This window comes from Papio anubis, chromosome 4 (genome assembly GCF_008728515.1).
Source record: "Papio anubis isolate 15944 chromosome 4, Panubis1.0, whole genome shotgun sequence".
In the NCBI taxonomy this organism is placed as follows: Eukaryota; Metazoa; Chordata; class Mammalia; order Primates; family Cercopithecidae; genus Papio; species Papio anubis.
The window spans coordinates 94,721,657-94,784,911 of record NC_044979.1 but is presented as its reverse complement, the minus strand read 5'-3'; the positions used below and the strand labels follow the sequence as shown (position 1 = coordinate 94,784,911).

At 45.7% G+C, this 63,255-nt stretch overlaps 1 protein-coding gene across 3 annotated transcripts; it reads left to right on the top strand.

Moving 5' to 3' along the window:
• The first annotated feature begins 3,112 nt into the window (after positions 1–3,112).
• On the top strand, positions 3,113–62,784 carry GSDME (gasdermin E). 3 transcript variants are annotated; one of them, XM_003896189.5, is made up of 10 exons: positions 3,113–3,361; positions 11,371–11,600; positions 16,808–17,000; positions 42,309–42,480; positions 44,155–44,275; positions 51,054–51,218; positions 53,234–53,361; positions 55,129–55,321; positions 58,398–58,471; positions 61,916–62,784. In XM_003896189.5, exons 2-10 carry the CDS (start codon positions 11,390–11,392, stop codon positions 62,144–62,146), a joined length of 1,488 nt encoding a protein of 495 aa, XP_003896238.1. In that variant the 5' UTR covers positions 3,113–3,361; positions 11,371–11,389; the 3' UTR covers positions 62,147–62,784. The 3 variants fall into 3 exon arrangements, with proteins under 3 accessions (XP_003896238.1, XP_003896237.1, XP_009201480.1); XM_003896188.3 differs by lacking the exon at positions 3,113–3,361 and adding an exon at positions 3,588–3,730; XM_009203216.4 differs by lacking the exon at positions 3,113–3,361 and adding an exon at positions 3,859–3,917.
• Positions 62,785–63,255: the final 471 nt, after the last annotated feature.

The window sequence follows — 63,255 nt, the reverse complement described above, 5'->3', positions numbered from 1 at the left end:
TGGGATTTAGGGAGGTAAATGAAATCAGTGTTAAAATATATATCAATGTATGCCAAATTTTATTTTAATTTATGTTAGTAGCTATGTTCCTCTGGGAAGCAAGCAATATGGTAAAAGGCAAAATTATGCATATGTGAAAAATGTAGGCTTAATTTAAAGGCAACTTTAGCTGAAAAGTAATTAATAAAGGAAAGGAAACTAATTTTTATTGAGTGCTACTATGGGCTGAGTACTTTATATAATCTCATGACAATGTTATAAGTAATTTTTTTTTTTTTTTTTTTTTTTTTTTTGAGACGGAGTCTCGCGCTGTCGCCCAGGCTGGAGTGCAGTGGCCGGATCTCAGCTCACTGCAAGCTCCGCCTCCCGGGTTCACGCCATTCTCCGGCCTCAGCCTCCCGAGTAGCTGGGACTACAGGCGCTGCCACCTCGCCCGGCTATTTTTTGTATTTCTTAGTAGAGACGGGGTTTCACCGTGTTAGCCAGGATGGTCTCGATCTCCTGACCTCGTGATCCGCCCATCTCGGCCTCCCAAAGTGCTGGGATTACAGGCTTGAGCCACCGCACCCGGCCATAAGTAATTTTTAAATGGGAAGTTATACAATTTGCCTACAGTCACTCAGCTGGTAAGTGGTAGGCTGGATTCCACTCAAATCTGATGGATCCAAAGTCTGTGTTTTTCTCCTTTGCAGAGGTTATTCATCTGAAAAAGTCCAGGTCTCCAAACGTGGTTCTCAAAGAACTAGGAAGCAATTATGGCAGCCATGCAGAGCTGGTTTATTAGCGAGTTCATTTATGAAATAAATCCCGGTAGTGAGTTTTACTGACTTTTGCTGCCCTTTCCATATTGTTTCCTCAGCAAGAATCTAGGCATGGGGTAGGAAATACACAACACCCAACAGATGTGTTTCAGAAGCTCTGTAAGTTGAAACATAGTTTATATAATGAATCTTTTTGAAAGCAGATGCTTACTATCATCATTATGACCACTCCAATTGATCTCCTGTGAGATTTTCTTTCCATATCCCTCCATTTCCTCAAAGGGAATGTATCTATATGGAATAAGAAGATTGGAGTTCCATGTTTTCTTTTTATTTACTTTTTTCCAATTGGGCTAAAAGTTTCCATGTTGCATATGTTCATCTGAAATCTTCAAATACTCTAACAATAATAATAAGCACAACTATTTTTTTTTTTTAAGTTATGGTTGTGCCAGAACCTTTCATCCCTCCACCATTGGACAGGGAGAGCAGCAGACTGGGGTCAGGTGAGATCTTGAACACAAGTCATCCTCCTCTCCTAACACAGACCATGCTCCTACACTGCTTGGGTGGGGGGACCCCTATTGCACTTCCTATTTTCTGTTCTGGAGAGTCTGTACCCCGTGGTGGGTTAAAACTCAGATGGTGCTGAACAACCTGCGTTAAAATCGTGGCTCTGTCTCTTCCCAGCTGTGTGAGCTTTCCAGTTTGTGCCTCAATTCCCTCATTTGTAACTTGAAACCCTCAAATAGTTGTAAGGATTAAATGAGTCAATCATTGTATGTCATGTACTCAGAAGCATGCTTGATGACAGTAGACAGAAAGTGCTACATAAATAATAGCAGCTGATATTATTACTGTCTTCCTCGGGCATTTAATTAAAAGACTGGGCAGGACAAAAAAAAAAAAAGGGACGGAATTTGAAGCCACTTCGTAACTGTTGCATCAAAAAGTTCACCCACTCTGAATTACAAGTGGTAACTATTTAGATAGAGGACTGGGGCTTTTTGGGGTGGGAACCTGATGAGTATACTGTTTATGAGGATATTCTTAAGGTCAGTACCCTAGGTGGGAACGCAATAATCTCTGACAACAAGCCAGAGTCATCACCATATAATTTTATGATGAAGAGAACCAATAGCATAGATGAAAAGTCTCTTAACAGGGCTGGGATTCTTTCTTTCGTCCAACATCTCATCACATTAGCAAATCAGGGGCCCACCACCATGGACCATTTCGAACCACTCCTTCATCCAACAACCACTGATTGTGTACCTATTTTGTGCTGGGTACTGCAAGGATGTGTACAGTCCCACAATCTAGGTGGAGAAACAAACAAAAGGATTCATTTCTTAATTCAACAATTATTTACTGGATAGCTACCATGTGTCAAATCCTAAACTAGGTGCTGGGCAGAGGGAACAAAACAGACCAGCTGCCCTCATGCTGCTGTCGTTTTACAGGAAAGGATAATACATGAAATAAGTAGGAGGCACACAGTCTATCAGATGGTGATGAGTGCAAAGCAGAAAAATAAAGCAGAGGAACTAGGAGGTGTTCCCATGGGTGGGTAGGCAGAACTTTTAATTTGGATAGTCAGGAAAGGCTTTACAGTGAGCCGGATAACTACAATCTAGAGATATGTTTAAAGCATAGGGGGGTCCAAGGGAAAGTGCTGCTGGGCTTCTCTACCTGCCCTCCCCGACCAGCCTTGAAGACAGCCACACAACTCCATACTCTGTGTGAGCTCTCGCAGGGCAGAGATTTCATTTTCTCTTACTCCTTGCTCTCAGCTTAGTAGACAGCATTGCAGTGAAGATGATATACTGACTAAAAATGTTACTGAGCAATGGGCTCGTTACTTGAGGCACACAGAAACCAATACTGTGGCACAGGCTTTTGAGAAAAGAAAAACCTCCATTGCCAGTCAACTGGCAAGGAGACAGGAGGCAAAGCTCACATCTGTCTTCTGGACCTGGGGGCGGGTCAGGCGTTTTTGGCATTTCTAACCAGTCCCAGATGATGCCAATGCAGCTTTATGCGGGGCACGTGGTGTTCACAATTAGAAAGCTTTCCCTCTTGCACATGCCCGGGAGATTTTGGCTCTGCCTCATCGTAACAACTTAAGTAATGGTTAATCGGTTTCACCTGGTCCTAATGTTGCAAACGATCTAATATTTAAGTCAATCCGTCAGAAAGCAATGTTTGAGCACCAGCTATGCTTAGATTCCCTCGTTCAGTATTCATTGAGCACCCAGTGTGTGAGAGCGCTTGGTTTTGCCCTCAAGGAGTTTAGAGTGGAGTTTACATGAATGAATCACTTTTTAGCGGCAGGCCTAAGTGTGGGTACAGTCGCACCACACACCCAGATACTACTCCAGGCACGGGCATTAGGGGCTCCCACAGGCTGGACAGGCCTTGGACTTTCCTGGTTGAACCGTGAAGCCACGGTGTCAGTCCACACTCCACTGTGAATGGCGGGTCTGGCCCCGCGAGCAGGCGCCGCTCTCAAACCCCACGGTCCCGCGCAGCGAAGAGGCGAGGCGGCCGCGGAAGGCAGGCGCAGCCCACTCTTCCGGAGAGGCCCTGACATCTCCCGGGTGAGTCCCGAAAAGTGCGCGGGGACTCTGGCCGAGCCCTGGGCCGTCAGCAACCCGACTCCCAGGGAGTCGAACGAAGGAGGGGAAGCGGCTCTCTCCTGGGCTTCTGGGAGGTCTGTCCCGGGCCCGCCGCCGCTGCAGCCCCCGCCCCACGTTCCTCTCCTCCTGCCTCCGCCGGGCGCGCCCCTCCCGCAGCCTCCGGCGGCCAGTCCCGCGGCTCTGGGGCGCCCGGACGGAGCAAAGGTCCCGGCCGGCGATCCCTCCCTCCGCCCTTCCCCAGCGCCCGCCCCTGGCCGGCCCAGCGCAGGCTCCTCCGACTCCGCCAGCGCAGGGGGCGCGGCTGCCGCAGACCCAGCAGCGGGCGCGCGGGTAAGTGCGCAGCGGACGCAGGCTGCGGGATCCGCTGCGAGCTCCACTCCGGCTCCTCTTTGGTCCGTTTGGGTGTCCCGGGCCGGGAGCAGCCGAGGCCGCGCGGCGCTTTCTCTCTGGGACACCCTCTCCTCGCTCCTTCCTAGGGGAGACCAATCGATTGGCTGCCCGGCCGCTGGAACTGCAGGTCCCGTCGCTCCCCTCGCCACCCGCATTCCCGGCCCAGTCTCCCTCCCATCACCGTGTCCCGCCCCCACTCACACTCAGCATCCCCTTCCCATCTTCTCCCCTTCCCCGCTGCCACTTCCTTCCTTGGATGTTGCAAGCGCAGCTGGTATTTTCGTTCTCCTTTCCCCCAGACCACCCGCTCCCCACTCGTTCATCCTTTGTCTTCCGGTCTCTCCTCTGGGTGGTGCGGAGGCTCTCCCGACTCTGGGGCGTGTGTACGGGGAGGCGGGCCGCGCAGCAGATAAGGAGTTCAGTCTCTCTTGACGGAAAAGAGACCCCAGCCACCTTGCTCCGGTATTTAGAGGGCCCCTCGCTTGGGGAGGAAGCCAAGTCCCACTCGGTGTGCCCGGCATGCGCTGGATGGCTCTCGACAGCTGCCCGCGTGGCTCCCTTGGGTCTCCATTTGAGGACCCCTGACCCTTTCCAGAGCTGCTTGCCGTCTGCACTAGGGGAAAGACTAGAGGGCACCTCTTAGAAGAGCGTTGGTTGTGGACTGTACACACCGACCGCCCATCCTCCAGAGTCTTCTCTGTCCAGAACAGTGAATGGGCATAGTGAAAGGGATGGATGGCTTGGGGTTGCTGTCCTGAGAGGCAGGCAGGCAGGCGGCCAGACAGATGGCCAAGTCCAAGTGGAATGAAAGGAGTACTGTGGGCTTGGAGAAGCAGCTGAAGAGTGAAATTAATTGTCTTCACAATCTACCACCACCAAGCTCTTTTTCTAAAGAAGTTGAGCCCAGACCATGAGGTAGATCTAAGAGAGAAAGGGCCCAGCCCTCCAGCCACAGTCCCTTGGCTAGGTTCTTTGTTATTGTTGAGAGAAGGTCTCGCTTTGTCACCGAGGCTGGAGTGCAGTGGCGCTATCCTAACTCACTGCAGCCTTGAATTCCTGGGCTCAAGGAATCCTCGCATCCACCTGTGGCTGAGACCGCAGGTGCCTGCCACCACACCGCATCTTCTCTATTCGTACCCAGGCTGTCTTCTGTTACCCACTCCACGTCCCCAAAGCCTTTGCCCCCTCACTCTTCCTCTCTTTCCAAGCTCATGCCTGTCTTATGACCATCATTGAGTTCACATACTGATTTTTATTTTAGAAAGAAATGATGAAATATTAAGTTGTCTTCTCATTAAAAATGAGTTCAGGTACTGGGCTGTAGGCATAGGAAGATAAGAAAAGATGCCACCTCTGTTCTAATTTAATAGACCCAATTGCACTTTGCTGTCTAGAAAACTAAAACTAATTCAAAGTGTGCTGAAATTGTTAACCATGAGACAAGTAGACAAGTACAGCCATGTTTCATCTCCCCAGATAGAAAGGAAATGACACATGTTCCATAGCAATGATTTTTGTTTCCACTGTAACTGCGGTTTACCCTTTCAAGGGCACTTTCTTATGTTATAGAATGAATCATATGAGGCCCACATTAGAACAGAAAAAAAGCTGAACAGGGAGCCAGCAGAGTAGAGTGGCCAAGGGCACAGGCTTTGGAGTCAGGTAGACCTCAGGTGGAATCTTGGCTCAGCACTGATTCTCTATGTGATGTTCAATGCCCTCCAAAGACCTCCAGGAACACAGTGACAGTTCAGTAAGTTGGTTTATTTCTCCTTGCAGTGAGGGACACCACGGGGAACCCTGAGGTGTCTCAGTAAGAGGTGTTAGAAAGGACAGAGGATTTGGGCCTGTAGCAGGTGATTTGGGGAAAGAGGGCTTTGCTCTGAATTGGATGTGGTCAGGAAGCAGGGGAAATTCTGTGACTGAGTGTCCTAGTAAATCTCGTCAAAAAGGTGAGAAGGCCAGAGAGAGGCTGTAGCTGTGATTGGTCAGGAAGCAGTAGTCACTCATCAGGACTGCTAATGATTGGAAGCAGGGGGGTATTTGATCAGTTTTGTGCTTTGAACGTGTTCATGCTTTGTCTGTGTTCAGGTATGATTACAGAGCAGCCTTGTTTCCATGTTGATTTATCATGACAAGAGTGGCCTTGCCTGATGTTGATGCTCTGTGACATTCCTAATGGTCAGCAACACCAGGGCCTGAGAGTACCAGGCCAGCTCCCAGATGTCAGGGCTGCTTCTCTCTTTGCTGTGATCTTGGGCAAGTTACTTAACATCTTTGAACCGCAGCTTCCTCATCTGTAAAATGTGGACAATGCCTGCTTCAAAGAGTTATTGTGAAGATTAAATAAGGAAATGTGTATAAAGCAGTAAGCCCCATGCCTGGAACATAGCAGGCACTCAACTCAAAAGGCTCCTCTCTTTGTCTAGAGTATTTTGATGTTGAAGTTTCTTCTCTTGAACTGTTCAAGCAGAGGCCCAGGATTCAACAAGAGCGGTTCTTAAGAAGAATCCTGAATGGAGTGTGAGAAAGAACGAGGTTTCTCTTCTAATTCAAAAACTAGACAATTCCATGACTCTGAACCAGTCTTAACAGACAGTAGTGAATATAGTTACCTTCTCCTGCAGTCATTACTCTGGCAACTATTTTTAAGATTGTTTGTTCCCACTGGCTCCAGTTGGCTGTGTGCTTTGCTAGCTTTGTGTCATTGTCTTGCTTTCTTGGTGTCTGCCCCTGAAGGTCTCTTGTCCAGGAGTCTGACTTGAGCTAAGATATCCTTACTGCATTTGGTTTGGCTTTTTTAGTTCTCACCTGCTTTGAGCTGGGAAGCCAGACAAGTGAATAAGGACTGTTTGCTAATACAACTATTTTTTTTTTTTTTGAGACAAAGTTTCACTCTTGTTGCCAAGGCTGGAGTGCAATGGCATGATCTCGGCTCACTGCAACCTCTGCCTCCCAGGTTCAAGTGATTCTCCTGCCTCAGCCTCCCGAGTAGCTGGGATTACTGCCTGCCACCATGCCATGCTAATTTTTGTATTTTTAGTAGAGACGGGGTTTCACCATGTTGGGCCAGGCTGGTTTCAAATTCCTGACCTTAGGTGATCCGCCCCACCTCAGCCTCCCAAGTATTGGGATTACAGGCCTGAGCCACCCCACCCGGCTGCTAATATAACTTTTAAGGCTCTGTGTGACAGCCCATGATCTATTGTAACAACTGTGAAGTGCGGTGAGTTTTTAGGCCATGAGCTACTTGAGCATGATGTCTCCTGAGGACATTTTCATCTTCTCCCAAATTGGAGCATTGTGAAACTTTTAATCCAGAGTCTGACTTTTGGCTGAGACATGACCATGCTTGTCTGTGTCAGGCAACTTGAGTTCTAGAGCCTTCATTTATTTGGACCTGGCCATATTCTTTAATCTTTCCTGGCTGACTAGTTATCTTACGTGTTTGAGAATGATGGTGGCAGTGTATTGTCCCCTAATGCTGCATTATAAACTCTATTGTTCCTAGCCTGTATTTTAGTAGATTTATTATATCAAACATTCCTGGAAATAAAGCCAAAAAAAGCAAGAATAGAAAATGAGCAAAGGACACAGTTAAATACAGAAAGCCTTTCCACAAAATAAAAGATGCTTGATCTTATTTGTATTAAAATAACACAACCTAAAACTAGGCTGAGATTCCATTTCTCACCTATCAGACTGGCAAAAATCCAAAAGTCTAATGATACGCTGTTGCTAAGATGGATACTTTTGAACATTATTGGTCAGACTGCAGAATAGCACAACTCCTACAATTACAGATGCATTTACCCATTGTTCTAGCAATCTCTTTTTTAGGGATCTACCCTTCAGATACATTTGTTTGTTTATGAAGAGGACATCTGTATGCGGTATTTACTGGGGACATCTTTAATATAACAGAAGTTTAGAAATAACCCAAGTGGTCAGCAACATGGGACAAGTAAAATGCACAATGATACCTCTGCATAAGGGAGTATGTGGCAGAAAAGCAAGATGCTGAGCAGTGCGTGTGTTCCTTTTAACTACACCTGTGTAAAGAAATATGAAGGAAATTTGGCTGAAGGGGAGAGGAGTGAAAGGGTTATTGGGGCCTGGGCAGGAATGGGATTTCTCAATGTGTATCCTTTACATAATTTAGATTTTTGAACCATGTCAGTATAATTCACACATAATAGTCATAAAGAAACCTCTAACTTTAACTTCACCAGGAGAATATTCTCAGAGTTCCATGATGAAAATGTTTGAGTCTAATAACAACCTACAAAGCAATAAATAGCCACCTCCAGTCACTCTCCTTAAAGTACCCTACCCTGTCAAGAAGCCAAATTAGCTGTTTGATGTTAGATGAAAAAAAAAAAAACCATTAAAAAATAATTTAGGAATTTCCTCTGTTTTACCGTCTAAGTCCTGTGGGGGAGGATTAGTGTCTTTACTAAGGTTTTCCCACTCACAGCAGATGGGTTTTCTTTTGCTTTTTCGTGGCAAGCCTGATTTGGTTTCTACAGAAACCTGTGTGATCTGAAGGCAAGTGCGTGAGTGAGTTCCCTTTCGGCTTGTCCCAGAAAAGAATAGAAGCCGTAACAGTGGAGATCCTGACAGCAGTGGTAAACTAAAACAGATCGTTCTGTGGCTCTTCAGGACTAGCAGGACGAGTTCTCACAGGCCCTCGGGGAGACCCAGTCCCATGTTTGGCAAAGTAAATCTGTTACTTTCGAATTCCCTCTCTTGGTAACTGGCTTTTCCTTCTCATCTCCCAGCCTGCACCTGGGATACCAGGATGATGCCCCAGGGGGCCTTCTTTCTTTCATCACCAACCTTCACCAAACCAGTATCTTTTCTATCTTCATGCCACTGACCTAGTCCAGAGCATTGTCATTTTTTGTCCATCTCTAATCTTGCTCCCCTGCAGTCCCTTTGCTATTTTGCTTCTAGAAGATTTTTCTAAGGGATCATTCTGATCACACACCCTCCAATGGCACCTGCTTCCCTGGCTGCCCTGCAGGAGAGGCAGGACATGGATTGGGGGCCTCCGCAGCTTTGTCTCTGGCCCTTCTCCACTCTGGAATGCTGCATTCCAGTGCAAGCGTCAAGCTCAGAGCTGGACCAGTCATTCCAGTCTGTCAAAGTGGTGGATGGCAGATCAATACAATGTCTCCTGGGCCATCTCAAGCTCAGTGGTAACCCATTTGCTTGGCACTGTCTTTCCCATCCCTCCACCACCTCCTGCAAATTTTGTGCTTTCATAATGGCTTCTCCTCAGCTACAGCATCCATACAGTGCTCCTTTGCCTGGCTTACTTCTACTTAGCCTACACAATGCAGCTTGGATGTCATCGACTTCAGGAGGACTTCTGTGACAGTATGCCTCTCTCCAGTGACATTTAGATGCCTTTTTCTTGGTTCTTTCCCTGGAACAATCTCTGCCAGTAGCTAACATAAAACTAAGCTGTTTATTTCTCCATCTGGCCACCAAACCAGTAGCTCATTGAGGAGAGAAATTATTTTTTGTCTTTGTATCCTAAGTGCTTAAACACAGTAGTATAGTAGGTACTCAAGAAAAATTAGTGAATGATTCAGTTGATGATTTGGTAAATAAATAAATGAGTATTCCATTGAATGCAAAATTCTTATGCATGACATAGTAACAGATTAATTACAGATGACAGCCTGAGCATCCTTAGTCGTGCTGCTTTGCAGTTCACCTTATCAGAAAGGAACTTCCTTGCATGTTTTAGAATTTTTCCTTAAATGTTCATTCCTAGTGTTAATATACAAGAACAGGGTCAGGTAGCTACTGCATCATAATAATCTAAGAAAAGATACTATAGAAAAGAACCAGTGATTGATAAGACAAATGATTTCCCATGCCCTAAAAGAGATTCATGCTAAAGTGGATTGAGCTAAAGTCTGAGCTTATTCTCATCTCTTAAATCCTAAGAACTGTGTGACTATGCAACTGTGCCAAGCGCCAGGGTGCAAGCAAAAATAAAACACTATTCTTGTCCATTAGAGCTTTTCATTTTGACCATGGATAGTTTGTAAAAATGTTATTTTCTTCTTTTTTATGTGGTAATTTATTATACGTGTGTGTATGTATATTTACATGCTCTGTGCAATTTGTGTATTGTGAATGGTTTAGAACCATTGCCTACATTTCTCTTGGAGTAAAGTATTTTAAAACTTGATTTATAAAAGTTTTAAAAATATATATTAAGCATTTTTGTTCCCTGTCATAAATATTACAATTATTTTCTCAGTTTGCCCTTTGTCTTTCTAAAGGCCCTTCTCATCCTGCAATTGTACAAATATTTCTCTATTTTTTCTAGTATTTTCACAGTTTCATTTTTTCCTCAAAGAAACCTCTTGATTTCATTGGGAATTTGCCTTATGTATGGTATGAGAGAGGAATTCAGTTTTTTTCTTTCCAGATGGTTAGCCCATTGTTCCAAAAGCATTTGTTAAACAGTCTATGCTGCTTCTCCTGAATATAGTATTTTCCTTTTTTATATCTTCCAATGTGTCTCTTCTTTTCCGCTCCTGCTAAAGTATGACTGTGCCTTTATTTTCTGGGTTAAAAAGGCATAGCTTGTTACTTTTCATATCTGAATATGAGAAATCACACAGTGTAGAGAAAAAGCACCTTTGACCCTTCAGATAGGTAGTCATAGGTAAGCTATCTATTGCGGTAGTCAGTATGTTGTTGTTCAACAAATATTCCCAGCTCTCTGCCTTTTTGAGACAAAATCTTGTACTGTCACCCAGGCTGGGGTGCAGTGGCATGATCGTGGCTCACTGCAGTTTTGAACTCCTGGGCTCAAGCAGTCTTCCCACCTCAGCCTCCCGAGTAACTGGGACTACAGCTGTGCACCACCACACTCAGCTAATTTTTTAATTTTTAATTAGTAGTTTGGCTATGGTGCCCAGGCTAGTTTCCAGTTCCTGGGCTCAAGCAGTCTTCCCACCTTGGCCTCCCAAAATGCTGGGATTACAGGTATCACCCACCATGCCCAGCCTGCCTTCCAGATTCTTGATAAAACTGTATTTTCTGGCCCTTATTTTTGGTTGAGGCCATGTGACTAGTTCTGACAAGCTGTAAGCAACCTTCCTTGTGTCACTTTGGGGCCAGATCATTTAATTGCTGGTGTGAGATCTTCCAGAATTCTTTCCTCTTGGATAATGGTTGACAGCGTTCAAGATGCTGGCTTTCCCTTCAGTCTGGATCCCTGTATAACCATAATAAACAAAACTCTCTTGTACCCCTGTATTGAGCAAGTAGTATGAGCAACAGATAAACCCTATTGTTATAAACCACTAAGATTTAGGGATTGTTTGTTTCTGAAGCATAACCTATTATATCCTGATTGGTATATATATGTTCTTTCAATATCTCTATTTGAGTTCTTTATTATCCGCTAAAGTCAAACTAGAGGGTCTTTTAGGAAGAAGATATTCTTTCATGTGAACTGTTGTGAATAGGGAGAAATACAATAATTTTAGGGAAAAAAGCCACAAAATAGTAACTTCTTATTTGATTTTAGGATAACTTTATTTTTTCAGGTAATCTGGAGCTTTCAAAATGTTTGCCAAGGCAACAAGGAATTTTCTTAGAGAAGTTGATGCTGATGGTGACCTGATTGCAGTATCAAATCTGAATGACTCTGATAAGTTACAGCTTCTAAGTCTGGTGACAAAAAAGAAGAGACACTGGTGCTGGCAGAGACCCAAGTACCAGTTTTTATCCCTCACCCTTGGTGATGTACTCATAGAAGACCAATTTCCGAGTCCAGGTATGTTTCCTTGTGTATAGTCTATAATTAGTCTCAGAAAAGATGATTTTTTTTTTTTTGATGAGGAGTTTCTGTTGCCCACGCTGGAGTGCAATGGTGTGATCTTGGCTCATTGCAATCTCTGCCTCTTGGGCTTAAGTGATTCTCCTGCCTCAGCTTCCTGAGTAGCTGGGATTATAGGCACCTGCTACCACGCCCAGCTAATTTTTGTATTTTCAGTAGAGACAGTGTTTCACCATATTGGCCAAGCTGGTCTGAAACTCCTAACCTCAAGTGTTCCACCCATCTCGGTCTCCCAAAGTGCTGAGATTACAGGCATCAGCCACCGTGCCTGGTCGATGATTCTTCTTTAATGAACGTATTGCCTTGAGTCTAGATACTTTATAATGAATTCTCCTGTTTCTTTGCCTGTCATCTTAAAAGCATATCCTTTCTTAAAATGAACAAAATTCTGCAGACCTGACATGACACATTATAGCTTAACCTTTTAAACATAATTTTGCAGTTTAGTATAAAAGTAAGGCATGCTTACTGTACATGTTGTGGCCACTCAGCATAAGTGGGGTGGATCACCTACCTCAAATGTGGTTTGGTGTTGAACTGATGATGCCACATAAGCATCAAGAAGGTGTGAAAATGTTTATTCATATAATGATGCTTTCTGGGGAAAGCAGGACAGTCTTTAAAACTGGTCCAAAAATGGCCACAGAGAAGGGGATAAGGAGATGGGCTCAGCTTTTATTGTGATTAGTGAGTGGAGATGGGCGTTGGTCCCTGCATGGGGGATGGGTTTATGTGATTTGAGTTTTCAGTGACACCATGGACAGAGCACCTGGGATCTCTTATCAGCTTGTCCAGATGTGCAAAAGAAAGAGAAGGAGGAGTGGGGGCTCAGAAGCTGAGAGCAGTCAGACATCAAAACTGGGGTCAGATGTATTGTTACAGTACAGTATAAAATATAGAAAGGGATGAAGAAGAAAATTTAAACATAAAAGATCCTACCATCATGTGTTAATTCCCATTAACACTTGGTTTGTAGCCTTTTATTTCTCTGGATCTGATTTTTAATAACAAAATTGAAAGTATATTATAGGCCAGGCGTGGTGGCTCACGCCTGTAATCCCAGCACTCTGGGAGGCTGAGGCAGGTGGATTATGAGGTCAGGAGTTCAAGACCAGCCTGGCCAACATGGTGAAACCCCATCTCTACTAAAATACAAAAATTAGCAGGGCATGGTGGCAGGCACCTGTAATCCCAGATACTCAGGAGGCTAAGGCAGGAGAATCACTCGAACCTGGGCAGCAGAGGTTGCAGTGAGCCAATATTGCGCCACTGCACTCCAGCCTGGGTGACAGAGTGAGATTCCATCTCAAAAAAAAAAAAAGAAAGAAAGAAAGAAAGAAAATATACTGTATATAATTTTTATATACTCCTTATTTTTTACTTAACATTAAGTTTTCTTCCATAGGTTATTTTTACCTATGGAAGAAACTGTATTTTTAAATACAGTTTTCAACAAACACGTAATATTCCTTTGAGTGTATGTACCTAATTTGCTTAACCACTACAATTTAGTGCTTAATAAATAACGTTGAGGCTGGGTGCAGTGGCTCATGCCTGTAATTCTAGCACTTTGGGAGGCCGAGGTGGGCGGATCACTTGAGCCTAGGAGTTTGAGACCAGCCTGGGCAAAGTGGCAAGCCCCATCTCTACAAAAAATAGAAAAATTAGCCGGGCATGGTAGCATGCACCTGTAGTCCCAGCTACTCGAGAGGTTAAGGTGGGAGGATCGCTTGAACCCAGGAGGTTGAGGCTGGAGTGAGCCATGATTGTGCCACTGCATTCCAGCCTGAGCAACAGAGTGAGACCCTGTCTCCAAAATAAAATAATAATAATGATTAATAAGTAAGGCTGCAATGAGCATTTTTATGTGCATTTTTGTTGTAGTTTTTTAGGCAACTGCTTCAGCATAAATTCTTAGAGAATTGCTGGACCAGAAGATGGGAACTTTTTGAAGACTTGGTACTTACTCATTGCTACATTACTTTTTGGAATGTGGTGATATATGAAAATCTCATCAGCTCTTAATTATTGGACAAAATGATGTCTGAATCCTCTTTCAGCTCTAGAACTCTCTAATTTTGTGATTGCATCTCTGTTAAAGGGGAAAAGAGGTAGAGGAGATAATTTGTGTTTACAGATAATCTTCAAACTTTCTTCCAGGAAAGGATTCCAGTCAGTGCTGTCTCCAGTCAGCTCATCAGAGCTGCCACACAATAGGCAAATGAATTGATATTAAGTTTATATCACCCTCCCCTTTAGGAATTTGTGTGCTTTCTGGCAGAACTTCTATTGAATGGTGAAATAACTAAGTATGAAAAGGAACAAGAGGGAAAAAAATGACAAAATAGACCAGGAGCTCCTGAGTAATTGGAGTTTTACTGTTCTGTGATGTGAAATGCCTCTTTTGTGGTGTCCTGAAAGATCACAAAGACTTGTGCTGGATTGGTGAGGCCAGCGGCGGTCACTGCCGGCGAAGAATCCATGAGCACGCTCATCTGAGGTCAGAGCTCACCCTGGATTCTGTGTCCCGTTGGTGTTAGGGCGGCGACGAGAAGTGTCTTCTATCTTGTCTACTGGGTAGAGTCAGGATGCTTCACCTTTGTTATTTTTTCCCACTCGCAGCCTCACTGGCGCGTGTGTTGCCCAGGGCTGTGAAGGGTGTAGGGTGGTGATTGGTGTTGGCAGTCCCAGTGATGGCCTGTTGGTCCCCTCATTTCTTGCCTTCCACCAACAGCAGTTGACACCTTGATGCAGAAGTATGCACAAATGACATCTTCTTTGGATGTGTGTCTACAGTGGCTTTTCAGAACTCACAGACAAATGGTGACTGTTCCTTCCTGCTGTGGATCCTGTCTTGGGGACAGGGTTTCCAGGAGCAGTAATAAGCCCAAGACCAGACCTGTGTCCTGAAGATGGAATTTCTGTCTTTGCTGTACTTTGTAGAACCTAGGACTGTCCTGTTTATCAGAAAATGATATTTCTCTGGCCTAAACACAGTGGAGAGATTGAGCCTTTGCTATGTGTGAGGCTCTATCTTACATGCTTTACATACATCAACTTGCAGCAGAACCCATCAGGTAGGTATCATTAATTATCTCCAGATTGCACATGAAAGTCTGAGGTTCAGGGAAATGAACATTACCCAAATTCTCCTAGTTAGTAATATTAGAGTAGGGATGTAATCCTAATCTCTTTATTTCTGCCCTGCCCTTCTTCACAAGGCATTGCCCAAAGTGTTTGTTTTCCATGAGATATTAACAAAAGAAGGCCCTGAATAGGATACATTTTTATACCATTCTTATTTTTGGGCTGGTGGTATGAGAGATGATTCTCTGTTTTATAAATTTCAAAGGTGATTGAGTGGTAATTGCTTCTGATTAACCCTGGTTGAGGAGTGGGTTTTCTTGATTGCAGTGGAAGAAGTGTAGGTGAAGTTTGGGTGTTGGGGCAGTGAGTGGATGGAAAGAAGCCTTTCAGAGTGCGGGTGGGTTTGAATACCTTGTGAAGTAGAGCTGGGAACCCAGGAGAGCCTTGGGTCAGGACAATGGAAAAGGCCAAGTGTGAAGTTCCTAGTGGACTCTTAATGTCTCCTTAACAAATGGTGATGATAGAGACTATTTTTAAAATTATTTTTTTCATTTTTTATAACTTTTATATTTTCTTAGAGATAAGGTGTTGCTCTGTCACCCAGATTGGCATGCAGTGGCATGATCATTGCTAACTTGTCACTTTGTACTCCTGGGTTCAGGTGATCCTCTCACCTCAGCCTCCAGGGTAGCTGGTGTTGCCCAGGTTGGTCTTGAACTTCTGACCTCAAGGGATCCTCCTGCCTCAGCCTCCTAAGTTGCTGGGATTACAAATGTGAGCCACCATACAGAGACTATTTTTAGGGTGGTTTTTGTTTGGATTAAAAATGAGAATAGTAGAAACCTGGCGATTTGAGAAGGCTGACAGGTCAGATATGAGATCAGACATCTATCATTTTTAAAAAGGCATGTCCACTGACCTTATCAGGAAGTCAGAGATAAGGAATTGCATGATAAGGAATTGAATGACTGGGTAGAGGTCAGAGATAGAATCATAAATATGGGAAGGGAATAATTTGATTGGAGATGGTAATAGGGCCAGGGGATTGTTTTCCAAGACTGTTGGGTGGGTAGACAAGATGCCCCTGGACAGGCCTAGGTGTCCAAGGAAGGCCGTCCTCTCGTGCTGCATCCAGAATAGGGGCTGCTGTTCTCGCTCTGTTCAGGTGTCTTCTTTGTCTGGTCCCTTTCCGTCTTCACCTTGGAAAAGTACACATTTAAAATGGCCTATTGATCCACCTGGATAGTGGTTAAACAGGCGCTCACTTTATTCATTAGTCCTTTCTGTGCACCTTTCTATACATATTGGGGTTGAAAACCAATGAAAGAGAAAAACCTCTAGTGGAGCCCTGGTCACTGGTGCACTGTGCGCCCGCAGTCCACACACACACACACACACGCACACACACAGACATATGCACACACACACGCACGCATGCGCACACATACACAAACACATACACATACGCACGCATACACACACATACATACACGGACACACATACATATACACAGGTACACACATACACAGACACACGCACACACACACATACATACACAAACATACAGACATACATATACACATACACACGCACACATGCACACATATACACACAGACACATACACACATGTACATACATATACACACATACATACACATATGCAGACACACACATACGCAGACACACATACGCAGACACATATGCAGACACACATACGCACACACACATACACACAGACACATGTGCACACACACGCACACATGCACACATACATACGCACACATGCACACACGCACACATTCACATACACATATGCACATAGACACATACACATGCACAAACATACACATACGCACACAGACACATACACATGCACACACATATACACACACACACGCACGTGCTGCCCCATTTTCTTGCCCATACACACAGCGTGGCTGCCAGCTTAGCCTCCTGCTTTCCAGGGCTCTGCACAGGCTTGGAAAGCTAAGTGACCCAAGACACCTTGGTGGCCTTATCATCATCAGCTTCCTCTGCTCGTCTCCTCCATTCCAGTGGTCGTGGAGTCAGACTTTGTGAGATACGAGGGCAAGTTTGCAAACCACGTGAGTGGAACCCTGGAGACCGCACTGGGGAAGGTCAAGCTGAACCTGGGGGGCAGCAGCCGTGTGGAGAGCCAGTCTTCGTTTGGAACCCTGAGGAAGCAGGAGGTGGATTTGCAGCAGCTCATCAGAGACTCTGCCGAGAGGTAAGGAGACTTCTGTTTGGCATTTTGGATTTTGACACATCTCACATTGAAAGGTCATTCAGTTGGACCTTTGTTAAAAGGGCGACAGATTTGATCTCTGCTGATCAATAAATGTGTATTGAATGCACTTATGCTGAAATTTCATGAGGAGCACATTCTTTAGTCTGGAATTGCTTGACTGTTCTTAGCCTGAGGCGGGGAGACTTGGGAAGCACTTTCAAAGGATGCTACTTCAGGCAAATATGTACTTCCTTCAATCACATGATTTGTAAAATGCCAACGGTGAAAATGCTCTGTCCTGCACTTTTGAATATTAATTTTAGAACCAGGAAGTCATGACCCCCTTCTGACTCTACAATTTTCTGATGAAAAAAAGAAGAAAGCAAGTGAGAGGTGCATAAAAAAGCTCGAAAAGAAGAGCTGTTTTTAGTTTTTGAAGTCTTAAAGAAAACCGCACATTTATTCATTGTTTGGCTTTCGGTAAATACATCTTACTACAGTATGAGTCATCATTATTCTTACCTTATGTTTATTCAACATTCAAAAAATAATTGTATCACGTGCATCCTATGTGCCATGTACTATTTTACACTGGGGAGGCCGCAGAGAGCAAAATGCCCAAATGTCTGCCTTGCATTCCAGTGAGGAGAGACACCAAATATACAACTAAAGTAAAATGTGCAGTAGATTGATGGGAATCGGCAACAGTGAGAGGGGCTAGGATGTGCTAGGAATGGGGGCTATGAACCTAGAAAGTGGCCAGAGAAGGTGTCATGGAGAAGCTGGCATTAGGACAAAGCCCTGCAGGAGGGGAGGGAAGGCACAGGAACATCTGGGCAGGAGGCTCTGGGCAGTGGCCAGGGTGGCCGGTGCCCAGTGAGCGAGAGGAGGGCAGGAGAGGAGAGTTGGAGGGGCTGAAAGGGATGGGGCGCCAAGACCCACAGGACCTTGAAGGCCACTGGCGAGGCTCACACTTACTGAGAGCCAGTGGAGGGTTCTGGGCAGGGAAGCGGCGTCATCTGATGTAGTTTTTAGAAGGATCATTCTGGCTGCTGAGTTGAGAAGAGACTGGATGGGCAGCAGCAGGGAGTCCAGTTGAGAAGTTATTGCAATAATTCAGCGGGGATGATATTTCAGTTTGTACAGTAATGTGTGCATTTTCCTGTGAAATTTTATTCCCCTTTATTCTTTTAAAGCAAAAATTCAAAGCCAAATAAATTAAGAGAAAATTCACTTGTATTTAAGTATGACTGGCTTATTTCATCTTTTGCAACACTTTAAAGATTATATGGAATATTAAATATGTGCTCATTCCACAAAATTATGTTTAAAATTAATAAAAAATATGATAAAACCCACATAGCATTAGGTGGGTGGATTTTATTGAGGGTGCCTGGGCAGCTGCCATCTTCAAGTCCCAAGCCCCTCTCCAGTAACCACCATGCTTACTGGAGCTGAAGGAGCATGGCTGTGTGTTTACTGCCTACTGGCACTTTCTAGGACTCCGCAATCACACAAAGCTCTGACTCCGCCAGGGGTTCCCTTTTGGTCAGAGAATTTGAAGTTCTGTCTGGTAGCACCAGGTAGAAGGGACAGCTGCCTCTGTCTCTGGCAGTCATGATTTATTTTCCTTTCTCTACAGCTTATCTTTGCTACAGTGCCATTTTTCTTCTCAACTGCAATTGTCGGGACACACTAGAAACATATTTGATATTTATCTGAAATGAAAATTTGAGTGTCTTACATTTTCATTTGCTAAATCTGGTGTCACTGGGGAAGGGGAAAAGGGAAGCGGGGGGTATCCAGAGCGTCTTCTCTGCTCCCTCAGTCTCACGCAGCCCTCTCTAGCTTAGCTGCGTTTTGTAGTCTCGTTATTTCTATTTCAAGAAGCACAGTTTGGCAATGCTCTATAATCACATTTCTCGATACAGGTTTTTAAACACTCTTCATGATTCAGGTGTAGAAGCTCTTGCCAAAAGGAAGCATATGAGGAGGGTCGGCGACAAGAGATGGGAGAAAACCATTCCCGAGAGAAAGAAGCCAGAGCCAACAGTTCTGACTGGAGGAAGAGGGAGTCGGGGCGTGGGAGGGTAAGGAAAGGAGCATCCGCAGAGCACCTACTGTGTGCCAGGCACTTTATATGCAGCCTCTCCTTGACTCTGCACAGCCGTCTCCTTTTACGCTTAATGGCACCAAGGCTCAGGAAGGAGAAATAACTTGTTCCCAGACACAGAGCTCAATCTGGATGCTGGTGCTGGGATTCAACCCAGGATTTTCTGGCTCCAAAGCTCCTGTTCTTTCCTCTAAATCATGTAAAAGTCATTAAAATGATAGCACAGAACGTAAAGGCCGAAGCATGAATCTGAGATCCTGGGGAGGATACCTGGTGGGTGAATCATGGAATAGAAACTGTCCTGAGCAGGTACATGTGCATGGTGAGGCCTGCTCACCTAGAGGTGCCTGGACACGGGGATGAGATCACTTGGATTCGGGAGTCCTGTTACTTTTAGCGGTAATGGGGGAAGGGATGTCCCGGGGAGTGGTGCCACCAGAAGCATGATAAAGAATAAATACAAGGACTAGAAACCAAAGAGGAATCTTATCACAGAATCACTTCGCTCTTGTTAGCCTGCTAGGAGGAAAAGGTGAACTATAGGGGAGGGGAGGACAGGCGCGGGAAGGGAAGACTTCTGCTCCTGGCATGGAGCTCAGTAAAGCTAACATTCTTGTTACTTCATGCCGGAGTAATAAATTCTCGTCCATGTCGTCTGCCTGTCTTTGGACTCCCATAACATCGTTGGGATTGATAAGGTGTTGTTGATATATGCCTGACTTGGGGAGTGGCAGTACATGATGCTTAAGAACTGTACATTCCTGAGGGCTTATTTACAGTCACTTTTATTTCAGGTCATTTAGATAACTTGTCATCTGCATACAAGTTATTTTAGGCCTCAAAAATCAGAATATTAGCTTTATTGTCTATGAAATGTGTGCACATGTCAAAAACAAACTTTGTCCTTGAAAAAACAAGCCTGTGCTGGGCAGGAAGGCATTCCACAGAAATTAACCTTCCGGATACCTGGAGCTGACCCCTTTAATGCAATCTCTGTGCAGATCTTAGCATTCTTGATGGAAACCATTCTAAGATATATCACGTACTTTTTTTTAATGGAGAATAACAAATTTATTGAGTCTTTTTCATAGTGACTCGGATTCGTGTGATAAGCTCTTTCATTTTTGTGTTTAATAAGCTCTTTCATTATTCTGTAATACGCTCTTTTCATTTGTTTACCTTGTCTTCCGTGGTCAGTTGCCATTTGTCACTACCATAAGTATAAAAGCCACAGCCCACCCCACTTCTGCCACCAGCTTGTTGCTTCTAATTTCCTAGGGTCTGGTAAGTTTATTCCTGGTCAATAACTTAGGTCGACTTGGTAAGCTATTTCTGCCCTTGGGCTCAGTTTCCCCAGCTGTGGGTGAGATAGTTGGACTAGATGATCTCTTAAGGCTTTCTGCTGGCTGAATGTCTGGAAGTGAGTGGACTCTGGAGTGCGCACACCTGTCCGCTCCTTCCCCTGAGTCCTGGGCCTCGGTCCTGGCTGTTTTCCAGAGACCGTGCTATGTTGTGCTTTCCTGGCTATTTGGGGATTCAGGAGGGTGTCACCATAAAGGCACATCCCACTTTTATTCTTCGTCATATTGTAAAGGGAATTTTGGTAAAGCAGATTACATTTTTCTATGCACATACAGGAATGAGAAGTTTGGTTCTTTATTAGGAATTCCAAATTAAATAAATTATATATGAAACCAGTATATTAATGCAATGTTATGACAATGATAAATCTTCATAATTATTTTAAATGTTTTAAAATTACACTGAATATATATATATATACACACACACACACATATATTTATGGGATGTATGACATATTTCTTAATGAGGAATTTTTTTAATGGGAAAATATATCTCATGAGAGGTTTTGATACAGGCATACAATGTATAATAATCACATCATGGAAAATGGGTATCCATCACCTCAGGCATTTATCCCTTGTGTTACAAGCAATCCAATTATACAGTTTTAGTTTTTTTAAAATGTCCAATTAGGCCGGGTGTGGTGGCTCACGCCTGTAATCCCAGCACTTTGGGAGGCCGAGGCAGGTGGATCATGAGGTCAGGAGATCGAGACCATCCTGGCTAACACGGTGAAACCCCGTCTCTACTAAAAAATACAAAAAAATTAGCCGGGCATGGTGGCGGGTGCCTGTAATCCCAGCTACTTGGAAGGCTGAGGCAGGAGAATGGTGTGAACCCGGGAGGCGGAGCTTGCAGTGAGCTGAGATCGCTCCACTGCACTCCAGCCTGGGCCTTAGAGCAAGACTCTGTCTCAAAAAAAAAAAAAAAAAAAAAAAAAAAAAAAAAAAGGTTCTATTAAGTTATTATTGACTTTAGGTATCCTAAAATTATGCTATCAAGTACTAGATTTTATTCATTCTTTAGGTATCCTAAAGTTATGCTATCAAATACTAGATCTTATTCATTCTTTCTATTTTTATTGTACCCATTAACTATCCTCGCATCCCCCTACCACTCTTCCACTACCCTTCCCAGCCTCTGGTAACCATCCCTCTACTTTCTATCTCCTTGAGGTTAATCATTTTAATTTTTAGTTCAACAAATAAGAATATGTGAAGTTTATCTTTCTGTGCCTGGTTTATTTCACTTAACATAATGACCTCCAGTTCCATCCCTGTTGTTGCGAAAGACAGAATCTTACCTTTTTTTTTTTTTTTTTTTTTTTTTTTTTTGAGACGGAGTCTTGCTGTGTCACCCAGGCTGGAGTGCAGTGGTATAATCTTGGCTCACTGCAACCTCCGCCTCCCGGGTTCAAGCAGTTCTCCTGCCTCTGCTTCCCGAGTAGCTGGGATTGCAGGCGCTCGCCACCAACCCTGGCTAATTTTTGTATTTTTAGTAGAGATGAGGTTTCACCATATTGGCCAGGCTGGTCTTGAACTCCTGACCTCATGATCCACCTGCCTCAGCCTCTCAAAGTGCTGGGATTACAGGCATGAACCACTGTGCCCAGCCCAGGATCTTATTCCTTTTTTAGCTAAATAGTAGCCTATCGTATATATTTACCACATTTTCTTTATTCATCTGTTGAGGATTAGATTGTTTCCAAAATCTGACTATTGTGACTAGTGCTGCAATAAATGTAGGAGTGCAGATAGCTCCTCAGTGTACTGATTTCCTTTCTTTTGGGTATATATCCAGCAGTTGGATTGCTGGATAGTATGGTAGCTCTTTTTTTAGTTTTTTGAGGAATCTCCAAATTGTTCTTCATAGTGTACTAATTTACATTACATTTCAACCAACAGTGTACAGGCATTCCCTTTTTTCCACATTCTTATCAGCAGTTTTTATTGCCTTTTGGATAAAAGCCATTTTAACCAGGGTGAGGTGATAACTCATTGTAGTATTGATTTGCATTTCCCTGATGATCAATGATGTTGAGCACCTTTTCATATGCCTGTGTGGCATTTGTATGTCATCTTTTGAGAAATGTGTATTTAGATCTTTTGCCCATTTTTAATAAGATTATTAGACTTCTTTTCCTACAGAGTTGTTTGAGCCCCTTTTATATTCTGGTTATTAATCTCTTGTCACATGGATAGTGTACAAATATTTTCTCCCATTCTGTGAGTTGTCTTCATTTTGTTGATTGTTTCATTGCTGTGCAGAAGTTTTTAACTTGATATGATTCCATTTGTCTATTTTTGCTTTAGTAGTTTGTGTTTGTGGCATGTTACTTAAGAAATCTTTGCCCAGTTCAATGTCCTAGAGAGTTTCCTTCATGTTTTCTTGTAGTAGTTTCATAGTTTGAAGTCTTAGATTTAAGTCTTTAATCCATTTTGATTTGATTTTTGTATATGGTGAGAGAGAGTCTAGTTTCATTCTTCTGCATAGGGATATCCAGTTTTCCCAGTACCATTTATTGAAGAGGCTGTTCTTTCTGCAATGTATGCTCTTGGCACCTTTATTGAAAATGAGTTCACCGTAGATGTATGGATTTATTTCTGGATTATCCATCCCATTCCATTGGTCTATATTTTTGTTTATATGGCATTACCATACTGTTTTAATGACTTTAGCTCTGCAGTATAATTTGAAAGTCAGGTAATGTGATTCATTCAGCTTTGTTCTTTTTGCTCAAGATAGCTTTGGCTATTCTGCATCTTTTGTGGTTCCACATACATTTTAGGGTAGTTTGTTTCTATTGCTGTGAAGAACATCATTGGTATTTTGTAGGGATTGCATTGAATCTCTACAAAGTATAGGTTACTTTGAGTAGTATGGACATTTTAACAATATTTATTCTTCTGATCCATGAACATGGAATATCTTTCCATGTTTTTTTTGTGTCCTCTTCAATTTCTTTCATCAGTGTTTTATAGTTTTCATTGTAGAGATTTTTCACTTCTTTGGTTAAGTTAATTTGTAGATATTTACTTTTATTTGTAGCTATTGTAAATGGAATTACTTCCTTGATTTCTTTTTCAGATTGTTCTCTGTCGTTGTATAGACATGCTACTGATTTTTGTATGTTGATTTTACATTCTGCAACTTTAGTTAATTTGTTTATTGGTTCTAATAGTTTTTTGGTGGAGTCTTTAAGTTTTTCCGAATATAAGATCATGTTTTCTGCAAACAAGGATCACTTGACTTCTTCCTTTCCAATTTTAATGCCTTAATTCTTTCTCTTGTCTGATTGCCCTAGCTAGGACTTCCAGTACTAGGGTGAAAAACAGTGGTGAAAGTGGGCATCTTTATTGTGTTCCAGATCCTAGAGGAAAGGCTTTCAGTTTTTCCCCATTCAGTATGATACTAGCTGGTGGGTCTATCATATATGGCTTTTATTGTGGAGCTATGTTCCTTCTATGTGCAGTTTTTTATCTTGAATGGATGTTGAATTTTATCAGGTGCTTTTTCAGCATCAGTTGAAATAATCAAATGGTTTTTATCCTTCATTTTGTTGATATAATGTGTCACACTGATTTGCATATGTTGAACCATCCTTGCATCCCTGGGATAAATCTCACTTGGTCACGATCTTTTTAATGTATTGTTGAATTCATTTTGTTAGTATTTTGTTGAGGATTTTTGCATCACTGTTCATCAGGGATACTGGCCTATAGTTTTCTTTTTTTTTGATGTGTCTTTGTCTGGTTTTGGTATCAGGGTAATACTGGCCTTGTAGAATGAGTTTGAAAGTATTCCCTCCTCCTCTGTTTTTTGGAATAGTTTGAGTAGGATTGGTATTCATTCTTTTTTAAATGTTTGCTAACATTCAGCACTGAAGCCATGAGGTTTTTTTTGGCTTTTCTTTTCTGGGAGACTTTATTTTGGCTTTGATCCCATTACTTGTTATTGGTTTGATCAGGTTTTGGATTTCTTCATGGTACAATCTTGGTAGGTTTTGTGTCTAGGAATTTATTCATTTCTTCTAGGGTTTTCCAATTTATTGGTGTATAGTTACTCATAGTAGCCTCTAATGATCCTTTGAATTTCTGTAGTATTAATGTAATGTCTCTTTTCTCATGTTTGATTTTATTTATTTGGGTCTTCTCTTTTTTTCTTAGTCTGGCTAAAGGTTTGTCAACTTCATTTATCTTTTTTTCAAAAACAAACTTTTGTTTCATTAATCTCTTGTATTGTTTTCCTCATTTTAATTTATTTTTATTCTAATCATTATTATTTCTTTTCTTCCACTAACTTTGGGTTTGGTTTGATCTTGATTTTCTAGTTCTTTAAGATGCATTGTTAGACTGTTTATTTGAAATTTTTCTACTTTTTTGATATATGAACAACTATAAACTTACTCTTACTACTGCTTTTGATGTACTCCATAGGTTTTGCTGTTGTGTTTCTGTTATCATTTGTTTCAATAAATTTTTCAATTTCTTTCTTAGCGTCTTCATTGACTCACTGGTCATTCAGGAGCATGTTGTTTAATTTCCATGTATTTGCATAGTTCCAAAAATTTCCCTTGTTATTGCTATGTAGTTTTTTTATTCCACTGTGGTCAGAGAAGGTACTTGATATTATTTCAATGTTTTGGATGTTTGGAAACTTGTTCTGTGGCCTAACATATGGTCTATCCTTGCGAATGGTCCATGTACTGAGGAAAAGAATGTGTATTCTTCAGTTGTTGGATGAAATGTTCTGTATATATCTATTAGACCCGTTTGGTCTGTAGTGCAGATTAAGTCTGGTGTTGATTTTCTGTCTGGATGACCTGTCAAATGCTGAAAGTTAGGTGTTGATGTCTCCAGGTATTACTGCATTGGGGGCCTATCTCTCTCTTTAGCATTAATGATATTTACTTTATATATCTGGGTGCTCCAGTGTTGGGTACATAAATATTTACAATTGTTATATCCTCTTGCTGAATTGACCCCTTTATCATTATATAGTAACCTTCTTTGTCTCTTCTTATAGTTTTTGTCTTGAAATCTATTTTGTCTGATATAAATATAGTTAGTCCTGCATTTTTTTGGCTGCGATTTGCATGGGCTATCTTTTTCCATCCCTTTATTTTCAGTCTATATGTGTCTTTATAGGTGAAGGGTGTTTCTTGTAAGCAACAGATCATTGGGTCTTGTTTTTATTTTGTTTTTAATCCATTTAGCCAGTGTATGTCTTTTGATTGGAGAGTTTAGTTATATTCAATTACTATGGATAAATAAGGATTTACTCTTGCCATTTTATTATTTGTTTTGTGGTCTTCTTTCTTTGCTTCCTGTCTTCCTTTTAGTGAAGGTGATTTTCTCTGGTGGTATGATTTAATTTCTTGCTTTCTATTTTTTGTGTATCTGTTGTAAGTTTTGTGTTTGAGGTTGCCATGAGGCTTGCAAATAGTATCCCATTATTGTAACCCATTATTTTAAGCTGATAACAACTTAACACTGCTAGCATAAAAAAATAAGTAAAAAGAAAATAAATACAAACTCCACACCTTAACTTTGTCCCCCTGCTTAACTTTTTCCTTTTTTTCCCTATTTATATCTTATAGTACAGTCTATATCTTGAAAAGTTTTTGTAGTTTTGATTTATTTATTTATTTTTAAGATAGAGTTTTGCTCTTGTCACCCAGGCTGGAGTGCAGTGGTGCGATCTCAGCTCACTGCAACCTCCACCTCCTGGGTTCAAGTGATTCTCCTTGCCTCAGCCTCCTGAGTAATTGGGATTACAGGTGTCTGCCACCATGCCTGGCTAATTTTTTGTATTTTTAGTAGAGACCGGGCGGGGAGGGGAGGTTTCGCCATGTTGAGCAGGCTGGTCTCGAATTTCTGACCTCAGGTGATTCACCTGCCTCGGCCTCCCAAAGTGTTGGGATTATGGGCATGAGCCACTGCGCCCAGCCCTGTAGTTATTATTTTTAATTGGTTCATCTTTTTGTCTTTCTGCTTAAGATATGAGTAGTTTACATACCACAGTGACAGTGTTATAATAGTCTGTGTTTTTTCTGTATTCTTACTATTACAAGTACATTTTGGAGTTTCAGATGATTTCTTATTGCTCATTAATGTCCTTTCTGATTGAAGTACTCTCTTTAGCATTTCTTGTAGGACAGATCTGGTGTTGATAAAGTCCTTCAGCTTTTTTTTTTGTCTGAGAAAGTCTGTATTTCTCCTTCATGTTTGAAGGATATTTTTGCTGAATATCCTATTCTATTGTAAATGATTTTTTCCTTCAGCACTTTAAATATGTCATGCCACTCTCCTGGCCTTTAAGACTTCTGCTGAAAAGTCTGCTGCCAAACATATTGGAGCTCCATTGTATGCAGTTAGTTTCTTGCTGCTTTTAGGATCCTTTCTTTATCCTTGATTTTTGGGAATTTGCTTATTAAATGCCTTGAGATAGTATTCTCTGAGTTAAATCTGCTGGATGTTCTATAACCTTCTGGTACTTAGGTATTGCTATCTTGCTCTAGCTTTGGGAAGTTATCTGCTGTTACCCTTTGAATAAACTTTCTACCCCTATTTTTCCTCTCCTTCCTCTTTAAGGCCAATAACTCTTAGATTTGCTCTTTTGAGACTATTTTCTAGATCTTGTAGGTGTATTTCATTCTTTTTCATTCTTTTTTTCTTTTGTCTCCTCTGATATATTTTCAAAAATCCTGTCTTCAAGCTCACTAATTATTTCTGCTGCTTAATTCTGCTATTAAGAGACTCTGATGTGTTCTTCAGTATGTCAATTGTGTTTTTCAACTCTGGAATTTCTTTTTGAATCTTTTAAATTATTGCAATCTCTGTTAAATTTATCTGATAGAATGCCAAATTCCTGTCGGTGCTATCTTGAATTTCTTTGAGTTTCCTCAAAACAGTTATTTTGAATTTTCTATTTGAAAGGTCACATATTTCTGTCTCTCCAGGATTGGTCTCTGTTGCCCAATTTAGTTTGTTTGGTGAAGTCATGTTTTCCTGGATTGTCTTGATGCTTGTGTATGTTTGTCAGTATCTGGGCTTTGAAGATTTAAGTATTTATTGCAGTTTTTGAAATCTGGGCTTGTTTGTACCCATCCTTCTTAGGAAGACTTTCCAGGTATTCAAAGGTATTTGGGTGTTGTCATCCAAGTTTTTTGTCACTGCAGCTGTATCTGCATTAGAGGACACCCAAAGCCCAGTAACTTTGTGGTTCTTATAGACTTGTAGAGGTACCATCTTGGTGGTCTTGTATAAGATACGGAAGAATTCTGTGCATCACAGGCAGAGACTCTTGTTCTCTTTCCTTACTTTCTCCAAAACAAACTGAGTTGCTGTCTATGCTGAGCTGTCTGGAGCTGGGGGAGAGGTGACACAAGCAACTGTGTGGCCACCACCACTGGGACTTCTCTGGTCAGAACTGAAGCCACCACAGCTCTGGGTCTTGCCCAAGGCCTGTTGTAACCGCTACCTGGCTACTGCCTATGTTTGCTCAAGGCCCTAGGGCTGTATAATCAGCAGGTGGGGAAGCCAGCCAGGCTTGTGTCCTTCCCCTCAGACACAAGGTGAGTTCCCTGGGGCCCCAGGTGGGTCCAGAGATGCTGTCCAGGAATCAGGGCCTGGAGTTGGAAACCTTAGAAATCTATGTGGTGCTCTATTCTACTGTGGCTGAACTGGCATTCAAACCATGGGACAAAGTCCCTTCACTCTTCCCTCTCCTTTTCCCAGGCAGAGGATTCCCACCTGTGTCCACCAGCACCACAGGCCCACAAGAAGCACTGGCAGGCTACCGCCCATATTCACTTAAGGCCAGGGGCTCTTCAGTCAGCTTGTGGTGAACGCTGGCAGGTTTGAGACTCACCCTTCAGGGCAGTGGGGTCCCTTGTGGGCCTGGGTAGGTCCAGAAATGCCATCCAGTTCTCCTGGAATTGGAGACTTGAAGGGCCTGCTTGGTGCTCTGCCCCACTGTGCTTAGCTAGTGCCTAAGCTGCAAGACAAAGTCCTCTTTACTCTTCTCTCTGCTTTTCTCAAGCAGAAGGAATCTCTCCTCGTAGCCAGCACAGCTGTGAAAGTGCCGAGTCACACCTGACCACAGCTGGGTGAGCATGTCTCAGTCTCACCCAAGGCTCATGGCATGGATTGCTTGGTTACCGCTGCTGATGATGCAGGGCCCAGGGCTCTTTAGTCAGAAGAACAAGAATCCTGTCACAACTGCATCCTTCCCTTAAGGCAGCAGGTTACTTTCTGGCCCAGGGTGTGTCTAGAAATGTCTGGCAGCTAGGGCCTGCAGTGGGGGCCTCCCAACTCTGCCTGTTGCCCTATCCTGCTGTGGCCGAGCTGGCATTCTGGTTACAGTACAAAGTCCTTTTTCTTCTTCCTTCTCCTCTCAAGCAGAAGGAAGGGATCTCTTTTGGAGCTGCATGCTGTGCTGGTTGGAGGTGGGGGAGGGTTGGAGCCAGCACTCCCTTTGCCACCCTGGCTGGTGTCTCAGTAGGTCATGTACCCACCCCCCAAATCCACTGGCTTTGAGCCCAGCAAAGCTCTAGGACTTGCCTAGGAGCTGCAGTCCTCGTGGCCTAGACTGCCTTTCTAGTTTATTTAGAACACCAAAGCACTTTAGCCTATGGTGACGAGGCTTGCCAAAACTCAGTTCTGACCACTAGGATGGGTGATTCTCCTCTGGCTAGGGCTGGTCTAGCCACTAGCTGGTCTCAGCCACTGGGCGCTGGCTGAGTTCTGCCCAGTGTTGGCAGCACTGAGTTCCAATGCAAAATCCCACAGTTGCTGTGCCCTCCCTCCCACAGCACACAGCTTTTCCCTCTGTGCCACATGGCTGCTGCCCAGAGATAGGGGAGGGGTGGTGTTGGCAATTCAACACTGCCTTTCCTACCCTCTTCACTGCCTCTTTCAGCAAAATGAGGTGAAAACCAGGTACTGTGGTTGCTCACCTGATTTTTGGTTCTAATGAAGGTGCTTTTTTGTATAGATAGTTGTTTACTTTGGTGTTCCTGCAGGGAGGACAATCACGGGAGGCTTCCATTCAGCCATCTTGCTCTGCTCCTGGTCCTTTAACTTTTATTTAGGAGTTTCTCAAGGAGAAAGATTTGAGGAGCCATGTCTTTCTTGGAAAAAAAGGAAGTTTGAACTGGGCTTCCTTCCTGCCTGATCAATTTCCCGACGGCTAGCAGAGGGTTTGAAGATCATCCCATTTGTCTTTGTGCTTTACTCAGCACTGGAATCATTATTTTTAGTAAACCGTTTGTGCCTAACAATGAAGACTTCTGTCCACATGTACTTGGAGAACATGAGTTTCCTGATTCTGGTCCTGTTGCTGATTCTCTTTTTGCTGTGTTTCTCCTTCCAGGGCAGGTGTAAGTGGTCCCAATAAACCAGGGCATCCCAAGGTCTGGGGTGGGAGGGGCTGGCAGTGCCTCTTTATGCTGGTCTCCTGGTATTGGCAAGTGGAGGCATTTTTAGGCCAAGTTCAGGGTGGTAAACTTCAGGCTCATTTTAAAAATCAAAACAATTTGTGGTAGAAACAGAGGGAGGGTGTAAAGAATAACATAATAAATGCTACTATGCCACCTCCTAACCAGCTTACCCAAAGATCTTTTTCTTTAAACCAAGATACAGGGGCACCTTTTCCTACCTTCACAACCCAGTATTTCTTTGATTAGCAAAATGGGATCGTTGTTACTGTGAGAACTCAGTGAGAGAATATAAACAGGGCATGTATAGTGGTGCCTGGCATGTGGCAAGTTCTCACTCATTGTGGCTATTAGTGTTGCCACTCTACACCAAGAAGTATAGAGCCTGGCTAGCAAACCTGGCAAGCGCCAGAGCTCCCAGGGAGGGAAGGTGTGATGCAGCTTGCTGAGAGCCAGACAGGGAGCTGCGGAGCTGCAGGAGGGAGACGAAGTCCTTGGAGTTTCTGACGTGCAGCATGATGTTCTGCCTGAGCTCTTGTTTTCCTCTCCCATGGAGGAGGTAGGCACCTGTGCAGTCACCATTCTGACTCCACCGTGGAGCGACTGACGCCTTCAGTGAAAGTCGGCAGGGCTCTGGTTCTTGCATATAGCAGCAACCTGTGTTCCCCAAAATAAGAGCTGATCCAGACGTGTAGCTGGGCTATGGAGAAGTCTGCAAAGCACTCAGGCTGTTCTTTGTACATGTTTTGTTTGTGGCAGGATATGTTGATTTGATTCTTAAGTAAAGATGTATGGAGCCCTTAAGCAATGTCAGTAAGACCTTCATGGGCCTTGTCCTGGTCCCCATATTCTCTATGGGAAGCAAAGCTGTCAAACTCAAGGCCCCACCAAATCCACTCTTTTTAAAAGATGTCTTTCCTGAAACCCTCAGGCCACACTCATCTCTGTGCTATCTGAAATTCTGCCAATTTATTATTTTTTTTCTAAATTATTTGGTCTCCTGGTCTTGGTTTTAGTGAGTCCCTGGAAGCTTGTCTAACTTCTGTTGCTTCCTTTCACAGTGTAAAGGTGGCTTCCTGTAGAGAAGGGTGTGCTGGGGATCCTTCAATACTTGTCCTTGGGAGTGGTTTTAGTCTTTTTACAGAAATCGCCTTGTCCGATGAGCTTTATTTTTTATTGTTTTATTTTTTAATTCTTTTGAGACAGAGTCTCGCTCTGCTGTTGCCCAGGCTGGAGTGCAGTGATGTGATCTCAGCTCGCTACCACCTCTGCTTCCTGGGTTCAAGCAATTCTCCTGCCTCAGCCTCCCAAGTAGCTGGGACTACAGGTATGCGCCACCATGCCCGGCTAATTTTTGCATTTTTAGTAGAGATGAGGTTTCACCATATTGGCCAGGCTGGTCTTGAACTCCTGACCTTGTGATCTGCCCATCTCAGCCTCCCAAAGTGCTGGGATTACAGGTGTGAGCCACTGTGCCTGGCCAAGCTTTATTTTTTATTTTATTTTATTATTATTATTATTTTTTGAGACAGAGTCTCACTCTGCCACCCAGGCTGGAGTGCAGTGGCGCGATCTTGGCTTACTGCAAGCTCTGCCTCTTGGGTTCATGCCATTCTCCTGCCTCAGCCTCCCGAGTAGCTGGGACTACAGGCACCAGCCACCATGCCCGGCTAATTTTTTGTATTTTTTTTAGTAGAGGTGGGGTTTCACCATGTTAGCCAGGATGGTCTCGATCTCCTGACCTCGTGATCCGCCTGCCTCAGCCTCCCCAAGTGCTGGGATTACAGGCACCGAGCTTTATTTTTAAAGGCAACTTCAGATCTTTTTGGAACTAGATAGGATTTAAGTCCTAAGAGTCATTCAAGTACTATTTTCTTCTAAGACTGATAGGCATTATTGTATTTCTTCAAATCCAAGATGTCATCCATTGAAAGAGGCACCATTATTCTATGTACCATTGAGAAAGAACACTGCCAATTAAACCGTGCCACCTATCAATTTTAAAACATCCTGATTTCAGAGATGTGAAAACGTAAAGAAAAAAACATGTGTCTCAGAACTGATGAGCTGCAGTGTGTACAGTCAGGATGGCTGGGATGAGTCAGGAGTTAGAATTCAGGTGAGCAGATATTTGTTCCCCTTGGGCTGTTCATGCAGTGTCTGACACAGAGACTCAACTCATCACGGCGCTTCTCATCTCCCTAAACCCTCCAACGAGCTGGTGGGTGAGGCATGAGTCCGGTTGGTTTAGCCAGGAATCTGAATATCAGACATGGCTCCTTCTTCACCTTCTCTCCCACACCTTGTCTCTTACCAGTTGATTCTACCTCTTCATTATCAGCCTTACCTGTTCCCATTCCCCCAGTCTTATTATGACAGTTTCTCTGGGAAATGGTGCAGGCCTCCACCCACCATCTCTTACCTGCTTTCATCTCTCCCCTTGCAGTTGATTCTCCACAGGGCAGCCAGTTGGATCCCCTTACTGCCCAGCCATGCCTTCTGTGTTCTCCCCTGTCCTAGGAGGATGCCCACAGGCTCCTCTGTGCAACAAAGCCATGCTTTCAATCTGTAGCCTCATCTCTCACTAGCTGCCCTCACATCCCCCGGGTCAGTCACTGAGCTTATTTCAGTTCCTGGGATTAATACTCCAGGCTCCTTCTACCTCCAATCCTTGTCTGACGTTCACTCCTCCTGTCTGCACAGACGCACGAAGGGCACGCACAGACTCACTCCTTCTGCGTCACCCAGTTAATTCCTCAGGTTAGACCCAACTTCCTTCAGGAGCCACATCACCCCTGGTGGGATACGAACCACGCTGTAGGGTCGTGTGTCGGAAGTGCCTGCGTCTGTGTCTGTTTCCCTCCTGGAATGCGCCTGCCTCCTTTGTCGTGGGGTCTGGCGCAGTGCCTTCGGCACACTGAGCCCAGTTTGCCTGAAAGGATAATTGGTTTATCTTTATTCTACAACTGAGGAGCCTGAATGTGGAAATTAATTAGTTTGCCTGGATTCAGGATTTCAAACCAGGTTCACAAAACACATGATTTTTCCGATCCAACTTCTATGCACAGAGCTTGGAAACAGACACATGTTCCAAGGGCTTTGGCGTGAAGTCACTTCTCGGCATCAGCTGCGTTTCTTTATCATCTTCCAGGCTTGTTGCATCTCATCCACTGGTTGCAGTTAATCACTCGTCTGAAGGGCTGAACATCTACAGGTGCTCATTTTTCCCTTTTTCTTTCCACGGGTCGTCGTATGTGAGTAAGCTAAAGTATTAGAGACTATAATGTGGATAGAGGCGGAGCAGCCACAGTCTGCGGGTGACCTGGCCACTTTGGCAACAATGGGCAGTGAGCATTCTGCCCCAGTTTTGATTTTCCCAGCATTTTACAAGCCTGAAGTCATCTTCATTACAGCCAAGTGAGAGAGAGAGAGAGAGAGGGAAAGAGCAGGGCTTATCTCACTGTGTTGGAAGTGGAGGCCCAGGGCACCGGAGTTGAGATTTCAAGAGATTTCCTCCCCCCGGCTGTGGGCTGAGCATCTCTGATGTGTGGGAAGTTTCTGTTATGAAACGTGGTTGAAATGGGGACTGCTGGTAGGTGCTGGGGAGCCAGTGGGCGGCTGCGTTGGTTTGCAAGAGGATCCACTTCCTGACTCTGGGAAGCTCACATGGGATCGAGCAGAAAGACTGCCAGTTCTTTAACAATCAAGCATGCATTAAGCGCCTTCTGTATGCAGGGCCCAGGAAGGTTCAGGAGGGAGAGGCAGATGGGCGCAGAGCTTCGGGGGTGGACAGTACTGAGCTGCATTCTCACCCAGCCCCTTGGCTTCTGAGTTCTTCATGCTTCTTGTTGCTTTGTGAAATAAGGATGACGGTCACTTCATATACCAGTTAGGGTGTCTGGTTGCAAAGAACATTTGTTATTATCACACATAAGAAAACACCTCAAAGAGGGTGCATCCTGGTTGACTGAATGGTTAACGGCAGAGGGTCAGTTCAGTGGCTCCGTGGACCCCTGTGGCAGCCGCCATCTGTTGCTTGTCGTGGCAGCCCAAGTTCTCTTGGTCCCTAAATGGCAGCCACATTGCAGACAAAAGATCCAGAGGCAGAAAAGTGGCCTCTTCTTTGTGTCCCTTTTTAAGAGGGAGAAAAGCTTGAGAACCTCTAACAGATTTTCCCCAGGTCTTATTGGCCAGAATTACCCCCTATTCCTGATGAGAAAAATGGAGTGACCAAGAATGGCCGAGAGACAAATCAAGACTCATTGGCGGGGCTGGGTGCATCCCGTCTCTTCCTCCCCTGTTACAGGCCCCTTAGCTCTGGAACAGTGCTGGGGACGGCAGCTAGTGGCACCCCCACTCGTAGTGAGGGAGAGTTTTGCAGCCTTCCCGGCACAGGATGCCGGGGACAGTGCCTGCAGAAGCAGCACAGATGTGGTTTGAGCGCTGCTCTCCTGCCTTGTTGTCAAAAAGCTTACAGACTTTAAGAGGGCGAATGGAGCTACCCTTGGAGGGGAAATCGGCCGATGAAGGCAATGGCGTGTGTGGTCCGGGATTTTAGGAGGCAGTTACTGAAATGAAACTCTTTGCCACCTCTGTAGAGTGGAGGTTATCAAGAGAGAAGCAGGCTTTCCCACTTAATGAAATGTCACACAGGCAAAGCCAAGGAGTTTACAGGCAATGTCTGTGGACCTTATTTTCCTACTCTACAGCTGGTCTGTGAACACACGTGTGATCCTTTGTAAACTGTAGTTTTAGCCAATAAATCAAAACCCTTGGGAGAAAATCCGGACTTTCTAAAGCCTTTATCATCAATACATATATCCGTTTCTGTGGGTTGCTTAATATTCCTGCGGCAGCAGGCTGGCCGCCATCTTTTGACTCTCTGTCATGTCCCCATCTCTGTTTCTGGGGAGATGTTGAAACCAGCTCTGGCAGTACGGCACCATTTCCTCAGTCTGCATTTGTACCTTTCGCTTTTTGTTGTTCTTTAGAAGAGTGCAGTGGAAAAAGCACACTGGTCTCAGAGTGAGAAGATGCAGTTCCTGATTTTGGCACTGCCACTAACAGGCCATGTGGTTCAGGTGGGCCTGTCGCCTCTCTGGGGCACATTCTTCACTAAGGAGCAGAGAACTGGGTTAGATCCAGGTGATCAGGGTCACCCCCCTTCCCACGTCCAAGAAGACGCTGCCACTTAATCACAGCTTTCTTCTTCCTTACTGTCTTCCAGCCCACACTCAGCCTTCGAATCCTTTTCCTACAGCCGGGCAGTAATAGCTGATGGATTAATCGAGGTGAAAATAAAGATGAAACTGATTTTCTGCCCAGAACGAGATAGTCCCCTTGGGTCCCTTCTAGTTTTATAATTTCTCCACAGCAGACTCAACAAAAGCTCCTGGTCCGTCATGATGTCCCCTAGGGTTTGGAGAGCCTTGCCAGGCTCCCCAGGGTTTCCATTGGAAACTCTTCCTGGAGGCCATTGTTATTATCAAGAGCCTTTGTGTAAGAGGACCCTGCTAGTGGTGGCTGCCTTGGCCTGTTCCCTGAGAAGCTTGCATCTGGCCTGGTGCCTGGAGCATGGCAGGACTCAGGTATTTGTGGAGGTGAATGAAGGAGAGTTGAAGTGTGGGGTCTGCATGACAAAGCTTGCCCTCCTGTGTCTCTGCAGGAGGCATCCCGGGGACCTCCTTTATGCTTTGGTAAAGAAACCTGCTTCCCTCCTTTTGGATAGTGTCAGACTTTTAAAAGTTATCTCTGGGTTTCTCCTCTGTGAGTTTGCATTTTGGCTCTTGAAAGCCTTAGAAGCAGAGAAAATAGAAATTAAAGCTTCAGGCTGGGAGAGGAGGCAGCTTCATTAGGGCTGGGCCTGGGGAGCTGATGGATGCTGGAAGAGCTGGAGCCTCCCTTCCTGCTGGGCTGCTCTGGTCCCCAGCAACCACGCTGGGCTCTGGGCCACGCTTCCCTCCCTCCATCACTGCCTGCTGCCTCCCAGCAGCTCCTGCCTGGTCTCCTTTTCCAGCCATCTCCCTTCCTGTATCATGTAGTTGCTGTCTTGAATGTTCCCACATCTTGTATCCAACTCCTGTCCTGTGTCCATGCAGCCATGCTTGTAATTGCTTTGAGGGTCCACTTCCTGGCTGAGGGCTCCCTTATAAAGCATCCTGAAAATTCTGGCCATTTCTTTGACCACCCTGGAAAGGGATCTTGACTTGCCTTCCCTGCCAGTAGTGGGAGGAAAAAAAACATTTACGGAGCACCTGCCATCTGCTGGGTAGAGCGTGGGTCATTTAATGCAGGAACTCCCTGAACGTCACCCTCAGAACAAATTCTCAAGTTTACAGATGTGGAAACTAAGCTTCAGGACTGGAGCAGCAGCTCAGCTAGGAAGAGACTGTGTTAGTCTGTTTGCATTATTGTAAGGAAATACCTGAGACTGGGTGATTTATACAGAAGAGAGGTTTAATTGGCTCATGGCTCTGCAGGCTGTACAGGAAGCATAGTGCCAGCATCTGCTCTTGGTGAGGCCTCTAGAAGCTTCCAGTCATGGAAAAAGGTGAAAGAGGAGCAAACATGTCACATGGCAGGAGCAGGAGCAAGAAAGAGTGAGGGGGAAGGTACCACACTCTTAACCAGTGTGAACTCACAGTGAAAACTCACTCATTATTGTACGGCGGGCACCAAGCCTTTCATGAGGGATCCAACCCCGTGACTCAGACACCTCCCACCAGGGCCCACCTCTAGCGCCAGGGATCACATTTCAACATGAAACGTAGAGGGGACAAACATTAAATTGGAGATAGAGCAGGGAACCGACTCCGGGCCAACTCCAGGTGTTTGTGTTATACCGACCTGCCAGGTATGGGCAGAAGGGCGGCCTCACAGTAAAAATGGGTGGGGGGTTCAGCAAGCCCCTGAGTGAGGAGCGGGCGTTCTTCTCGACTGAGTGTGCAGCCCCTTCCCCTGCCTCCAGACTTGTTCCTTCGGGGCTGGCCCTTTCTGTTGAGGATATACGCCTCTGCCTCGGTGGCGTCCTGTTCTTGCTTTCATATTCCCGCCCCGCCCCCCGCCTGGAAGAGCGAGGAGGCTACCCTTAGACAGATGTGTGAAGCAGACGAAGAACATCTGCTTGTTCATTTTCTCCTTGAAGAGCTTCTGCTCCATTTTCCCTGTCTTTGGGCATTGCCTCCTGGCCGGACTCGGGGAGAGGGTCTCATTCCAATCCTGCCCAGATTTATGTGATAAATCATTCGTTTATCCCCCAACTGGGTGGATAGCACAGGGCTAGGCACCAATAAAAAGAGCAAGGTACTTTGTCCTTCAGGAGCTTACAGTCTGTCCAGAAGGCCTTTTTTTTTAAATACAATTTTTTTTTGAACTGGGCAATCCATTCATGTGGTTTAAATGTCAAAAGGCCAAAAGAGAAAAGTTGAAAAGTCCCTCCTAACCATCTCGTTCCCCACCCAAGAGGCGACCACTGCTAATAGCTTTCTGTGTCTCTAAAGCCATTCTGTCTGTGTTGCTCAGTGGCTCTCACAGGGCCCGAGAGGAAAGAAATCAGGACAAGTCGGGGAAGAACTGTCAAAGGGCACAGGGCGGCAGCCACGAGGAGAGTGAGATGGGCTTGGGGAGGACAAGCAGGCATGGATATTCTGATAAAGATTCCCAGAGGACTTGGGTATAACTTGCTTTTCCAGCCTCCATCTATTGGTCTGGTTAGATAGGCAAGATATTTACATATCTAACCAGTATAGCAATACAAGAGTTAATGGAGATGAAGATTCAGTTCCTAGTACAGCCCAAAGGTACCCTCACCCAGAGGAGGGAGACAGCAGCTATGGATGCTGTGGTCATGTGGGCCACTGTAAAAAGACCTGGGCTTCCCAGCTGTGACTTTGGTTACTGCCATCAACCTCTCTGAGGCTTTTTTTTTTAACTCTTCTGAAACCCTCAATTGAGAATTTTAAATGTTTTTGTTTCATGAACTCCATTAGCAGTTGAAGAAACCCATGGGACCTCTTTAAATGCATATAATAAAATATATCAGGTTATACAGTAAACAAATTGCATTGGAGTTTGGCTGGTTTCTGCACTAGGTGGGCACAGGAGAGCCCTGTTGCATGGTGATTTCTGTTCTGAGGAGGGCCAGGTGACCTTGAACTGTTCTGGGTCTGCACCTGAGAACTCTGTCCCCAGGGGACACCGGCTCTCCCCCTGGGGCTGCTTGGGGCCTGGTGGAGTTGACTCAGGGAGGAGATGGGGAAGAATTCCCTCCGGAGATTGCTTTTTCAGAGAGTCAAACGAACAATGCATTTTCCCTGACGTGTAGCTTCTCCTCTGTCCCCATGGGGCCTCTCCTAACTAAAGATGATTAAATTTGTCCAGCATTTGGTTTCCAAAAGGTGGCAGCACTGTCCTGGGAAACAGAATCCCAGTGAGTTGGGTGGAAGTGTTTGCTGCTAGGTGGATGATGCCTGCGGTTCTCGCAGCCCTGCCTTGGTAGCCCAGGGAAGGATTCCCAGCGGCCTGCATGAGCTGTGGCTGTGTGACACTTACGTTTCTGGTCACCCGAATCCTGGCCTTGGAGACAGTCTCCGTCCCTGGGCAAGCTTCTGTTCCCACCCAGGGCTCTCCTGCGCCCACCTAGTTCAGAAACCAGCCAAACACAGCGCTGCAGTGGGTCCACCCCACAGAGGCCTTTTGAAGGCAGCGACTCAGCAAGCGTCTCAGGACTGCCCTGTCATCGGATATGGCAGGCAGTTGCCCGCCCGCCTGCGTAGACGGCTGCCCCTCTCTTTTGGTGTTTGAGGTGGGGGTTCTGGAGGGAGGTGGGCATTTTAAGCAGTGGAGTCTTGAGTGGTCTAGGCTGAGCTTTTTCTTTTCGAACAATTTCACATTGGCTAGGAGCAGTGTCAGGTGTTCAGTGGATTCTGTGTAGGGCAGGTAGGAGGGCTGCGATTTCCAATCCAGCAGGGTCACATCCGACTCCGAAAGGCGGCAGTTGTGGGGTCGTCACCAGGTGGTGATGCGTCTGACGTGTGTCTAGCTGGGAGGAGCCCATAGCTGTAAGTGAGGGCATAGACAGACGTTCAAGGATCTGCTAGAAGATAGAATTTTGAGCAATAGAAGGAAGAGACCACTGGAAAGGGAACAGTATGTTCTGACTGGTGGTTACAATGGCTTTTATCTTACAAAGTCTTTGCCTGTGGGACCAAGGCATGCAATCCTTTAGGAAGATCGCATCTGCTATGCACCCTTTTTTGATCCAAGCTGCGGATCCTCCATTTCCCCCATCTTCCGTGTCTTCTGTCTTTCACACGTGGATGCACAAATACATATGTACACATTCATTCAAGCAAATAGACGGGAAAACCCCACAAGTTTTATTTACTCATTTATTCCAAAAATATTTCCTGAGCTCTTCCTATGCACTAGGCACTGATCCTGGCCCTGAGATATGCAGTCAATAGGATGGCACACTCGCCACCTCCACAGGGTTTATATTCTCCATGGGGGAGGCAGGCCATGAGCAGATGAAGGAATGAGCTAGAAAAATATCCGATGGAAATGTGGTCTCCGGAGAAGTGATCTCAGGGTGTGATAGCATGATGGGGGTGCAGGGAACGCTTCCCCGAGGAGGTGACCAGTGAGTCAGTGAAATGTGGCTGTCAGGGAATGCGTGCCGAGGCCTCGGGGTGGGCACACAACTGGCGTTTTTAAGGCATAGTGAGAAGGCTGGAAGGTAAAGTCAACAGGGGGCAGGGCAGATCACACGGGGCCTGGGAGAGCAGTGGACATGGGATATAGCCATCCAAGGCTTTGAAGAAGGGAGTGATGTGGAAAAGTACCTCTGACTCAATTCAGTGCCCCATAATTCCCACGCAGGGCACACACTGTGGCTTTGTTTTGTGAGCCTCACAGAGGGACACGGGAAGGTGGGTGGAGCCAGCCAGTGTTTGTGTGGCATTTAACTCTGTGCTTGGCACACCCCAATGGCTCACTGCATGCGTCTCATCTAAACCCTGACGCAACCCCATGAGGAGGGGGGCCCTGTTACTAACAGTTCATCCACGAGGAAACCTAGGTGCAGAGGTGGTTCTTCACTGGGCTTGCCCAGTGGGAGGGCAGAGCCGAGATCTGAACCCCAGCCCTGCAGGCTCCAAGGTCCCCGTTTCCCATTCCTTCCTGGAAATGGAGTCTCTGGGCAGCTTTGTGGTTGTTATCAGTCTATTTTTATCATGTGTGAGACACTGTTATAATTTGAATTTCCTTAACCAGTACTAAGATTGAACCCGTTTTTCCTACGTCTTATCTATTTTTTATTGTGGTAAAATAGATGAGACAAACATTTACTGTTGTAACCATTTTTAAGTGTAAAATTCAGTGGCATTAAATATATTCACCCTGTTGTGCCGTCATCTCTACTCTCCACTTCTAGAACTTCTTCATCACCTCAAATAGGAACTCTGCAGCCATCAGGCAGTGACTCTCCTTCTCCCGCCCTGCAGCCCCGGTAAACTCCAATCTGCTTTCTGTCATTATGAATTTGCCTATTCCAGATATTTCATATGAGGAACCATACAATCAATATTGTTCATTTGTCCCTGGAGTATGTCACTTGGCATAATGTCTTCAAGGTTCACCCATGTTGCAGCAGATGTCAGAACTTCACTTCTGTGTTTTTTGAGACGGAGTTTCGCTCTTGTTGCCCAGGCTGGAGTGCAGTGGCATGATCTTGGCTCACCACAACCTCCACCTCCCAGGTTCAAGTGATTCTCCTGCCTCAGCCTCCTGGGTAGCTGGGACGACAGGCATGCACCACTACGCCTGGCTAATTTTGTATTTTTAGTAGAGACAGGGTTTCTCCATGTGGGTCAGGCTGGTCTCGAACTCCTGACCTCAGGTGATCTGCCTGCCTTTGCCTCCCAAAGTGCTGGGATTACAGGCATAAGCCACTGTGCCCGGCCCAACTTCATACTTTTTATGGCTATATGATACCTCATTATATGACTATAGCACATTTCGTTTCTCCATTCATCTGTTGATGGACGCGCGAGTTGTTTCTACTCTGGGCAGGTGATTACACTGAGATGGGACTTTCCTAGCTACTCACGCCAGTTCCAGGGCTACTTTCTGAAGCCCAGAGAATCGGAGTCTGTCTAGGATGGGTGACCCAGCACGTGTGTGGTCAGGGATGGGTGCTGAGCTTTTCAAGGTAATTAACCTCTTAAAAAAATACCAGCATGGATACCATAATTTTTCTTGTGCTGTCACCAACTCTAATTTGGTTCTTTTCCTGTCCATTTCATAGAATCATAGCATTGAATGAGATCTCCAGAGAAGTTATTTCATCATTTGCTTCTAAGCATGAAATCACCTCCTGTAAATAAACATTTAGTCTGTTCTTGAAAGTTTGTAGAATTTTAAGTGGCTGGGTGGGAGCCCCAAATCTCTGCTGAGTGACTCTGGACAGGCCATGCATAACCAGCCTCAGTTTCCCCATGTGTAAAAAGACATCGAGCCCCTTCTAAGAGATGAAACATCTTTCCTAGACAGGTTAAGAAGTTTCCTCTTAGTTCAGATCTAATTTCCTTCTGGCTACTCGTACTTTAGGCCTATTCCTTTCTCCATGAGAAGCAATTGGTCACCATTCCTCCCATCATAATCCTGTGTTCCCTGGGCCACGGCTGTGATGTCTGACATCCCTCAGCTCTGATTAAAGAACAAAGTGGAGTTCCCAGGGCCTAAGGCACATGGATTCAGTTTCCTTCCTGGTTAGTTTTCTTTTCTTTTCCTTTGTTTTTTTTGTTTTTTTTGTTTTTGAGATGGAGTCTTGCTCTGTTGCCCTGGCTGCAGTGCAATGACACGATCTCAGTTCATTGTAACCTCCGCCTCCCAGGTTCAAGTGATTCTTGTGCCTCAGCCTCCTGAGTAGCTAGGATTACAGGCGTGCACCACCACGCCTGGCTAACTTTTGTATTTTTGGTAGAGACAGGGTTTCACCATGTTGGCCAGGCTGGTCTCGAACTCCTGATCTCAAGTAATCTGCCTGCCTCAGCCTCCCAAAGTGCTGGGATTACAGATGTGAGCCACCGCACCTGGCCCTGGTTGATTTTCTTTTCTTCTCTTTGACAACAGGTGCTGCTGTTTGACTGAAAGCCCCCTTCCCTCTAGCATCTAGCCTGGGCCCCCAGAGGCCCGGCAGCTCTGAGGTGGTCTCAAGAGAGTTTGGTTTATGCCTTTCCAGGTGACCTGTCCCCTCTTTCATCACCAGGAAATCAGCAAAGCCTTGCTGTCACCTGCTCACTCCTCAGCTGCCTGCTGTGCAAGAGGAAATTCACACGACCCCAGTGTCCCCTGAGGCACTAGGCCACTCACAGCCATTTTTCTTTTTCAGAACAATAAATCTGAGAAACCCTGTGCTCCAGCAGGTGCTGGAGGGAAGGAATGAGGTCCTGTGTGTTTTGACACAGAAGATCACGACGGTGCAGAAGTGTGTGATCTCCGAGCACACGCAGGTCGAGGAGAAGTGTGGTGGCATCGTGGGCATCCAGACCAAGACGGTGCAGGTGCGTGCGGCTGGGCTGCCCTGTGGTCACGGCTGGGTAGTCATGGAGACCTTGGTCGGGGGCCTCTTTGGGTAGTGTCTTCATTAGTCAGGACTCTTTCTGTAGCAAGTTAACAGAAACCCAACTCACACTGGCTTAAATGAGCAAGAGTGTATTGGCTCGTGTAGCTGAAACACTTGGGGAAATTGGCTCCAGTCACTGCTGGATCCAGGCCTTGAGGATATAGGGAGCCACCTTCCCTGGGTCGATCCCCTCTCGGATGGGCTGTCCCTACGGTGCTGGCAGCTCCAGGCTTGCTCCTGATTTGCTGCAACTCCAGGTGTGAGGGGGCCTAGGACCCAGTCTCACCAGACCACCCCGGGATGTGTTCATTCCTGAATCAGGGCAGGGCCGCAGGCATTCGAATGGGCCGGGCGGGCCCATGTCAGATGCTTTCCCTGTAGGTGGCAGATGTTTCCACCAAGAAAAATGGACACACAGGCACTGACCAGGCCAAATGCAAGAGAATCCCTAGAGCCTCTCAGAGCCGGGGCTCTCACAGTGATTACTTGGAATTAGCTGCTGCAAATCCTTTGTGGGTTGAGTTAGGGCAGGTAAGATCTAGCTATCTCTACATAGATTCTTCTGGATTAAGTTACTGACAGTCTTACCAAGCTGATCCATGAGCCAGTACTAAACTTCAATGGACTAGGTGGCTGTCAACCCCAAACTCTTTCTCCTCCAGCTTGCCATGGTGGCTGATATTTTCTTAGAGATTGACTTCTTGGGATGACTTTTGGCTTTTTCTAAGGAACCTTGAAAGTTGTATTTGGAAGGAGCTGGAGGTAGAGATCTGGGGCCAGCACTCTTGCTGGGGTGGGGCTGGATAGCAGCAGCGAGGGAGGTGCTGATGGGAGATGGCTCAGGCTGGCCCTGCCGGTGCTCCTGCCACAGTCACTTCCTGCCAGAGTTTTGGAGCCTTTGAGAGTCAGGAGGCTGGCTGCCATGTCCCCACCCAAAGCAACACACTCTGACCAGGATCAAGTTGCTAAGAAAAGTTCTCTGATTGCCAGTGTTTGGCCAACAAATAGATTCTCATCTTCCTCTCACCAGGACATCGTGGGAAGGGGTCCTGTTTGTGAGAGCGTTTAAAGGCGAGAGCTTTGGTGCCTGACTTCTTGGCATTTCCTGCCTCTCCTCCCTCCAGCCTCTCCCCACTTCCGTCTCTGTTCCTGGTTTTATCAGCACTGTGCACCATCTACAGGGGTCCGGAGTGATATGCATGGGGCAGGGGGCCCTCTCAGCTAGGTTCTCCCAGTCCAACTTTGCTACTGTTTAAGGTTTTCATTAGGATTTCAGTTGTTTCCATAATCTGTGATGGAGGGAACTGGGAGGTGATCTTATGTATCGTATGATCTTTGCACAGCACTGTAGACCTAACTTCACTGTATCCCACACTCTGGAATCTCGCTTTGATGCCACCAGGTTGGCCATTTACTTGGGAATATGTGTAGTGATGCCAACAAAGATTGAATCCCCCATCCCCCATGCTGGCTGGCGCCTCTGTTCCACTCAGTTCTGTGGACATTGCTCAGCATCTGTTATGTGCAAGACATGAGGCTGGCTGCAGTGGGGAACAGAGCAGCAGGGAGAGCCCAAGTGCACAGGTGGGAGTGTGTGCGCTTTTGCCCACAGGTGTCAGCGACGGAGGATGGGAATGTCACCAAGGACTCCAGCGTGGTGCTGGAGATCCCAGCTGCCACCACCATTGCCTACGGTGTCATTGAGTTATACGTGAAACTGGACGGCCAGTTCGGTGAGTGCCTCCTCCTGTGGTGCTGAGGGATCCCCAGCGGAGGGACTTGACTGCTTTGCAGAGGACTCGACTGCTTTGGAGACTGTGGGAAGAGAGGGAAAGAGGTCTGAAGAGGACAGACTGTCCCATGACATGGTCCCTGGACATGTGGGCTGTACTGGGGGAGGGGCGTGGTGAGGGATGCCTGGAGCAATGCCACCCTCTCCCCCAGCATTGGTGTGGGGTGAGTTCCACCAGCATGGTAGAGGGCTGGGCTGTGCCCTCTGGGCATCAACCTGGGCTCTGCGTCAGACACACTGGGCATCAACCCTGGTGCCATGATGTCCTGCGAGGTCTCAGGCAAGTTGCTGAATCTTGCTGAGTCTTGGCTTCCCCGTCCCTGGAAGGTGAAGGGCATTTCTTCACAGGGCTGTGTGAAGATTTAATGAGATGAGGCCTATGAAGCGCCTGGCACAGTGGCCATTTATTAACTCCTCCACCTTTGCTATTAATAGCATTATCACCGTTATTGTCATCCCACCTCCTTTCCCCAAGTACGAAGCCAGACATGCTGAACTTGACTTTCCTCTGCTGATCACGAGTGTGTTCAAAGCGCAGAGACCCTGCCGTTGTCAGGGAAGAAATTCCAAGCTTTGGTTCAGTGAGTGTCTGCTCATTTTAGGTGCTCACAGCCCCTTCCCTCCTCATGTTCCCAATGAGAAGAGGTTGTGTTCACTCATGAAAGCAGTGTGACCGCTCCTTAGGGACATAAGTGGGTAAATGTAACATAATAAATTGTGAAGTTTTTTAGGTATGACAATGGTATTATAGTTATATTTATAAAAATGAGTCATCCTGTCTTTGAGAGATGTACACTGAAACATTCACGAATGAAATGGTAAGATGTCTGTGGTTTGCTTCAAAAATAATGTGAGTGGAGCATAAAGGGTGTGAGCGTGGGCAGCTGCTGAGGGAAGGAGGCGTGGCTGAGAGGGGACAGTGGCTGAAGCTGGCCGATGGGCACATGCTGGTTCACGCTCCTCCTCTCTATTCCTGTGCAGTTTGACATTTTCTGTAACAGCAGTTTTTAAAAGTGCTGTGATAGACCATGCACATGCCTGCTGCTGCCTCCCGCTCCTCTCCCATTTGTGGAAGGGGGGGCAGTCTCCCGTGAGACAGCTCCTGCCCTCGCTAAGCCCACACGAGTCACGATGCCATTCAGCGACCACTAGAGGGACTCGAACAGAGCGCTCAGTGTCCTCGTGTGCTGCTGTCCACAAGCTGAAGGGTGTTTGAGGATCCCTAGGAGAAACAGGCGAGGCACAGAAGGAGTGCACGGAGCCTCCCTCTCTCATTCTGCAAATGAAGCAGCCTGCATTTTAGGGTGGTGAAATGATTTATCTGAGGTGACAGAAAGAGAAAGTGTCAGTTTGAAGCAATTGGTCAAAGAGGTCGGTCAGGGACCAAGAAATGCTGAGAATACCTTCCTTGAGGCCCATAGTTCCAAATTTGTGTCCTCTGGGGCATTTTCCTTATTATTGTCATCTTAGTCTTTCTCTTTGAAAAGACTTGTCTTCCAAAAAAATTGCATCATGAAGATGATCAAATTGTTCTTCTAGTCTCTGTTATCTGTATGTGGTAAGTAGGGTCACCACCTGCACTTTTGGGGTTCTAGCCCCCCTACGTCTGCCTTGGTGGTCCTGCTCAGTCTTACTGATGGCCAGCGGTGAATGTGTCACTTCCCCGTAGCTTACTGAGGTATGATTGACACACAAAAACTATGTATGTTTAAGATGTCCAAGCGATGATTCAATAGACATGGACATTGTGACGGGATTACTACTGAGTCAAGCTAATGAACACATCCATCACCCAGCATAGTTACCCTTTGCATGTGTGTGGTGAGGACACTTACTGTCCACCCTCGCAGCAAGTCTCAAGTAAACACTGCAGTACTATTGGCTACAATCACCATGCTAGATCCCCAGAACTTAGCAGCTTACAACTGGAGGTTTGCATGCTTTGACATCTCCCCATTTCTCCCAGAGCCTAGTGCCTGGCAACCACCATTCTATCCCCTGCTTCTGTGAGTTCAGCTTTTTTCAGTTCCATGTACAAGAAAGACTATGTAGTATGCGTCTTTCTGTGCCTGGGTGATTTCACTTAGCATACTGTCCTCCGGGTTCATCCAGGTTGGCACAAATGACAGGCTTTCCTTCTTTTTCGTGGCCAAAGAGTATTCCATTGTGTCAATACATCCTTTTCTTTATCTATTCGTCCATCAACAGGCAGTTATGTAATTTCTGTATCGTGGCTGTAGTGAAGGATGTGTCACTTCTGTAAGGCCTTCTGAAATCTTGGCACACACCTGAGGATGCCCATGAATGCTCTGCGGACCCTTCGGTGGCGGGGACCCAGACCTGGGCTGCCACTCTAGGCAGTGGTCCCCATGCCAGCTTCCTCCTGTTTGTCCCAGGAGGTGGCCTTTCTTTCTCAGATGGGGTTTGAAAGACACAGCCTTGTCTGGCAGGGCTCTCCTGTTTGCATTTCAATTTCAGGCTTTTATCTTTTCCAGCTTCCGTTGTCTTTGAAAATAAACTCCTCTTTGTGCTGCTGAGAAGAGGTACCCTGGGGTTATCTCGGCCTTCCCTTGGCTCGTTCCCTGCTCTGGCCTAGGAGGCAGCTCCGTGGCTCCTTCCTACGACAGCTTGGTGGTCAGGCCATCGTTCTGGGTGACTCACTGCCTGATTTTAAACCAGTTCTGCTATTTCTTTTCTTTTTTTGCCCATCTATTTCCTGTTGCTTTTGCTACAGAATGTTCTGATACAGCTTCACAGACATAAACCTGCAGTGCTTGGAAGGGCCCTTGAGAAGACATGCCTGCCCTCTCTCCCTACCTTCCTGGTGGGATTGCATTTGACAGGGATCCTGGTCGTCTTTTGAAAACTCGAAGGGAGGCAGACTCCATCTGCATCCTGGCCAGGTGCTTCAGCCATGCCAGCTGCAACGAGACCCCTTCCTTCACCCACATCTCCCCTCTCGGGAGACACTTACGCCCAATCAGAAACACCCTTTCATCCTCTTGACCTTCCGCCTTGCATTTTTATACATCTTGGCATTTGCTGGTGTCCTTCAGCACCAACTTCCAATTGAATGCCTTGTGGGCATGAACCTGTGTTTCCCACGCTGCACCTGAATCTGTGCACATCTCCCCACTGGCCCTAACACCATCTCCTTGCTTCCCCACCTCGCTTTCCTTAAAGACAGGGCCTTGCTCTTTGACTGAGGCTAGAGTGCAGTGGCGGGATAATAGCTCACTGCAACCTTGAACTCTGGGCTCAAGCAGTCCTCCCACCTTGGCCTCCCAAGCAGCCGGGACTACAGGGGCTTTGCCACAGACTCGCAACTGGCTACTCTGATTATTTCCTGTTTCATCCTAGCAGTGTAGCTAATGGGATTGTTTTAAAATTGATCACTTCACTCACCTGCTCAGAGACCCTTCTGTGGCTCTCTGTCCTAAGAATGCAGTCTGCACCATGTCACACCTTATGGGCCAGCCCAGCATGGGTCTCATGCCTTCCCTCTGGTCACAGAGCCACTTGCCCCGTGATCTCACTGAGGTCTGGGGCATGCCACGCCCTCTCCCACCCCCAGGCCTGCTGCGCCTCTCTCTGGGCATGCTCTCTGCCTCTTTTGCTCCTGCCCAACCATCAGATGGCTTTTCTGGTTCTCCTTCCCTGTGATGGGGTTCAGGACATGCAACCCTAAGATATTTTAAAGTGAAGGAATTTGAAAAGATGACAGAAGCAGGAAGGTCACTGTGACCTTCCCCTCACCCTTCTCCCTGTGGCAGGTCATGAAACTTCGGAAGGGTTTTCCAACCTTCCCCTGACACAGGTTACAGACCCTCAGCGGAGAGGTGCCCTCCCTCTGCCTGGAGGAAAGAAGCAGCCGTGTCTCCAGACACAGGACACAGAGAGGTGAAGAGACAGGCCTTGCTGAGTTCCCAGATGAATGGCCTTTCCATCATATGCTCTGCCCTGCCACATTTCTCCACCACTGTCCCTCAAACCTAGCGTAAAAGTACTCAGCTTTAACTATTTCTTCACATGTTCATTTCTTATGAAGGCTTCCATGTCATGTAAAACTGCTATTCAGTAAACTTGCATGCTTTTCTCGATTTTTTTTTTTTTTTGAGACAGAGTTGCACTCTTGTTGCCCAGGCTGGAGTACAATGGCACGATCTTGGCTCACTGCAACCTCTGCCTTCTGGGTTCAAGCGCTTCTCCTGCCTCAGCCTCCCGAGTAGCTGGGATTACAGGCGCCCACCACGCCAGTTAATTTTGTATTTTTAGTAAAGATGGGTTTTCTCCATGTTAGTCAGGCTGGTCTCGAACTCCCAACCTCAGGTGATCCGCCTGCCTCGGGCTCCCAGTGTTGGGATTATAGGTGTGAGCCACCGTGCCTGGCCTCTCTTGTTAATCTGTCTTTTGTGATAGCGACCTCAGTCTTGAACCTAGGGTGAGCAGAAGGGAAGACGTTTTTCCTCCCCTCCACCCGCTGGCCACTCTGGCCTCAGCCCTGGTCAACCCATCCCCACTCTTAACCACACTCATCGTCAAGGGCTGGTTTGTAGTCCTTTGTATCTGTGGCTGTGAGCACAGGGCCTGGTATAGGGGATTTTAAAGATTTACATTGTTGCATATTTGCTGGCTGGCTGGGGATGGATAGATGAAAAGAATGAATGAATTGGTAGCGTCCTCAGGAGCTGTGCATGGATGAAGGTGAGAGTGTGGTTGGCGCTGTGGATTCTTAAAATGCCAGTTGGTTCCACATTATTTTGGGGACCTGGCAGGGCTTCTGGCAGAATTTGAGGCTGTGTGAATGGTCAAGGCTCCTGCCCTCAGGGAACAAAGTTATGACTTAGGTGCTGGTTCACACTCTGCACCCCAGTGGCTAAGTGCAAAGTGTGGAGGAGCAGGGGCACCCTGAATGCTGGTGAGTGTGGGCCAGTTGGGTAAAGCCAGGGATTGTTTTCTTTGTCTTTAGATGGCCATTCTTCTTTTCTTTTCCATTCTATCTTTATGAGCATCATTAATGCCCACAAGCAAATGAAAATATGTGCTAATACTCATGCCTTCTACATTTCAGCAAATACGGTGCCCTGCCACATTTTTATTCCATAGCCTTTGCTTACGTACACAAGTTAGTAAATAGAATCATATAGAAAACCCTAATTCTTGAGCTCACTTACTGTTTCTGCTTAGTAAGGACATACTAAATTACATTTTTATCTACACCTTAGATACCTTAGCTGGGTTCTCAAATTTGGAAGTGTTTGAGAAAACATTTCTTTGCTTTTTTTTTTTTTTTTTTTTTTGAGACAGGGTCTCGCTCTGTTGCCCAGGCTGGAGTGTGGTGGTGCGATCTTGGCTCACTGCAACCTCCGCCTCCAGGCCTCAAGGGATCCTCCTACCTTAGCCTCCAGAGTAGCTAGGATTACAGGCGTGCGTGACCATGCCCAGCTTATTTTAAATTTTTTTGTAGAGACGGGGTCTCGCTATGTTGCTGCTCTCAAACTCCTGAGCTCAAGCAGTCTGCCTGCCTCAGCCTCCCAAAGTGTTGGCATTACAGGCATGAGCCACCATGCCTGGCCCTTTTTATTATTTAAAAAACTTTATTGCCTAGAGCGGTGGCTCACACCTGTAATCCCAGCACTTTGGGAGGCTAAGGCAGGTGGATCACTTGAGGTCAGCCTGGCCAACATGGTGAAACCCCGTCTCTACTAAAAATACAAAAATTAGCCAGGTGTGGTGGCAGGCGCCTATAATACCAGCTACTCGGGAGAGTGAGAGGAGAATCGCTTGGACCCAGGAAACGGAGATTGTAGTAAGCCGAGATTGCACCACTGCACTCCAGCCTGGATGACAGAGCAAGACTCCTCAAAAAAACAAAAAACCACCAAAACAAAAAAACCTTTTTATTATGGACATTTCCCACATGTTCAAAAGTAGAGATAATAAGGTAGTGAGCTCCCATGTGCCCACCATCCAGCTTCAGTGACTAGGGCAATTCATGTTTTAGCCATAACTTCACCATCTCCTTCCTCTCCTGCTGGATTATTTTGAAGCAAATCCTAGGCATTATATTGTTTCATCTATAAATATTTTAGTACCTTGAAATATGGCTTTTGAAAAAAAGACTAGTTTTGCCTTCATAGATTCATAGAGAATGTATTCTTTTGTGTGTGCCATTTTTCACTCAACATGTTTGTGAAATTCATTCATATAACTGCAGACATCAGTATTTCATTTTTTATTGCTGTGTATTATTCCATGTATTAATACAGAAACACTGATTTCTTAAAAACATACTCATATAACTACTTGGCCACCTAAATGTATTGGCAATAATTTTTAAATATGATCAGTGTTCAGATTTTCCTAGTTGTTTTATGCATGTCAGGTTTCATTTGTCTGTTTAGAATCAGTTTGTTCAAATCAGGATAAAATAATATTTCCAATGTTTTAAGGATTGCATCTGGCCTGTTCACAGACTATATATTAGGGAGCTTTATGTAAGAACAGCCATTTCTCTATTTGTTGGAAGTGGCTGGGCTTTTGATCAAGCAACATAGTGTGTGTAGGGATCGAGTTTTATGGGGAAGATGGATGGGTCTTCTGCTCCACTCTAAGTTAGGTCTAAGATGTGCCATCAAGGCTGGGCTGACCCTGTCCAGACTTGTTGGCACATCTTAGACTCAACTTTACGTAACTTGTCCTCTTCTTCTGCACTACAGAATTCTGCCTTCTCCGAGGGAAACAAGGTGGCTTCGAGAACAAGAGGAGAATCGACTCTGTCTACCTGGACCCCCTGGTCTTTCGAGAGTTTGCATTCATAGACATGCCAGATGCTGCGCATGGGGTATCTTCCCAGGATGGACCATTAAGTGTTTTAAAGCAAGGTATTGCTAGTAGGGCAGGAGTGGACAGTTGAGGGCCCACTGAGCTCTGTATCCCAAGAGGTGGTTTGGCCTTCAGCATCAGTGACCCCTCAGTGACTCACAGAAAACATGAGAAGAGAGGTGATGCCACCGAGGCCCAGTCCACTTGGCAGGACTCACCTCGGTTGGATCTTAGGGAGCCCCAGGTTGTGGGTGCTGTATTTTAGGAAGGGAGGGGAGAATGACCCTCCACGGGGCAGGGGTTGGAGACTGAGGTAGTCAGGGTCTTGGCATTTTTCTTTCATTGTAAGCACAGAAGCCCTGTTGACTACTAAGAATAGCTCATTAGCTGTGAGGATGGAGAACCCAAGTTTTGCATCTGTTTTATTATATTCTGGGCTTCATTGTCAAGACAAGCAACGCTTTGTCAGCCTTGCAAAATGCTCTCTTGGAGGCTCTTTATCCACATGGCATGGGCTGCATGGCGCCAAAGAGGAAGAGGGGCCATGCCCAGGATGTGCCTGCAGCAATTCCTTTTGCTTCTCACAGCATATGGTGCTTTAGAAAGCTGGTTTCTTTTGTGGGGGGTGTGGGGGCGCAGCGTATAGGAGGAGATAGGCAAGGAAAAGGGGACACAAATAGGTGAGAGCTTAGCACAAAGAGCTAGGAACCGCTCAGGTTAGGGTTAGGGTTAGGGTCGCTCTGGCTTGGAGGGTAAGCACAGAAGCCCTGGTGACTACATCCGTGGAGCTTTGATGAGTCCCAAACCAGGGGATGCTTTTGTAGCAAAAATGTCAATATTTGAAGAAAAGACAACAAAGGCCCAATTTTAACATGAGGCTTTCCTATCCTGGCTTCCTTGAGATGGATAAGTGGGTGCAATTTTCAGCTGCCACTTAAAGGATTTTGTCATTGTGGGTTAGAACCACAGCACAGTGGCCCTACAGCCACTGGGAGCAGAAGGCAGTCCCGTGCTGCAGCTTCCTTCTGTCCTGCCCACAGGCCCACCCTTTGAGTTGGCCTTTCTGGTCAGCCAGGGTGCAGTGGGAGCTGGATGTGCCAGGCAGAAGGAGGGTGGGGGCTGCCTGGTCTTTGTACCCTCAGAGACTGGACCGACCAGGACAGCTTCTGTCTTCAGGCTGGGACTGGCAAAGACATAGTTGTTTGTATAGCAGAGTTTTGAAATATGTTGGTTACTGACGTTCTGTGTTCCTCTGTGTGGGGCTTTATACAACTGCTAGTTGGAATTCTCCATCCTCATGGGTGGTACACTGATGTATTAGTGTGCATCCCTGCATATGAAACCTTTAAAAATAAAATCTCCAGTAGACTTAATTTACAGGAAGCTTGAGTATCTTAACCCCCCCCCGCCAAAAAAAAAAAAAAAAAAAAACACCAAAAAAAGAAGAAAGGAAAAGAGATTCTAAGGAGAGAGGCCCCTAGGCATCCTGCAGAGGCAAGAGCTTTGGGGACTCAGTGCTCAGCTTGAGGACTTGTGAAGAAGCACAGGATAGAAAAAGAATAGCTGTGCTTGCGATGAAAATAGGGTGCCAGCCCTTTTAAAAGTGGGCATTAAATATTAAAGGATAGAAAATCTGCAATGTACTACAAGAAAGGACATGAAAAATAATGTATTTTGGAATTTGTATGGCTCTAAAGCATTGTAAAAGCACTGACTTATGTTTAGTAATTCAGCTTTGATAATTTACTTCCAGAGAAATCATGCTAAAGAGGAATTTAAATGACTTTTCCAGAAAATAATTGATTAGACTTAATGTTTAGTGAGTCATCAAAGAAGAGTGAAGCTTGAAATACAAAACTGGGCTTCCCTCTCTCTCTCTCCTCCCTCCGTTTGGTTATTGAAAAATATGCAGGGTGGTGTGTAACTTGATGTTTATTTCTGAGTTCCATGACTGGCAATGCAGCTGGGAATATGCATGAAAGAACTGATGATTAGCTATAAAAAGCAGGAACTGCTGTCCGATGTCGTGAGATGTGCATCGTGGTCATGAGACTTGGGTGTGCTTTCTTTTCAGTGACCCCGCTCCTGGAGAGGAATTTCCATCCCTTTGTGGAGCTGCCTGAGCCACAACAGACAGCTTTGAGTGACATCTTCCAGGCAGTCCTGTTTGATGATGAACTACTCATGGTCCTGGAACCAGTGGTGAGCCCCGGGACATCTCAAGGCAGTGTTTTCACCAGGGTTTTCTGGAACAGGGGATGGGCTAGACCTCCTGGGGCAAGGCGTTGAGGCAGGATGGAATTGTGTTAAAGGTTCCCCGACCTCCTTTTCTCCCTACAGCTGTCTCTTTTCTGACTCTTGGGTCCTGCGTTTTCTAAGTGCAGACAGGTAGTTGGCCTCAGGGGTAGAGGGAGGTAGGTGTTAGTTTCCTAGGGCTGCCTCAACAAAACTGAGGGCTTAAAAAACCAGCAATTTATTCTCATCGTTTTGGAGCCTGAAAGTCCAAAATCTAGGTGTCTGCAGGGCCACACTTCCCCCAGAGGATCTAGGAGAGGATTCTGCCTTGTCTCCTCCAGCTGCAGATGGCTCCTAGTGTTCTTGGCTTCAGGCAGCAGCACTCCAGCCTCTGCTCTGTCTCCACATGGGCTTCCCCTCTGTGTGTTTCTGTGTCTTCTCCTTTACTGTCTGTTATAAAGACACCATCATTGGATTTAGGGTCCATCCTAATCTAGGATGATCTCATTTGGATTTCCTTACTTTAATTACATCTGCAAAGACTAAGGTTCCCGGTAACATATGCTGGGGGCCGCTACTCAGACCACTGCAGGGGGTCGTGTGGTAGAATCTAGCAAGTCAACCTGTTTCATTTAGAACAGAGAAATAGGCTTTTGCACTGTTCTGTTTTGCAGCAGAAGGATATCCGGGGAGGTCAGATTCCTTAAGTCAACTCTTAGTTGTGCAAATGCTGAGAGCCACACAAGCTGCCAACCCTCCAGCCACCCAGATTCTGCGTCCTCCCTTTCTTAAGGCTGAGGCTTTATAAACCTGATTTTGACTCTAGTTTTGTTTTTTGTTCTTTTGTTTTTCTATTCTATTATGCAGGGAGTTTGAAGAACTGATTTAATGCTTTATGGTTTCCAGGGGAGTGTTCATATTATTTTTCCTTCTTGAAATGAGATTGTGCCGAAAGAGCCTGGGTATCAGTGATGGAACCTGTTACTGAAACAGCCCCACGGACCAGGATATTTGCATTCTAGAGGGTGGGGAGCTCAGTTCCAGGGAGAACAGTTTCAAAAAGCCCACTGACTTCTACTTCCGAAAATAACTTCTTCCAAGAGCAAAATGTCAGGCCAGCACCCTGTGGAGAGAGCCTCAGCTACCCTGTCAGATGCTGGAGAAGCAAGCTGTCTGGATGGTGGCGAGGGTGGGGTCCAGCTTTCAGATGACCGGCTCTGGACACCAAGGCTGTGGGTGGTGCAGAATTGGCAGGGTGGTCCTAGCTAACTGGCTCTCCAGCAGGATCGCCTCACTACACAGCAGGCCCTGTGGGGGCAGACGCAGCTGCCCAGTGCCCGGTGGGAACGTGGCCGGGGGCTGGAGCGCCTAGCTTCACACTTGAGAACCAAGACAGGACAATGCTTATACATCGCCCTCCCCAGTTGTGTGTGTAACCACTTGTTTCTGGTCCCTGGCACTACCTGACAGACCCTGCCCTAGAAGGTTCTAGGCCACAGTTCCAGCAAGTACGCCCCCCACCCTCGCGAGCCAGGTTCAGCTTACTGTCCCTTCAGTGAAATGTAGCCCCACGGATGAGCAATTTCAGAATGTAGAGAAGAGCTGCGGGTGGTACTTTCCTTGGGGGACGGGTGTAAGGGCCGGGGCTTGTGTGTGCTGTGAGGAGAGGCCCCCGCTGTGGCGCTTGATCTCCAGCTGTCATGACCATCCCCCTTCTTCTCCCCTGCCCTACAGTGTGATGACCTGGTCAGCGGCCTCTCGCCCCCAATGGCGGTGCTGGGGGAGCTGAAGCTCCAGCAGCAGCAAGACCTTGAGGCCTTCCTGCAGCTAGTGGGGTGCAGCTTACAGGGTGGGTGTCCAGGCCCCGAGGACACAGGCAGCAAGCAGCTCTTTATGACAGCCTACTTCCTGGTCAGTGCCCTCTCAGGTAAGGAGAAAAGGAGAAAATAAGAAAATGAAAGAAATGGCTGCTGCTGGCTTTAAAATGCTTTGCCTACTATCTATGCTCCTGGGGACACAGGGTGGTAACTGTGGAAGATTTGGTACATACAGGTCTCTCCCTTCCGGGACAGGGAGGATAAGAGGCAGGAGGCTGATGGGAAACCACAGACTCGAGAGCCTTTCCATCCAGCACAAGCCTCCCCACTCTCCCGGAGGGCCCTTCTCCCTCCTCCCCCAGGGAAGGCCACAGTGGGTGACCCCTTGCCAACAAAAGCAAGCATCTCCCTGACAGGCTGTGGTTCACACTGGAGTCCCAGCAGAGCTGAGTGGCAGCGGCTTTCATTTGGTAACTGCTCTCCTCGAGCATTTCAGTCCTTCTGATCTTCTTTGCAAACTTGTTATTCCCCACCCAGCGTGCCCCTGTCTGGGGAAAGGGGGCCACAGAGAGCATCCAACCATCCAATGTACTAGGCTGGGAGGCAGAGCTGTGGCTGGGCCCAGATCCATAGCTTCTGCACTGGTCCTGAAATGGCCTCCCAAGGGAGCAGTCATCTAGTTACTGTGGAACAATCTCTGCCACCTCTGTACCACTCCCATCCGGAACCTGCTATGCCAGAGCGCCTGTCAGGAGATGGGCATCCTTCACAAGGAAGCTGGGCTTCCTGTTCCCTCTCAGAAAAGCCAGTTGTGGCAAACCAGTCTCCACAGCTTCCCTTCATGGTGACACTAGTCAGGACACTTGGTTTCTGATACATTCAGGGTTCCTCCCCAGCACCACACAGAAACAGACCCAGTAATCTTCAGTTTTTAAAGAATTCATATACCCCATTACTTACTGCAGCATTTCTATCAATAGGCTGGATCAGTGATGCCAAGTAGGTAACACAGGGCCAGCATCATGAATGCACCACAGTCCCCTTCTACTTGAGCCTAGACACAGCATCAAATTCTCTGCAACTGGCTGGGTGTCGTGGCACACATCTGCAATCCTAGCGTTTTGGGAGGCTGAGGTAGGAGGATCGCTTGAGCCCAGGAATTCGAGACCAGCCTAGGCAACATGGCAAGACCTCATCTGTACAAAAGATAAATTAGCCAGGCAGGGTGGTGTGTATCTCTGTAGTCCCAGCTACTTGAGAGGCTGTGGAGGATCGCTTGAGCCCAGGAATTCAAGGCTGCAGTGAACTATGATCATGCCACTGCAGTCCAACTTGAAAAAAAATCTCTGCAAGTTTGCACACAGGCAGCAGGCTACTCAGTTGACACATGATATGAGACTGACTTGCTGTTTCTGAATTGGAAACTCAAAGGTAGTGAAATCTTTAGGTGCAGCTGGCAGTCTCTAAATTTTTCAACCAATCCTGCCCTTTTTTATTTCTCTGAACTGTGATCTCATTTGTATGTCAGTCCCAGCGGAGGCCAGGCTGGCATAGAGCCCTTCCATTTGTGCTTTTGCTAATCCTCAGCCCTTCTGAGTTGATTTTTTTTCCCTCTTAGTATAATCTTCTCTCCTTAGAAACCGAGGAAAGTGCTAGAATAGAAAATAGGGTGGTCTTAGGTCCTCACATCAGTTTCTGGCTAATAGCTGTTTTTAGCACTTCAGTCCCACATGTGACCTGTTTCCTGGGAAGCTTCCGCCACCACTTCGTAACCTAAAGCAAGTCAAAAGGTCTGAACTCCTTGGACCGTATTTGTAAAACAGAATTGGTATATGGAAGAGCAATCAAAATAATTTCAGTTCAAGAAACATTTAACAAGCTTAGACTATGTTTTAGGCACTGCTAGGTAAATATCAAATCTTGGCCCTCCAGGAAATCAGAGTCAAGTAGTAAAATTGGTGGGTAAGCTTGGTAACTTAGATGCTGTTCTTTCATTCCTGTGCACCTAGCACCTAGTGTACCATGCTCAAGATAACGGCTAAATGAGTAATATGGGACTCAGGTATTTCCAAGAATAAGGGATGAGGATGATGGCTACCTGGGTCCCCGGAGCCATCCTAGAAAGTGAAGGCAGGGCAGCAAATGGCAGATGAGATGGCTGGGGACAGAGGCTCAGCTGGATACGCTAGGCCACATAGCTTTCCGTCTTCATCTTCCTGCTTTGGGGTAAGAGACTACTTGAGAAACTGTGGATTTTCTCTTCAGACAAATGCACACGCATTTTGAATACCACATTAGGTTCTCTGGCAGGAGCATCCCCCTAGGTGCTGCCCCACACCCTTAGTAGCCTACACTCTCTCTTGAGAATGAGCCATGGTCCATTGTACCCTCTGGGTCACACCTCAACAACACATTGCCTTTTTTAGGCTGCTAATACATGGTGGGAACAACTGAGTTCCTAACCAGACCCTCAGCTTCCTGATTCAGCAGGTGACTCATTCTTTTTTGCCTTTTCAGCTCAAAGCTTCTACCCCCAAGGGATTGTGGTCCTTTTAGGAACTCTGGGAGGTGTTTAATATCCACTTTGAGTAACACTGACCTGGTATTCCATTCCCTGGGGCTTGGCAAGGGCCCTTCTGGTGCAGCCCCTAGCCTGGCACAGCTCTGCTCCAACCTTTCTACTGTTGCCAGACTGCATTTTCCTCCCCAAAATGATTGGTGACAGGGATAGAGCCCTTTATAGTTTACACAGTACTCTGACATATGCAAAAACAAAACAACTATGTAAATGAGGAAACTGAAGCTCATAGAGGTGTACCTGAGGCTACAGCCTGAAAGCACGGAGGGGCTCAAATGTCACTCTTCTGTCACCAGATGGCAGGGTCTACTTTTCCATGCTGATTCCTTTCTTTCCCCCAGTCTGGGCAGTTCTTTCCATTTGGTAAATCGAATGTCAAGGAGTATCCTCTGTGGAATGCAGAGCTGGCAGCTGGGTTCCTACATCTGTTTTCTACAAGGTCTTTGCTGCCCATTTAGCACCGTTCATTCACTTACTCAACAACTGCTGAGTACCTCCCCTGCCTGGCTGGTGGGAAAGTACTAATAAGTTAGGTGCCATCCAGGGGCTGGCTCTGTTCCCATGGACTTGTTTTTTTGGACTGTGACTGTGATTTTTGTCTCCTGCAGAAATGCCAGATAATGCAGCAGCTCTGCTGGGCACTTGCTGCAAACTCCAGATCATTCCCACACTGTGCCACTTGGTAAGTAACCTCCCAGATGGGACCTTAGAATGGATGGGAATGGGGAAATGATGAGGGGGTAGACATCCAACAGCCGATAAAACACCTCTAGCACTTCTCATCCACAACAGCTCTTCAAGATAGATTAAATAACTATTGCTATTAACCCCACTTTTATACACATCCCACCCCCTGGGAAGACAGACCCAGAGGGAAATGATTTGTCCAAATAACTTGTTAGCAGGTCCAGGACTCCATCCTTGTCTTTAGACTCCAAATCTTATACTTTTCCCATTGTTTGGAGAGAATTTTGGCCAAGGTTTGGTGTTACATTACAATAAAGGGGCCTGACACCATATTATTTGCAATGGCAGTTTTGTGCTGAGACTGGTTTGATTGAGCTGTGCAGCAGATTCGCCAGGGAGGTATCCAGGACTGATCTGTCCCAGCGAGACATAGCTTCTTTCATCCACTTTTAGGAGTATCGTTAGCTTGGTGCCCTCTGGAAATATTATAAGAGCATGAGTTAGGTAATGATGAGCTTAGCCCTAGAGAGTTAAGGTTAAGCTTTTCCTTTTTCAATTATAGATTGAGCCATTAGTAGAAAGAACCACCAATAGGTTGCCCTGAAGCCACCCTGATGGGGTAGCTAGTCTTGTGTAGCTTTTGCAGATGTTGCTCAGCCTGGGGCAGAGGACCTGAGCACACATGGTCTGACTATTTTAAGGCCTAATTACTAAAGTCCAAGGCCAACCTGCTACGTTGGCCCAAAGGATCATCTCTCAGAGCTCTGCTATCAGATCTGGGAAGCAGGTATTGGGGCAGACTGCCTAGATAGGACCCTGACATTTGGTACACATCTACTCTGGGAACACCGAGTAATGTGGTTGGTGCCTTTGTGCATAACAAAGACATCAGAAGACTATGCGGCATGGCATCATTCCAAGGAGCAAATCAGGTATCACTCACAACTGAAAGCTTCCACAGGCCCAGAGGAACCTGCATTCTTGTACACTGACTGCAAAAATGGAAGTACTTGAAAATGTGCCAGCATGTGTGTCCTGGGCCAGCTGAGGGTAAAGGCTGGTGGCACAGTCTGGTTATGGAAACAATACATGTCATTATTCTAATTGTACGCAGTGACGAGCAAAACAACAGCTCTGCTCTCAGATCTCAGCTCCTCTTGCAGCAACTGAGTGCTCAGCATTTACTAAGTTAGTCCTTCCTAAGTATTTACAGACTCATCAACTGCAACTGAAGCAGGTAAAAAAGAAAATCCTGCCAAGCCCATGTTATCTAACCCCTTCTCTGACAAACTCACACCTAGCTGTCCTCCTCCCTGCAGATCAGCTCTAGGACATTTGTGTTACCCCCCAAGTTCTGCTCTGTTGGTGTTTCAAGAGCAGCAGCCAGAACACATTTGGAGTTCGGAATGGAAGGTATTCTGCTTCTGCACATTCTGCCTTTTGGCAGCTGCTCAACATAGTCAAAGACCTTCCTGGGTGTCTTCACATACCTCCCCTCAGATTTGCAATAGCTCTATTTAAGACATCAAGGTGTCTGCCTCCTCAAGGAATTTCAGTGTCATATTTCTTTAAGGGATTTACTTAAAACAGGGCACAAAATCTATCTGCAGCCCTGTCTTTTCTTGTCTAGTAGCCAGGGTAACTTTGAGAGGCTTTCTGAAGGGCTTTTGGGAGTACAGTGCCAGATACATTAACACATTTCCAAGAACTGGTGAAAGGGTGAGTTAGAATCAATAGCGAATGTTAACTTCACTCCACCACCCTCTGGGTCACTGTTACCCCCTTATACCTACAAATGCCTGTGGGCAAAGGGGGTGGTAGATATTTAGAGAAGAAAGCTGGATGCTGCGCAGCTGTCATCCGCCAGGTGTAAGGACAGGGAGCCTGCAATGCTGTTGACAGTCTCCAGCCTGCACCAGTGGGGCTCCTCCTCAAATCACTGGGGTGTGATGCTGTGCTTACAGAGCAGGTCTAATCTACTCTCTAAAGCACAATCAGTAGTTTGCAGTCTGAGCCTAATGGTAACGTTAAGCCTGTGGTTACATTGTGTGAGTTGTATTTGGCAAATCTACAAGGTTCGTGAGGCTGATTTTGATAATAAACACACAAGTACTTTTACATTCCAGTGAGTGCTACCCTTCAGTCACCTGGACAAGCTGCACGACTTTCAGGATAGTCACCACTGCTCAGGACATTTCTGGAATGTTTTCTTTTGGATTCCCTTCAGATTTCTTAAAATTCAGGCATATTTTCTAGGCTTATTTCATTTTTAATTTGAAATTTTACTACTTATATTATAATCAGATCTTGAATGCCTGTTTCAAAATGAAATCTACTGGCAAATTTTTAATTGCTGAAGATTTTCTTAAAAGTATTACAGGCATGGATCAAGACCCTAAAAGCAAATCAAATATTTCAAGTATGTGCTGAGCAGGTGGAACTAGAGCAGCATCCAAAGTGACCTCGGTGAAGAACACATTGAGTGTCTGCGTCATAGGCACGGCAGACGAGGTCCCTGCTCTCACGAGCAGCTTAGGGTTAAATAAGGGAAGGTGACTAAGTTTATGGATACAACATAATGGAGTAACATAAGGCTGAGTTCTGGGGTTGGGGGTAGATCGATGGAAAGGGATTGGGAAAGGCCCTCGATGTGGCATTTCAGCTGACAACTGAGTGACGAGAAAGGGAGATCAATAGGGAAGTTTGGAAGAAGGAATAGCAAGGGAAAAGGTTCTTGAGGCAGGAAGGATAATTATAAACTATGGTACCTACCTTTGAGGAGTTCATGCAAATATATAAGAAGTTCTGATATCTTCAGTGAATCAGAAACTTGGCATACTGCATATATGAGCAAAGTACATTCTGACGTTTCTAATGTACTGGAGTTAATGGAACTAGTAGAAAGTTCGGAGAGTAGGGATTCAGACAGAGGACACCAGGCAAACGGGATAGAATCAGGCCTGAATCAAATATATCATGTTACACCTCAAGGGTTTTCCTGCTGTATTTGGGTAATTTAAAAAACGACATAGTTGGCCAGGCGTGGTGGCTCATGTCTGTAATCCCAGCACTTTGGGAGGCCAAGGCGGGCGGATCACCTGAGGTCAGGAGATTGAGACCAGCCTGGCCAACATGGTGAAACCCGTCTCTACTAAAAATACAAAAATTAGCTGGGCGTGGTAGCGCGCCTGTAGTTCCAGCTACTTGGGAGGCTGAGGCAAAAGAATCGCTTAAACCCGGGAGGTAGAGGTTGCAGTGAGCCGAGATTGTGCCACTGCACTCCAGCCTGGATGACAGAGGAAGACTCTGTCTCAAAAAAAAAAAAAAAAAAAAAAGACATAGTTTTTTTCCCCCAGAATTACCTACAAGTGCATTACTATCCAATGTGGATTTTTAAAGAACATTTTTAAAGTGAATTTGTTTAAATATGTCATTTCAGCTTCGTGTTCTGTCTGATGATGGAGTATCTGATCTTGAAGACCCAACCCTGGCTCCCCTGAAAGATACAGAAAGGTTTGGGATCGTGCAGCGCTTGTTTGCCTCAGCTGACATTAGCCTGGAGAGACTGAAGTCATCTGTGAAAGCTGTCATTCTGAAGGACTCTAAAGTCTTCCCACTACTTTGTATAGCCCTGAATGGACTCTGTGCTTTAGGCAGAGAACATTCATGATGTCATATGTGAACTAGAAGTACGTGTTATTGGCCAAGGCTGAGTATTTTTCAGAATTGTTAAAGGTCACATGCACGTTAAAAGTTGACCAATGAAATGAATTTACAAAACAGTTTAAGAAGTGGTGACATTTTGCACACCAGGTACTCTTTAAACAGTTTTCCTTATCAGGGGCCCTCCTGTGCTGGTGAGCCAGCATCTGAGTTAGGTTCCAGCACCTGAAGAGCTGGGAGGGCTGAGAATTCTTAGCATACATTCAGACTTTTTTTCTGCACAATAAGTCCATCTGTCACTTGCATTCCACTTTCTTTGTTATACAGAAAGAGTCTGACCCTTTAATCCAAAAGTTCTTTTTACATTGTGACTGCTGTGGGAAGGCAATTTCTCTACACACAGGAGGCTGCGTTTTGGATGTGATGTATGCTATTTGATGACTGAAAATGAAAATGAACTGTAAATGCTCCTAGAGTATATTCTTCTGCTAAACAAAATTAAACTTTAAAAAATCTAATAGTAACACACCCCTGCTTGGGACCCTAGCTATATGCATTTTATGTGACCTTGCCATGCTCTGGTGAACATACTATTTCTATGTCTAGCACATGTTGATTTCCTATTAAAGAAAACTTTGAACTGTGTCTATTTTGCTTTTTATTCTGTTTTGATGTTCTTCTATAAATAGCTTGGACTGGATCCCTGATTCCATAGACAGGATCTGAGCCACTGGGGATGAGGGGTAGCAGTTGTTGGAAACATATTATACAGCACCTACTTTTTCCCTGCAATATCATCCACTTATTCCCTTTCTTCCCTTCAGATTTTAATGTTAACAAGGAAGAATAAAACAAATAATCCTTTTGTCACCACTACTAAAAATGAGACTCTTTATGGAAATGCTTATATGTTGGGGGAGAGGCTATAAAGTGGCACATGGTGGCAGCAACTATACAGAAATGAACTTTATATACAAACTGGAAAGGAATATGCAAAAGTGAAAGCAATTGTGCTAAAATGGTGGCACTATACTGCCTTTTGTCTGATTTTCTGAAATAAGTAAAAAGAACAAACTGCAAACGAAGGTGTAATATGAATCTACTTGTGTAAAAAGA

Excerpts from the sequence above, each read along its gene's own strand:
- GSDME (XM_003896189.5), top strand. The coding sequence starts at position 11,390 with ATGTTTGCCAAGGCAACAAGGAATTTTCTTAGAGAAGTTGATGCTGAT. Across the intron at positions 11,601-16,807 it reads AGACCAATTTCCGAGTCCAG|TGGTCGTGGAGTCAGACTTT; the intron begins GTATGTTTCCTT and ends CCTCCATTCCAG. Across the intron at positions 42,481-44,154 it reads TCCAGACCAAGACGGTGCAG|GTGTCAGCGACGGAGGATGG; the intron begins GTGCGTGCGGCT and ends TTTTGCCCACAG.